At 41.6% G+C, this 72,089-nt stretch overlaps 2 protein-coding genes across 4 annotated transcripts; both read right to left on the bottom strand.

The window, feature by feature from the left end:
• Nucleotides 1-27,351: 27,351 nt before the first annotated feature.
• Nucleotides 27,352-71,759, bottom strand: LOC136311921 (cAMP and cAMP-inhibited cGMP 3',5'-cyclic phosphodiesterase 10A-like). 3 transcript variants are annotated; one of them, XM_066241247.1, is made up of 8 exons: nucleotides 71,705-71,759; nucleotides 70,966-71,164; nucleotides 52,078-52,106; nucleotides 41,323-41,551; nucleotides 40,069-40,193; nucleotides 30,252-30,395; nucleotides 28,435-28,590; nucleotides 27,352-27,581 (listed from the first exon to the last, which is right to left on the bottom strand). In XM_066241247.1, the coding sequence occupies exons 5-8, from the start codon at nucleotides 40,090-40,092 to the stop codon at nucleotides 27,558-27,560; spliced, it is 348 nt and encodes a 115-aa protein (XP_066097344.1). In that variant the 5' UTR covers nucleotides 40,093-40,193; nucleotides 41,323-41,551; nucleotides 52,078-52,106; nucleotides 70,966-71,164; nucleotides 71,705-71,759; the 3' UTR covers nucleotides 27,352-27,557. The 3 variants fall into 3 exon arrangements, 1 of the variants encoding a protein (XP_066097344.1); XR_010726849.1 differs by lacking the exons at nucleotides 27,352-27,581; nucleotides 28,435-28,590; nucleotides 30,252-30,395 and having other exon boundaries at nucleotides 39,843-40,193; nucleotides 71,705-71,753; XR_010726850.1 differs by lacking the exons at nucleotides 27,352-27,581; nucleotides 28,435-28,590; nucleotides 30,252-30,395; nucleotides 40,069-40,193 and adding an exon at nucleotides 40,710-40,758 and having other exon boundaries at nucleotides 71,705-71,753.
• LOC136312188 (factor in the germline alpha-like) lies at nucleotides 43,504-44,130 on the bottom strand. Its single transcript, XM_066241701.1, has one exon. It carries the CDS (start codon nucleotides 44,128-44,130, stop codon nucleotides 43,504-43,506), a length of 627 nt encoding a protein of 208 aa, XP_066097798.1.
• Nucleotides 71,760-72,089: the final 330 nt, after the last annotated feature.

Raw genomic sequence — 72,089 nt, 5'->3', positions numbered from 1 at the left:
GATGGACCATGCAGAGGTTTGCATGGAAAATTCACTATGTCTACCATGATTTCTCTCTTTTTTTCCCACTCTGACTCTGGGACACACTGGAACTTACTTCCCTTAGAGTAAGGTATTTACTGATGGTGGACCATTCAGAAGCTAGCACAAGTAATTCAGCTACATCTACAATGATTACACTCGTTTGATCTCATTCTCACTCTAGTAAACACTGTGGTATCTCTTCCCTGAGAGTAAGGTACTTACTGAGGGTGGACCCTGCAAAGGCGAGCATGGGGAATTAGACTACATCTAAAATGACTACCCTTTCTTGATCCCGCTCTGACCTTAAGGTACAGTGAAAACTCAATTTTCTGAGAGTAAGGAACTTACTGAGGGTTTACCATGCAGAGGCTAGCATGGTAAACTCACTATATTTACAATTTTTACACTCTATTGATCATGCTCTGACTCTGGGACACACTGGGGACTCACCTCCCTGAGAGTAAGGTACATACTGATTGTGGACCATGCTGAGGCTAGCACAAGGATTTTACTATATCTACAATGAATACCCTCTTTTTATCCCACTCTGACCCTGGAACACTCTGGGGATTCACTTCCCTTAAGTAAGGTACTTACTGAGGGTGGACCATGCAGATGCTAACATGGGTAATTCAGACACATTAACAATGATTCCCCTGTCTTGATCTCACTCTTTTTTTGGGACACACTGGGGACTCACTTCCCTGAGAGTAATGTATTTCCTGAGGGTGGACCATGCAGAGACTTGCAAGGTGAATTCATTATATCTTCCATGATTACCCTCTCTTGATTCTTCTCTGACTCTGGGACACACTGGGATCTCACTACCCTGATAGTAAGAAGCTTTCATAGGGTTTACCTTGCATAGGCTAGCAACAAGGAATTTACTATATCTACAAGGATTACCCTTTTTTGATCCTGCTCTGACTCTGGGACCCTCTGGGGAATCACTTCCTTGAGAGTAACATACTTACTGAGGGTGGACAATGCAGAGGCTTGCATGGGGGATTCAGTATATCTACAATGATTATCCTCCGTAGGTCCCACTATATCTCTGGGACACACTGGGGACTCACCTCCCTGAGAGTAACGTACTTACTGAGGGTGGAGAATGCAGAGGCTAGCACGGTGAATTCACTATATCTACCATGATTACCCTCTCTTTATCTCACTCTGACTCTAGGACACAACGGGGACTCACTTCCTTAAGAGTAAGGTACATACTGAGGGTGGGCCATGCACAGGCTGGCATGGGGAATTTACTATATTTACAATGATAAACCCTCTTTTGATCCCAGTCTTACTCTGAGACACACTGGGGACTCACTTCCCTGAAGTAAACTACATACTGAAGTTAGACCATGCAGAGGCTTGCAAGGGATTTCATTATATCTACAATGAATACCCTCTCTTGATCCCGCTCTGACTCTGGGACACTCTAAGTCTCATTTCCATTAAAGTAGGTACTTCTTGAGGGTGGACCATGCAGAGGCTAACAAGGGGGAATTCAGGTACATTTACAATGATTCCCTTCTTTTTATCCCTATCTTATTCTGAAACACACTGGGACTTACTTCCCTGAGAGTAAGGTACTTACTTAGCTTGTACCCTCGAGGGGCTAACACAAAAAGTTCAGCTCTTTCTACATTGATTTCCCTCTCTTGATCCTTCTCTGACTCTAGGAAACTCTAGGGATTCACTTTCCTGAGAAAATGGTACTTTCTGAGGCTGGACCATGCAGAGGCTAGCACAAGAAATTCAGCTGTATCTACACTGATTACCCTCTCTTGATCCTGTTTTGAATCTGGGACACACTGGGGATTCACCTCCCCAGAGTAAAGTACTTTCTGAGGGTGGACCATGCAAAGGTTAGCATGGGGAATTCAGTAAATTTACAATGATTACCCTCTCTTGGTCCCGCTCTGTCTCTGGGACAAAATGGCGACTCACAGCCTTTAGAGAAAGGGAATTACTGAGGGTGGACAATGCAGAGGTTAGCATGGTGAATTCACTATATCTACAATAATTACCCTTTGTTTATCCCGCTCTTACTTTGGGAAAAACTGGGGACTTACTTCTTTGAGTGTAAGGTACTTAATGAGGGTGGATGATTCAGAGGCTAGCATGGGTAATTCAGCTCCATCTACAATGATTACACTCTCTTGATCTCTCTCTCACTCTGTGAAACACTGGAGAATCACTTTCCTGAGAGTAAGGTGATTACTGAGGGTTGAGCCTGCAGATGCTAGCCTGGGGAGTTCATTTAACTCTACAATGATTACCCTTTCTTGATTCTGCTCTGACGCTGCAACACACTGGGACTTACTTCCCTGAGAGAAAGGTACTAAGGGTTTACCATGAAGAGGCTAGCATAGGGAATTCATTATATCTACAATGATTACCTTCTTTTGATCCTGCTCTGACCATGGGAAACTCTGGGGACTCACCGGAGAGTAAAATACTTACCGAGAGTGGATCATGCTGAGACCTGCACGGGAAATTCAGCTACATCTACAATGACTACCCTCTCTTGATCCCGCTTTGACTCTGGAACACACTGGGGACTTACTTCCCTTAGAGTAAGGTAATTATTGAGTGTAGATAATGCAAGGGCTAGCATAGGGAATTCAGCTACATCTACAATGATTACGCTCTCTTTTCTTGCTCTCACTATGGGACACACTGGGGACTCACATCCCAGAGAGTAAGGTACTTACTGAGGGTGGACCATGCAGAGGCTAGCATGGGGAATTAACTTAAATCTAAATGTTTACCATCTCTTTACCCTGCTCTGATTCTGGGACACTTTGAAAACTCACTACACTGAGAGTAAGGAACTTACTGAGGGTTGAACATGAAGAAGCTAGAAAGGGGGTATTCACTATATCTACAATGATTACCCTCTCTTTATTCTGCTCTGACTCTGGGACTCACTGGAGATTTACTTCCCTGAGAGTAATATACTTACTGAGGGTCGACCGTTCAGAAGGTAGCACGGGTATTTCAGCTACATCTACAAACATTACACACTTTTTATCTTGCTCTCACTCTGGGACACACTGTGGACACACCTTCTTGAGAGTACAATACTAACTGAGGGTGGACCATGCATAGGCTAACAAGGAAAATTCAGCCACATTTACAATGATTACCCTGTCTTGTCCCTGCTCTGCCTTTGGGACACACTGGGACTCACATCCCTGAGAGTAAGATATTTCCTGAGGGTGGGCCATGCAGAGGCTAGCACGGTGAATGCACTATATCTTCAGTGATAACCTTCTCTTGATCCCGCTCTGACACTGAGACACTCTGGGGACTCACTACCCTGAGAGTAAGGTACTTACTGAGGTTGGACCATGCAAAAACTAACACGAGGAATTCAGTATATCTACAATCATTACACTCTCTTGATTCCACTCTGACTCTGGGACATGCCTTCCGAGTAAGGTACGTACTGATTGTGGATCATGCAAAGGCTAGCATGGGGAATTCAGCTACATTTGCAATGATTACCCTCTCTCGATCTTGCTCTCATTAGGACACACTGAAGACTCACTTCCATAAGAGAAAGGTACTTACTGAGGGTGAACCATGCAGAGGCTAGCACAAGAAATTCAGATCTATCTACAATGTTTACCCTCTCTTGATCCATCTCTGACTTTGGGACACACTGGGAACTAACCTCCACGAGAGTAACGTACTTGCCGAGGGTAGACTATGCAAAGGTTAGCACGGGGAATTCACTATATCTACAATGATTACCCTCTCATGATCCCGCTCTGACTCTGGGACACACTGTGGAAACACTTCACTGAAAGTAAGTTACATACTGAGGGTGGACCATGCAGAGCTAGCATGGGGAATTCAGCTACATCTACAATGATTACCCCCTCTTGATCCCGCTCTGACTCTGGGAAACACTGGGGACTCACTTCCCTGAGAGTAAGGTACTTACTCAAGGTGGACCATGCAGAGTCTAGCACAAAGAATTTGCTGTATCTACAATGATTACCCTCATTGGATCTGCTCTGACCCTGGGACACACTGGGATCTCTTATTTCTGCTAGTAAGGTACTTACTGTGGGTAGACCGTACAAAGGCTAGCATGGGGAAGTCACTCCATTTACAATGATTACACTCTATTGATCCCGGTCTGACACTTGGACACATTGAAAACACAGAAGGTGGACCACACAGAGGCTATTATGGGGAATTCAGCTACATCTACAATGATTACCCTCTCTTGATCCCATTCTGAATATGGGACACACTGGGGACTCACTTCCCATAGAGTAAGGTACTTACTGAGTGTGGACCATGCAGAAGCTAGCACAAGATATTCAGCTGTATTCACAATGATTACTCTCTCTTGATCCCGCTCTGAATCTGAGACACTCTAGAGACTCACTTTTCTGAGACTAAGTTACTTACTGAAGGTGGACCATGCAGAGGCTAGCACAAAGAATTTAACTCTATCTACAAAGAATACCCTGTCTTGATCCCGCTCTGACTCTGGGACACACTCGAAACCCACTTCCCTGGGAGTAAGGTACTTACTGAGATTGGACAATGCATAGGCTAGCACGGGTAATTTAGCTACATCTACAAAGATTACACTCTCTTCATCTCGCTATACCTCTGGGAAATATGGGGGAATCACTTCCCTTACAGTAAGTTACTTACTGATGTGGACCCTGCAGAGGCTAGCATGAGGAATTCACTATATCTACAATGGTTACTCTCTCTTGATCCTGCTCTGACTCTGGGACACATTTGGGACTCACCTCACAGATAGTAATGTACTTAATAAGGTGGACCATGCAGAAGCTTGCATGAGGAATTTAAAATATCTACAATGATTACAATCTCTTTATCTCGATCTGAATCTGGGACACTCTGGTAACTCATTTCCATGAGAGTAAGGTACATACTTAGGGTGACACATGCAGAGGCATGCAGGGGGAATTCACTATATTTACAATCATTATTCTCTCTTGATCCCGTTTTTACTCTGGGACACACTGGGGACTCAGGTCCCTGAGAGTAAGGTACTTACAGAGGCTGGACCACGCATAGGACATCACGGGGAATTCAGCTACATCTACAATGGTTACCTTCTCTTGATTCTGCTTTGATTCTGGGACACACTGAGGACTTTCTTCCCTGTGTGTAAGGTATTTACTTAGTGTGGACCATGCAGAGGTTAGCATGAGGAATTCTGCTACATCTCCAATGATTACTCTCTGTTGATCTTGCTCTCACTCTGGGACACAGTAGAAACTCACTTCCGTGAGAGTAACGTACTTACTGAGGGTGGACAATGCAATGCTAACATGGAGAATTCAGCTACATCTACAATGATTACCTTCTCTTGATTTGCCCTGACACTGAGACACACTGGGGACTCACTTCCCTGAGAGTAAGATACTTTCTAAGGGTGTACCATGCAGAGGATAGCATGGGGAATTCAGCTACATCTAAAATATTTACCCATCCTTGATCCCGCTCTGACTCTGTGACACACTGGGTACTCACTTTCCTGAGATTAATGTACATACTGCATGTGGACTACGCAGAGTCTAGATAGGGGAATTCACTATATCTTCAAAGATTGCCCTCTCTGGATCCTGCTCTGACTCTGGGACTCACTGGGTACTCACTTCCCTGAGAGTGAGGTCCATCCTCAGGGAGGACTATGCAGAGGCTAGATTGGGGAATTCACTATAACTACAATGATTACTCTTTCTTAATCCCACTCTGACTCTGTACACAATGGGGACTCAATTCTCTGAGAATAAGGTACTAACTAAGAGTGGACCTTGCAGAGGATAGCATGGGGAATTCAGCTGTATCTAAAATGATTACATTTTCTTGATCCTTACCTGACTCTGGGACAATCGGGAAGCTCACTTCTCGAAGAGTAAGGTATTTATTGAGGGTGGACCATGCAGTGGATAGCATGGGGAATTCAGTATATTTACAATGAATACCTTCTCTTGGACCTGCTCTGACTCTTGCATGCACTGGTGACTCACCTCCCTGAAAGTAAGGTACTTACTGAGGGTAGACTTTGCAGAAGCTAGAACAGGTAATATTCCAGCTACATTTACAAAGATCCCATCTTTTGATCACGTTGTGAAATTTGGGACACACTGGGGACTCAATTGCCTGAGAGTACAGTACTTCCTGAGGAGGTGAACCATGCATGCAGGGGCTAGGCATGGTGAATTTCAGTATATCTTCAATGATTCCCCTCTCTTGATGTCACTCTGAACCTGGGACACACTGGGAACTCACTTCCCTGAGAGTAAGTTATTTAGTGAGGGTGGACCATGCAGAGTTTAGCATGAGAAATTCAGCTACATGTAAAATAATTACCCACCTTGATCCCACTCTTATTCTGGGACACTCTGGACACACACTTCCATGAGAGTACTTACTGAGAGGTTTTACCTTCATGCACAGGGTTGCATGAAGAATTCACTATATATACAGTCGTTACCCTCTCTTGATTCCGCACTGAGTCTGGGACACAATAAGGACTCACTTCCCTGCGAGTAAGATACTTACTGAGTGTGGACCATACAGAGGCTAGAATAAGGAAATCAGCTACATCTACAATGATTACCCTTTCTAAATTTTGCTCTCACTCTGGGACACACAGGGGACTAACTTCTCTGAGAGTAAGGTACTTACAGAGGGTTGACCATGCAGAGGATATCATGGGGAATTCAGCTACATCTACAATGATTATCCACTCTTGATCCCTACTCTAAATTTGGGACACACTGGGGACTCACTTCCCTGACAGAAAGGTACTTTCTGATGGTAGACCATGCAGAAGCTAGCATAGGGAATTCACTATATCTAAAATGGTCACTCTCTCTTGATCCTGATCTGACTCTGGGACACACTGGAAACTCACCTGCCAGATAGTAAGGTACTTAATGAGAGTGGACCTTACAAAGGCTAGCATGAAGAATTTACTGTATGTGCAAGGATACATTTTCTTGATCCCGCTCTGATTCTAGGAAACTCTGGACACTCACTTCCATGAGAGTAAGGTACTTACTGAGGGTGACCATGCAGAGGGTTGCATGAAGAATTCAACTGTATATACAATCGATTTATTTTCTCTTGATTCTGCCCTGAGTCTGAATACACTGGTGACTCACTTCCCTGCGAGTACGATACTTACTGAGTGTGGACCATGCAGAGGCTAGAATAAGGAAATCAGCTACATCTACAATGAATTACAATTTCTAGATTTTGCTCTCACTCTGGGACACACAGGAGAGCAAACTTCTCTGACAGTAAGGTACTTACTGAGGGTGACATAGCAAAGGCTATCATGTGGAACTCACATCTACAATGATTACCCTATCTTGATCCTGCTTTCACTCTATGACACACTGGCAACTCACTTCCCCGAGAGGAGATGTTACTTACTTAGGGTTGACATTGCAGAGTCTAACATGGGGAATTCACTATATCTAAAATGATTACCCTCTCTTGATTCCACTAAGACTCTGGGACACTCTGGGGACTCACTTCCCTAAGAGTAAGGTTCTTACTGAGGGTGGACCATGGAAAGGCTAGCATGGGGAATTAAGCTACATTTACAATGATCACCCTCTCTTGATCCCGCTCTGATTATGAAACACACTTGGGATTCACTTTTCTGAGAGTAAGGTACTTACTGAGTGTGGACCATGCAGAACTGGCATGGGGAATTCACTATATCTACAATGATTTCCCTCTTTTATCCACACTTACTCTGGGACACACTGGAAACTAACTTCCTCAGAGTAAGGTACACACTGAGGGTAAATCATGAAAAGACTAGCATGGAAAATTTACTATATATACAATGATTACCCACTTTATCCTGCTCTGAATCTGGGAAACACTGGGACTCACTTTTCCGAGAGTAATGTACATACTGAGGGTGGACCATGCAGCGGATAGCACACGATTCACTATATCTACAATGATTACGCCACTTTTAATCCTGCTCTGACTCTGAGGACACACTGGGGACCTCACTTCCCTGAGAGTAAGGTACTTGCTGAGGGTGGAACCCATGCAAAGGCCTAGTACGGGGAATTTACTATATCTACAATGATTACCCTGTTTAGAACCCGCTCTGACCCTGGGACACACTGGGGACTCACTTTCTTGAGAGTAAGGTACATACTGAGGGTGGGCCATGCAAAGGCTTGCATGGGTAATTCAAGTACATCTACAATGATTTTTCTCATATGATCTGGCTCTGACTTTGGGACACACTGGGGACTCACTTCCCTGACAGTAACGGTACTTCCTGAAGGTGGACCATGTAGAGCTAGCATTGGGAATTCACTATATCTACAATGATTTCCCTCTTTTTATCCCATTCTGAATATGGGACACACTGGAAACTCACTTCCCTTAGAGTAATGTACTTACTGATTGTGGACCATGCAAAGGCTAGCACAAGATATTCAGCTGTATTTACAATGATTACTGTCTCTTGATCCTGCTCTGAATCTGGGACACTCCTAGAGACTCACTTTTCTGAGATTAAGATACTTAATGAAGGTGGACCATGCAGAAGCTAGCACAAAGAATTTAACTCTATCTAAAAAGAATGCCCTTTCTTGATTCTGCTCTGACTGTGGGACACACTAGGGACTCACCTCCACAAGAGTAACGTACTTATTTAGGTGGACCATACAGAGGTTAGCATGGGGAATTCACTATATCTACAATGATTTTCCTCTCTTGATCCTGCTCTGACTCTGGGACACACTCAGGACCCATTTCCCTGGAAAAGGTTACTTACTGAAGTAGGACAATGCATTAGGCTAGCATGGGTAATTCAGCTACATCTACAAGATTACACTCCTTCATCACACTCTAACTCTGAGAAATACTTGGGAATCACTTTCCTTACAGTTAGCTACTTACTGATGTGGACCCTACAGAGGCTAGAATGAGGAATTAACTATATCTACAATGATTCCTCTCTCTTGATTCTGCTATGACTCTGGGACACACTTCGGACTCACTTCCCTGACAGTAATGTACTTAATGAGGTGGAACCATGACAGAGGCTAGGAATGAGGAATTCAGTAATATCTAAATGATTACATTCTCTTGATCCTGATCTGAATCTGGGACACTCTGGAAACTCATTTCCATGAGATTAAGGTACTTACTTAGGGTGACACATGCAGAAGCATGCATGAGGAATTCGCTATATCTATAATCATTACCCTCTCTTGATCCCGCTCTGACTCTGGGACACACTTGGGGGACTCAGTTTCCTGAGAGTAAGGTACTTACTGAGGGTGGACCATGCAGAAGCTAGCACAAAGAATTCAGCTCTGTCTACAAAGAATACCCCTTTCTTGATCCCGCTCTGACTCTGGGATGCACTGGGGACTCATCTTTAGGAGAGTATCGTACTTACTGAGGTGGACTATGCAGAGGCTAGCATGGGAAATTCACTATATCTACAATGATAACCCTCCCTTGATCCCGCTCTGACTCTGGGACACACTCGGGACTCACTTCCCTGGGAGTAAGGTACTTACTGAGGTTGGACCATGCATAGGCTAACACAGGTAATTCAGCTACATCTACAAAGATTACATTCTCTTCATCTCGCTCTAATTCTGGGAAACACTGGTGAATTACTTCCTTGACAGTAAGTTACTTACTGATGTGGACCCTGCAGAGGCTTGCATGAGGAATTCAGTTACATCTTCAAAAAATAAACTCTCTTGATCCTGCTCTGACTCTGGGAAGCCCTGGGAACTCACTTCCCTGAAAGTAAGATACTTACTGAGGGTGGACCATGCAAAAGCTAGCATGGGGAATGCACTTTATCTACAATGATTACCCTCTCTTGATCCCACTTGGATTCAGGGATACACTGAGGACTTACATCTCTGAATCTAAGGTACTTACTCAGTGTGGACCATGCAGAGGTTTACATGAGGAATTCTGCTACATCTGCAATGATTACCTTCTCTTGATCTTGCTCTCATTCTGGGACACAGTTGGGACTCACTTCTCTGAAAGTAAGGTACTTACTGAGGGTGGACAATTCAAAGGCTAGCATGGAGAATTCAGCTACATCTACAGTGTTTACCTCTCTTGATTTTGTCCTGACACTGGGACACATTGGGGACTCACTTCTCTGAGATTAAGGTACTTACTGAGAGTGTACCATGCAAAGGATAGCATGGGGAATTTAGCTACATCTTAAATTATTACCCACAATTGATCCCTCTCTGATTCTGGCACACACTGGGTACTCACTTCCTTGAGATTAAGGTACATCCTGAGGGTGGACTACGCAGAGGCTAGAATGAGGAATTCACTATATCTTCAATGATTAGCCTCTCTTAATCCCACTCTTACTCTGGGACACACTGGGTACTCACTTCCCTGAGAGTAAGGTACTTACTGAGGGTTTACCATGCAGAGGGTTGCATGAAAAATTCACTATATATACAATCATTACCCTCTGGATTCCATACTGAGTCTGGGACAAACTGATGACTCACTTCCCTGTGAGTAAAATACTTAATGAGTGTGGACCATACAGAGTCTAGAATACAGAAATCAGCTACATCTACAATGTTTACCCTCTCTTGATTTTGCCCTGACACTGGTACACACTGAGGACTCACTTGTCTGAAAGTAAGATACTTACTGAGGGTGTACCATGCAGAGGATAGCATGGGGAATTCACTATATCTTCAATGATTACCTTCTCTTGATCCCGTTCTGACTCTGGGACACACTTGGTACTCACTTTTTTTAGAGTAAGGTACATCCTGATGATGGACTATGCAAAGGATATATTGGGGAATTCAATATAACTACAATGATTACCCTCTCTTGATCCCATTCTTTATCTGGACACACTGGGAGCTCAATTCTCTGAGAATAATGTACTTACTGAGGGTGGACCTTGCAGAGGCTAGCACGGGGAATTCAGTATATTTACAAAGATTACCTTCTCTTGGTCCTGCTCTGACTCTTGCAGGCACTGGGTACTCACTTCCCTGAGAGTAAGGTACTTCCTGAGGGTGGACCATGCTCAGGCTGGCACAATGAATGCAATATATCTTCAATGATTACCCTCTCTTGATCCTGCTCTGACACTGGGACACACTGGGGACTCACTTCTGTGAGAGTAAGGTAGTTACTGAGGGTAGAACATGCAGAGGCTAGCACGGGGAATTCACTATATCTACAATGATTACCCACTTTTAATCCCACTCTGACTCTGAGACACACCGGGGACTCACTTCCCTGAGAGTAAGGTATTTGCTGAGCATGGACCATGAAGAGGCTAGTATGGGGAATTTACTATACCTACAATAATTACCCTGTTTTGAACCCGCTCTGACCCTGGGACACACTGGGGACTCACTTTCCTGAGAGGAAGGTACTTACTGAGGGTGTACCGTGCAGAGGCTTGCATAAGGAATTCACTATATCTACAATGATTACATTCTCTTGATCCTGCTCTGACTCTGGGACACTCTGATAACTCACTTACATGAGATTATGGTACATATTGAGGGTGGACCATGCAGAGGCTGTCATTGGGTATTCACTATATCTACAATCTTTACTCTCTCTTGATCCCTCTCTGTCTCTGGAACACAATGGGGACTCACTTTCCTGAGAGTAAGATACTTACTGAGGGTGGACCATTTAGAGGCTACCATGAGGAACTCAGGTACATCTACAATGATTACCCTCTCTCTTTTGTTTTTTTGGTCTCATTTAGGGACACACTAGCGACTCCCATCCCTGAGAGTAAGGTACTTACTATGGTGGAACATGCAGAGCCTAGCATGAGGAATTCAGCTACATCTATAATAATTACCCTCTCTTGTTTTTGGTCTCATTTTGGGACATACTGGCGACTCACATTGCTGAGAGTAAGGTACTTACAAGGGTGTACCATGCAGAGGCTAGCATGTAGAATTCAGCTATATCTAAATTGAATACCCAGCCTTGATCCCGCTCTGACTCTGGACAAACTGGGGACTCACTTCTCTGAGAGTAAGGTACTTGCTGAGGGTGGACCATGCAGAGATTAGTACAGGGAATTTACTATATCTACAATGATTACCATGTTTTGAACACACTCTAATCTGGGAAACACTGTGGGCTCACTTTCCTGAGAGTAAGGTATTTATGGAAGGTAAACTATGTAGAGGCTATCATGAGGAATTCACTATATCTACAATGATTACATTCTCTTGAACCTGCTCTGACTCTGGGACACTCTGAAAACTCACTTACATGATTTTAAGGTACATACTTAGGGTGAACCATGCAGAGACTATCATTGCGTATTCACTGTATCTACAATCTTTACCCTCTCTTGATCCCACTCTGTCTCTGGAACACACTGGGAAATCACTTTTCTGAGAGTAAGATACTTACTGAGGGTGGACCATTTAGATGCTAGCATGAGGAATTCAGATACATCTACAATGCTTACCCTCTCTTGATCCTGCTGTGCCTCTGGGACAAAATGAGGACTCACTTCTCTGAGAGTTAGGTACTTACAGAGGGTGGACCATGCAGTGGCTAGCATTGAAAATTCACTATATATACAATGATTACCCTCTCGTAATCCCACTCTGACTGTGGTACACACTGGTAACTCATTTTCCTTAGAGTAATGTATTTACTGAGGGTGGACCATGCAGAGGCTAGCACAGGGAATTCACTATATCTACAATTATTACCCTCTCATGAGCCCTCTATGACTCATGAACACACTGGGGACTCACTTACCTGAGAGTTATGTACTTATTGAGTGTGGACCATGCAAAGTTTAGCATGGGGAATTCAGTCAATTTACAATGATTACCCTCTCTTGGTCCTGCTCTGGGACACACTGGGGACTCACCGCCCTAGAGTAAGGTAATTATTGAGGGTGGACTATGCAAAGACTAGCACGGTGAATTCACTATATCTACAATGATTACCCTTTCTTTATCCCACTCTTACTCTGGGAAAAACTGGGGACTTACTTCCCTGAGTGTAAGGTACTTAATGAGGGTGGATGATTCAGAGGCTAGCATGGGTAATTCAGCTCCATCTACAATGATTACACTCTCTTGATCTCTCTCTCACTCTGTGAAACACTGGAGAATCACTTTCCTGACAATAAGGTATTACTGAGGGTTGAGCCTGCAGATGCTAGCCTGGGCAGTTCATTTAACTCTACAACAATTACCCTTTTTTGATTCCTCTCTGATGCTGTGACACACTGGGGACTTACTTCCCTGAGAGAAAGGTACTAACTAAGGGTTTATCATGAAGAGGCTAGCATGGGGAATTCACTATATCTACAATGATTACCTTCTTTTGATCCTGCTCTGACCATGGGAAACTCTGGGGACTCACTTCCATGAGAGTAAGGTACTTACTGAGAATGGACCATGCAGAGGATAGCATGGTGAATTCAATATATCTACAATCATTACACTCTCTTCATCACGCTCTGATTCTGGGACACACTGGGGACTCACTTACCTGAGAGTAAAATACTTACTGAGGGTGGACCATGCAGAGGCCTGAATGGGGAATTCAGCTACATCTACAATGGTTACCCTCTCTTGATCTCGCTTTGACTCTGGGACACACTGGGGACTTACTTCCCTTAGAGTAAGGTAATTATTGAGTGTGGACAATGCAAAGGCTAGCATAGGGAATTCAGCTACATCTACAATGTTTATGCTCTCTTATCTTGCTCTCACTATGGGACACACTGAGGACTCACATCCCAGAGAGTAAGGTACTTACTGAGCATGGACCATGCAGTGTCTAGCATGGGGAATTAACCTACATGTACAATGAGTACCCTCTCTTTATTCTGCTCTGACTCTGGGACACTCTGGAAACTCACTACCCTGAGAGTGAGGAACTTACTGAGGGTTGAACATGAAGAGGCTAGCAAGGGGGAATTCACTATATCTACAATGATTGCCCTCTCTTTATTCCGCTCTGACTCTGGGACTCACCTGAGATTTACTTTTTTGAGAGTAATATACTTACTGAGAGTCGACCATTCAGAAGGTAGCATGGGTAATTCAGCTATATCTACAAAGATTACACACTTTTGATCTCGCTCTCACTCTGGGACACCCTGTTGACACACCCTCCTGAAAATAAGGTACTAACTGAGAGTGGACCATGCATAGGCTAACAAGGGAAATTCAGCTACATTTACAATGATTCCCCTGTCTTATTCCTGCTCTTTTTTTGGGACACACTGGGACTCACATCCCTGAGAGTAAGATATTTCCTGAAGGTGGTCCAGGCAGAGGCGAGCATGGTGAATGCACCATATCTTCAATGATAACCTTCTCTTGATCCCTCTCTGACACTGAGATACTCTGGGGACTCACTACCCTGAGAGTAAGGTACTTACTGAGGTTGGACCATGCAAAAACTAACATGAGGAATTCCATATATCTACAATCATTACACACTATTGATCCTGCTCTGACTCTGGGACATGCCCTCCGAGTAAGATACTTACTGATTGTGGACCATGCAAAGGCCAGCATGGGAAATTCAGCTACATTTACAATGATTACCCTCTCTCGAACTTGATCTCATATTGGGACACACTGGGGACTCACTTTTATAAGAGTAGGGTTCTTACTGAGGGTGAATCATGCAGAGACTAGCACAAGGAATTCACTATATTTACAATGAATACCCTCTCTTGATCCTGCTCTGACTCTGGGATACACTGTGGAAACACTTCACTGAGAGTAACTTACATACTGAGGGTGGACCATGCAGAGGCTAGCATGGGGAATTCAGCTACATCTACAATGATTACTCCCTCATGATCCTGCTCTGACTCTGGGAAACACTGGAGACTCACTTCCCTGAGAGTAAGGTACTTACTCAGGGTGGACCATCCAGAGTCTAGCACGGGGAATCCGCTGTATCTATGATGATTACCCTCATTGGATCCCACTCTGACCTGGGACACACTGGGATCACAATTCCCTGCGAGTAAGGTACTTAATGCTGGTGGACCATGCAGAGGCTAGCACGGGGAAATCACTCTTTTTAATGATTACACTCTATTGATCCCGGTCTGACACTGGGACACACTGGATACTCACTTCCCTGAGAGTACGGTAATTACAGAGGCTGGACCACGCAGAGGCTATTATGGGGAATTCAGCTACATCTACAATGATTAACCACTCTTCATCCCACTCTGAATCTGGGTCACACTGGGAACTCACTGCCCTTAGAGTAAGGTACTTACTGAGAGTGGACCATGCAGAAGCTAGCACAAGATATTCAGCTGTATTTACAATGATTACTCTCTCTTGATCCCGCTCTGAATCTGAGGCACTCACTTTTCTGAGACTAAGTTACTTACTGAAGGTGGACAATGCAGAGGCTAGCACAAAGAATTTAACTCTATCTACAAAGAATACCCTGTCTTGATCCTGCTCTGACTCTGGGACACACTCGAAACCCACTTCCCTGGGAGTAAGGTACTCACTGAGGTTGGACAATGCATAGGCTAGCACGGGTAATTTAGCTACATCTACAAAGATTACACTCTCTTCATCTCGCTATACCTCTGGAAATACGGGGGAATCACTTCCCTTACAGTAAGTTACTTACTGATGTGGACCCTGCAGAGGCTAGCATGAGGAATTCACTATATCTACAATGGTTACTCTCTCTTGATCTTGCTCTGACTCTGGGACACACTTGGGACTCACCTCCCAGATAGTAATGTACTTAATGAGGTAGACCATGCAGAGGCTAGCATGAGGAATTTAAAATATATACAATGATTACATTCTCTTGATCTCGATCTGAATCTGGGACACTATGAAAACTCATTTCCATGAGAGTAAGGTACTTACTTAGGGTGACACATGCAGAGGCATGCATATAGGGGAATTCACTATATCTACAATCATTATTTTCTCTTGATCCTGCTTTTACCCTGGGACACACTAGGGACTCAGGTCCCTGAGAGTAAATTACTTACTGAGGGTGGACCACGCAGAGGCCAACATGGGGAATTTCGCTACATCTACAATGATTACCCTCTGTTGATCTTGATCTCACCTTGGGACACAGTGAGTATTCACTTCCCTGAGAGTAACTTACTTACTGAGGGTGGACAATGCAATGCTAGCATGAAGAATTCAGCTACATCTACCATGTTTACCCTCTCTTGATTTTTCCCTGACACTGGGACACACTGGGGACTCACTTCCCTGAGAGTAAGATACTTACTGAGGGTGTACCATGCAGAGGATAGCATGGGGAATTCAGCTACATCTAAAATAATTACCCATCCTTGATCCCTCTCTGACTCTTGGACACACTGGGTACTCACTTCCCTGAGATTAATGTACATCCTGAGTGTGGACTACGCAGAGTCTAGATAGGGGAATTCACTATATCTTCAATGATTACCCTCTCATGATCCCGCTCTGACTCTCGACACACTTGGGACTCACTTCTCTGAGAATAAGGTACTAATTAAGTGTGCACCTTGCAGAGGCTAGCATGGGTAATTCAGCTGTATCTACAATGATTACATTTTCCTGTTCCTGATCTGACACTGGGACAATCTGGGGACTCACTTCTCGAAGAGTAAGGTACTTATTGAGGGTGGACCATGCAGAGGCTAGCATGAGGAATTTAGTATATTTACAATGAATACCCTTTCTTGGACCCACTCTGACACTTGCACACACTGGTGACTCACCTCCCTGAGAGTAAGGTACTTACTGAAGGTGGACCTTGAAGAAGCTAGCATGGGTATTTCAGCTACATTTACAAAGATCCCATCTTTTGATCCCACTGTGACTTTAGGACACATTGGGGACTCACTTTCCTGAGAGTACGGTTCTTTCTGAGGGTGAACCATGCAGAGGCTGGCACGGTGAATTCAGTATATCTTCAAAGATTACCCTCTCTTGATCCTGCTCTGAACCTGGGACACACTGGGAACTCACTTCCCTGACAGTAAGTTACTTAGTGAGGGTGGACCATGCAGAGGTTAACATGAGGAATTCAGCTACATGTAAAATGATTACCCACCCTTGATCCCGCTCTGACTCTGGGACACTCAGGACACTCACTTCCATGAGAGTAAGGTACTTACTGAGGGTGGACCATGCATGAAGAATTCACTATATATACAATCGTTACCCTCTCTTTATTCCGCACTGAATCTGAGACACACTGGGGTCTCACCTCCATGCAAGTAAGGTGCTTACTGCGTGTGGACCATACAGAGGCTAGACTAAGGAAATCAGCTACATCTACAATGATTACCCTTTCTAGATTTTTCTCTCACTCTGGGACATACAGGGGACAAACTTCTCTGAGAGTAAGGTACTTACTGAGGGTGGACCATGCAGAGGCTCTCATGGGGAACTCACTTACATCTACAATGACTACCCTATCTTGATCCTGCTCTCACTCTATGACACACTGGCAACTCACTTCCCTGAGAGTGAGGTACTTACTGAGGGTGGACCATGGAAAGGCTAGCATGAGGATTTCAACTACATTTACAATGATCACCCTCTCTTGATCCCGCTCTGATTATGAAACACACTTGGGATTCACTTCTGAGAGCAAGGTACTTAATGAGTGTGGACCATGCAGAAACTAGCATGGGGAATTCACTATATCTACAATGATTACCCTCTTTTTATCCCACTCTTACTCTGGGACACACTGGAAACTAACTTCCTCAGAGTAAGGTACTTACTGACGGTAAATCATGAAAAGACTGGCATGGAAATTTTACTATATATACAATGTTTTCCCACTTTTATCCTGCTCTAAATCTGGGAAACACTGGGGACTCACTTTTCCGAGAATAATGTACATACTCAGGGTGGACCATGCAGAGGATAGCATGGGGAATTCACTATATTTACAATGATTACCCACTTTTAATCTTGCTCTGACTCTGAGACACACTGGGAACTCACTTCCCTGAGAGTAAGGTACTTGCTGAGAATGTACAATGCAGAGGCTAGTACGAGGTATGTACTATATCTACAATGATTACCCTGTTTAAAACATGCTCTGACCCTGTGAAACACTGGGGACTCACTTTCCTGAGAGTGAGGTACTTACTGAGGGTGGCACATGCAGAGGCCTGCATGAGGAATTTACTATATCTACAATGATTACATTCTCTTGATCCCGCTCTGACTCTGGGATACTCCAATAACTCAATTACATGAGATTAAGGTACATACTGAGGGTGGACCATGCAGAGGCTAGCATTAGATATTCACTATATCTACAATCTTTACCCTCTCTTGATCCCTCTCTGTCTCTGGAACACAATGGAGACTCACTTTCCTAAGAGTAAGATACTTACTGAGGGTGGACCATTTAGAGGCTACCATGAGGAATTCAGGTACATCTACAATGATTAACCTCTCTTGTTTTTGGTCTCATTTTGGGACATACTGGTGACTCTCATCCCTGAGAGTAAGGTACTTACTACGGTGGACTATGCAGAGGCTAGCATGTAGAATTCAGCTACATCTAAAATGATTACCCACCCTTGATCCCGCTCTGACTCTGGAACACACTAGGTACTCACTTCCCTGAGAGTAATGTACAATCTGAGGGTGGACTACACAGAGGTTAGATTGGGGAATTCACTATATCTACAATGATTACCCTCTCTTGATTCCGCTCTGACTCTGGGACACAAAGGGAACTCAATTCCCTGAGAGTAAGGTACATCCTGAGGGTGGAATATGCAGAGGCTAGATTGAGGAACACATTATATCTACAATGATTAACCTCTTTTGAACCCGCTCTGACTCTGGACACACTGGGTACTCACTTCTCTGAGAATAAGGTACTTTCTGAGGGTGCACCATGCAGAGGCTAGCACGGGGAATTCAACTGTATCTACAATGATTACATTTTTTTAATTTCGATCTGACATTGGGACAATCTGAGGACTCATTTCCCAAAGAGTAATGTACTTACTGAGGGTGGACAATGAAGAGGCTAGCACGTGTAATTCAGCTACATCTACACTGATTTTTCTCTTTTGATCTGGATCTGACTTTGGGGCACACTGGAAACTCATTTTCCTAGATACTTCCTGATTGTGGACCATGCAGATGCTGGCATGGTGAATTCACTATATCTTCAATGATTACCCTCTCTTGATCCAGCTCAACTCTGGGACACTGGAGACTCACTTCCCTAAGAGTAAGGTACTTACTCAGGGTGGACCATGCGGAGTCCTGCATGGGAATTCACTATATCTACAATGATTACCCTCATTGGATCCTGCTCTGACCCTAGGACACACTGGGATCTCACTTTTCTGAGAGTAATGTACTTACTGAGGGTGGACCATGCAGAGGCTAGCACGAGGAAATCACTATATTTACAATAATTACACTCTATTGATCCTGGTCTGACTCTAAGAAACACTGAAAACTCACCTCCCTGAGAGAACGGTACTTACAGAGGGTGGACCACGCAGAGGCTATTATGGGGAATTCAGCTACATCTACAATGATTACCCACTCTTGATCCCGCTCTGAATCTGGGACACACTGTGGACTCACTTCCCTGACATTAAGATACTTCCTGACGGTGGACCATGCACAGGCGAACATGGAGAATTCACTATATCTACAATGATTACCCTCTTTTGATCCTGCTCTGAATATGGGACACACTGGGGACTCACTTCCCTTAAAGTAAGGTACTTACTGAGGGTGGACTATGCAGAGGCTAGCACAAGATATTCAGCTGTTTTTACAACGATTACTTTCTCTTGATCCCACTCGGAATCTGGGACACTCTAGAGCGGTGTTTCCCAACGTGGGTCTCATGCCCCACAGGGGGGCAATTCGATAGTTAAGGGGGGCAATTTGAAAATGGACTTGACACAACTTTAACTCTTTCTCCCCGAGCCATTTAAATGCAATGCTAGGTATCGGTGCCAAATTTAACAAAAAATGCAATTCTTAAATAATTGCGGTAAATAATTATTAAGTATAATTTCATTTAACAAGACCAAAATATTAACTGGGTATTTGGCGTTGTCAAGTAAACTTCGTCCTGGGTTCACCACGGAGCGTGCCGTCTGCCGCGGGGAACCCCGGATGTTTTAAAAACTCGCTAAACAACGCAGTTATTCTCACCTAATTGGCCCACCGCAACTTCTGTAGTGTTTCACATCATTCAGTTGGTGTTAATTTGAAATAAATGTCAGTCAAAACTGTTGTAAAAGCTCGTTGATTTAATGAATATACATATATATATATTGTATAGCTATAATTGGTAAGTATTTGATTTTATTTTTATCAATATTAAACTCTTTATTAAGTACTTCTTGCATCGGGGCTAGAAAGCAATAATATTTTATAAATATTATTGGGGCTATAATAGTGCATGCGCTACAATTTTAATTTTAGAAGCATAACTTTCCAGAAAATTTTGTCAAGTGGAAAAAATATAGATACCTTTTGATTTGCGGTGGTAGTGTAGTAAATGTGTTATATACATTTAAATAAATATGAATATTTAGTATACGTTTACTCTGTCACATTGAATATATTTTAACACATATTTTAATATTAGTTTTTAATTGATCTTATTTTTATTATACCCCATAGTAAAATGAGTGGTGCAAGCAAGAAAAAAACTCGTCAATATTCAGAGGAATATTTAAAATTTGGGTTCATACCCGCCGTTCACGATGAGCAGATTCCTTTTTGTCTTTTATGCCAGCAATGCTTGACCAACAAATCAATGAAACGAGGTCGTCTTGAGGCGCATTTGAAGGCGAAACATAGTGCTCATATTAATCAAATTTGAGTTACTTTAAAACTTTAAAGAAAAATTTTGAAGAAAGAACAACATTAAAGTCTCTATTTACTGCTCATACTTCAACTAATAATCGTGTTCTTGAGGCTAGTTATCAAATTTCTTTATTCATCACTAAAACTGGAGAAAATCACACCATAGGAGAGAATTTAATAAAACCATCAATATCAGCATTTCTTAAAACGGTTCTTGAAAAAGATGACAATTATGTAAAAGCTATGCCACTCAGTAACAATTCTGTTAGCAGAAGAATAGATGAAATGAGTGAGGATATTGAAAAACAACTTATTGAAAAGCTGAAAACAAGAAAATTCTCCTTGCAAATGGATGAATCAACTTTGAGAGACAGTGAGGCAGTATTGATAACTTATGTAAGATATATTGATAAAGGACATTTTGCTGAAGAAATGTTGTTCTGTAAAAGATTAGAAAGCACCACTACCTCGAAAAAAAAAATATATATATATGCTAAAAACTACTTAGATGTCAATGATACACCAATGAAAAATATAACATCTTGTGCTGCAGATGGTGCTCCCAATATGATGGGCAAGAAAAATGGCTGCTTAAAATTGATGAAAGATGTGAATCCAGAAATGATTCTTGTGCATTGTGTTATTCATAGGGAAAACTTGGTAGCTACAAACATCTCGCCTGTTCTGAATGAAGTATTACATACAGTAATAAAGTGTGTTAATGCTATTAAAGCTAGTGCCAAATGTGAGCATCTTTTCAAGCTATTTTATAAAGAACAAAATGAAGACCATGTGAGACTTTTACTTCATACTGAAGTAAGATGGCTATCTAAAGGAAACTGTTTGAAAAGATTTATGGAACTGTTTGATACTCTTAGTGATTTTTTAAGCGACAAACCTGAAATAAAGTATCTGTTAACAATAGATGGTAAAGCATTTGTGAGTTATTTAGCCGATATCTTTGAAAAACTAAATATATTAAATAAACAACTTCAAGGAACAAATAAAACTCTTGTCGATGCAAAAGCAAAGATATTTGGTTTCATTACCAATATTGAGTTATGTCAGAAACATATTAACAACAAAAACTTGAAACAGTTTTATTGGCTCCAAAAATGTGAAGTAACTGATACCGCTTTACTTGTTATTGTCAATCATTTGAATATTTTATCGGCTGATTTAAAAGAAAGATTTTCTGATTTAAAACAAATTGATTTCCCAACATGGATGATGCAGCCAATGTTAGTGGATTTGTCTGATATATCAACTATGCAGTATCAAGAAGAACTCGCAGAATTGCAAAATGATGAGTCAGTTAAAGCTTTATTTAATATCAAAGGAGCGATGGCATGGCTTTGTGGGGAAATAGAAATCAAATACCCAAATTCAACCAAATGTGCAAGAAAACTATTGCTACCATTTCCATCTTCATTTCTAGCTGAATGTGAATTTAGTGCTGTAAATGATTTACTGGTAAAAAAAAAGAAATCGGCTGGATATAACACAACGTGGAGACTTGAGACTAAAGCTAACCAAATTGGAACCTAATATAAAATCTCTGTGCAGCAAGCATCAAGCACAAGGATCACACTAAATTAAAATAATAAATTAATATAGAAAAATCTGTATTAAAATTATTTGGAATTTAAATTTCTGTTTTTCATTATATGTTTTGAAATTTTACTTACTGTGTTTTGTTAACAATTTCATAGTGATTTCTTCCTAGAACCTATGATTTATCTGGGGCACACAGGGGACTCACCTTTCTGAGAGTAAGGTACTTCTTGATGATGGACCATTCAGAGGGTAGCATGGGTAATTTAATATGTTTACAATGATTACATTCTCTTGATCCCAATCTGACTCTGGGACACTCTGGAAACTCATTTCCATGAGAGTAAGGTACTTACTGAGGGTGGACCATGCAGAAGCCATCACGGGAAATTTAGCTACATCTACAATGATTACCCTCTCTTGATCCCTCTTTGATGCTGGGACACACTGGAGACTCACCTTCCTGCAGGTAAGGTAGTTACTCAATATGGACCATACAGAGGATAGCATGCGGAATTCTGCTACATCTACAATGAATACCCTCTCTTGATCTTGCTCTGACTCTGGGACACACTTTGGACTCACCTTCCTGAAAGTAAGGTACATACTGCGGGTGGACCATGCAGAGGCTAGCATGAGGAATTCACTATATCTTCAATGAATACCCTGTCTCGATCCCGCTCTGAGTAGGGGAAACTCTGGGTACTCATTTCCCTTAAAGTAAGGTACTTACTTATCGTGAACCATGCAGAGGTTAGTGTGGGAAATTCAGCTACATTTACAATGATTGCCCTCTCTTGATCCCACTCTGACACTGGGACACACTGGGGAATCACTTCTCTGAGAGTAAGGTACTTACAGAGGGTGGAACATGCAGAGAGTAACAAAAGGATTTCAGCTGTATCTACAATGATTACCCTCTCTTGATCCCGCTCTGACTCTGGGACACACTGAGGACTCACCTCCTTGAGAGTAAGGTACTTACTGAGGGTGGACCATGCAAAGGCTAGCACGAGGAATTCACTATATCTACAATGACTACCCTCTCTTGATCTCGCTCTGAATCTGGACACACTGGGGACTCACTTCTCTGAGAGTAATGTACTTACTGAGGGTTGACCATGCATAGGGTAGCATGGGGAATTCAGCTACATCTACAATGATATCCCTCTTTTGATATTGCTCTGACTCTGGGACACAGTTGAAACTAACTTCCTCAGAGTAAGTACTTACTGAAGGTAAATCATGGAAAGACTAGCATGAAAAATTTACTATATATACAATGATTACCAACTCTAGATCCCGCTCTGATTCTGGCAAATACTGGGGACTCACTTCTCGGAGACTAAGGTACTTACTGAGGGTGGACCATGCAAAGGATAGCACAAGGAATTCACTATATTTACAATGATTACCCACTTTTAATCTCACTCTGACTCTGAGACACACTGGGGACTCACTTCCCTGAGAGTAAGGTACATGCTGAAGGTGGACCATGCAGAGGCTAGTACAGGGAATTTACTATATCTACAAAGATTACCCTGTTTTGAACACGCTCTACCTGGGAAACACTATGGACTCACTTTCCTGAGAGTAAGGTACTTACAGAGGGTGGACCATGTAGAGGCTAGCATGAGGAATTTACTATATCTACAATGAATAAATTCTCCTGATCCTGCTCTGACTCTGGGACAGTCTGATAACTCACTTACACTAGATTAAGGTACATTCTAAGGGTGAACCATGCAGAGGCTATCATTGGGTATTCACTATATCTACAATTTTTACCCTCTCTTGATCCTGCTCTGTCTCTGGAACACACTGGGAAATCACTTTTCTGAGAGTAAGATACTTACTGAGGGTGGACCATTTACAGGCTAGCATGAGGAATTCAGCTACATCTACAATGATTACCCTCTTTACTTTTTGGTCTCATTTTTGGACACACTGGCGACTCATATCCCTGAGAGTAAGGTACTTACTAGGGTGGACCATGCAGAGTGTAGCATGGGATATTCAGCTATATCTACAATGATTCCCCTCTCTTGATCTCACTCTGACTCTGGGGCACACTATGTACTCACTTACCTGAGAATAAAGAACATTCTGAGGGTGGACAATGCAGAGGCTAGATTGGGGAATTCACTATATCTACAATGATTACCCTCTCTTGATCCCGCTCTGACTCTGAAATACTCTGATAACTCAATTACATGAGCATAAGGTACATACTAAGGGTGGACTACGCAGAGGCTATCATTGAGTATTCACTATATCTACAATCTTTACCCTCTCTTGATCCCTCTCTGTCTCTGGATCACACTGGGGACTCACATAAAACCTGTAAGTAATGCTATTGAGAACAGAGCATATCAAACTTTGAATACATTTCCCAGTTTTGTCTATATTTAAATAAAAAACAAGTATATAGGTCTGGTTTTCTCTTGCAAAACAATTATTATTATTATTATTATTATTACTATTATTACTACTATTTTGTGTTTTTCTGAAGTTAGAAGCCGGGAGGCAGACAGACTCCCACATGCGCCCGACCGGGACCCACCCAGCATGCCCACCAGGGGGTGATGCTCTGCCCATCTGGGGGGTTGCTCCATTGCCGTGGAGCCATCCTCAGTGCCCAGGCCAACTTTGCCCCAATGGAGTCTTGGCTGCAGGAGGACAAGAAAGAGATAGAGAGAAAGGAGAAGGAGAAGGGTGGAGAAGCAGATGGGTGCCTATCTTGTGTGCCCTGGCTGGGAATCAAACCCAGGACTTTCACACACTGGGATGACACTCTATCACTGAGCCAACCAGCCAGAGCTCAATCAATATTATTTTAGAGATGAATGAAACTTTATTACTTACTTCAATATGAGGACTTTAATTTCAAAAGTAACTATTTTATTGACGCATACTGACACAGAAAGTTTGTAGCATTTAACTAAAACTATGAACTATGAAAACTGGGTCTACCACATTTAATATACTATAAAAAATATACATTTTTAAATTTTTAAAATCTCATTAATATGGTTCAAATGTAAATTGACACAGAAAAACTAAAAGTTTAAGTGCAGTTTAATGTTGCTGAGAAAGCAACATTTTTCATTTGAGAAGAAACATCAGAGCACAAATGTTGATCAGGACCTAATGACCTTACACAGTAAACTAAGTATTCATTATCATGAGCAGCAAGTACATATTTAGGAGGTAGCTGGTAAATATATAAGAATGTAAGTCTGGTAAGTAGACCAATCAATAGGCATGAGCTATAGGACTGTGTAAATTTAGCCATGGACTCATGATTAATATAACATAGTAATAAATAGTGTCTTTCATCATTTAAAAACAAATTATTTAGCTTTCAATTATGAAGAAAAATAAATGGATTACGAAAGTTCAATAATTTTAAATAAGTTGAAGTCTATGCTAAGACTTAGAACACACTCATGCCCTGTACACTGAGGAATGCAGGGCAAGGAAGATAGTCAAGTAAACAGATTTCCACCAGACAGGTGGTGGGCGCAGTGGAAAAGTGTCCACCTGGAATGCTGAAGTCCCAGGTCTGAACCCTGAGGTCATTGGCTTGAGCAAGGGGTCACTGGCTCAGCTGGAGCCCCCCGGGTCAAGGCACACATGAGTAGCAATTAATGAAAAACTAACGTGACACAACTATGAGTTGATGCTTCTCATCTCTCTCCCTTCCTGTCTGTCCCTCTCAATCTCTCTCTCTTTCTCTCGTTAGCTAAAAAAAGAGGTACAGATATTTCCCACTGCAGAATGAACTAAAAGTGTCACATAAGAAATTCAACTGGACTTTGGAAAACTTACAAGATCACCAAATACACAAACAAGAGAAGGTGAATGCTTCCCTTTCTATGTGTTCTGAAAAACATCATGTGTCCCAAGGTTACTGTTTTATTTTATCTCAAAAAGGATAGTTGGATTAGGGGATAAAAAAAGTTCTCATTCAGATTCCCTGTTTCTTTAATTCTAAGAAAATAAGTGTGACACGAGCAGTGAGCTCAGACTGGCCAGCCGTGGAGGCTCTGAGCGCTGCAGCAGCCAGAGGTGGAAAGTGGCTGTGCTTTCCGCAGGGAGTCAGCCCTGACCAGGGTAAGGACGTGGGTCAGAAAGCAGAAGTCTTCCAGTCCAGGGGAAACCAGCTGAACCTGGAATTTCTCCAAAGACCTGGACCACCGGTCCAGGGCCAGCCCAGGGAGGCTCTCTGGGTCAAGCCTCCAGGCAATGGAATGTTATCTCTAGACACTGTATCTGAGCTACTAACCATAGGCAAGTTAAAATAACAATATCAACAACCAGTTTTAATTGACTGACACTTGTGTGGAAAATGCCAGGGAGGACTCTTTAGGAAAAAATCAGCTAGACTACTTCCTCTCCTCCTGCTGGTATTTTTCTCCCACAGAAACAGAAGTGTCTGGTGAGACTGTATTTAGAAAAAATACTGCTGTATTTAGAAAAAAATACAGCAAATTTCAAATTCCAGTCACCACCCAAACATCTTCACACCTTTACCGGCAGCGTGAACATGGAGGAGGATGGGACACCAGGGCACAAACGTGGTCAGTGTCCTCACTGACTGCTTGCCCAGTGTTGTCACCAAGTGCAGCAGTGGCCTCTGTCCCCATCAGGGCCCATCCTGAATGCACACCATTCTCCAACAGCAGCTACCCGGCCCTGAAGTGACCACTTACTTTGACACTTCGAGGAGAAAGTCATTCAATTCCGTCTGCTTGGCAAGGCCCTGGCACAGATAATGGTGATGGATTATAACAGGGTTTTGCTTATTTAAAACTAAAACTTCCAGAATCCTTTTGACCTTATTTTATTTTAAAAGGTATAATACAATCACTTGGTTTATAATGTAATAACAGTCTCAGTGACAATCTATTTTTTCTTGCAAGCTTCAATGTGCAGAGTGCTTCCCATGCACTGCCTGGCACTGACTGGCACACAGGGCAGGTGTGGGCCTGGCTTTTCGACCCGAGGCACAAGGACGTTCAGAGCCTCGCTCAGGCCCGTCTGGGGGGGTACACTCCCCTGCACCTGATGGATTGCTACTGAAGCTCAGGCCAGATTGGCTGTTGCCACCTAAGAAAAGAGGGTGACACATTTTCATGAGTCACGCACAGACATTCCACCAAGGACTTGCACATAAGCATGCACGAAAAACTTTCTGAGGTCACTGCACTTTTGAATATTTTGCCAAACAAAAGCATTAAATGTGGACAAGATTTCTCTTTTACATTCCCCCTTCCTTACAATGGACTGGAATGCTTCCTTGTTCCTCTTAATTCTGGATGCGAAGGAAAATAAATGGATTAAAAAATTTCAAGTCCAGTGATTTTAACATAAATTATTTTTAGTTTAATAAAGGCCTCTAATGACCACTCTAAAATGATGAACCATTTCTAAAACTTTGCAGACAACTTCTCAAACTGTTAACTATTCTCCTTTTCTGTTATCCGTTCACTGAGCAAACATTAGCTGGGTGCCTGCCAGGTGCCAAGTGACTCTGGGCATGACATGCATCACCACTGAGGGCGGGGACAGAGACAGGGGAGAGAGAAAGGGAGGAGGACGTGGGTGGGCTGGTGGCAGTTCTTGAGAAAAGGGGAGCAGAGAGGAAAGAGGACACTGGACAGGAGCTGCTCAGGACGGCCTCACTGACAGGGCCACCTTCTAGGGCCCCAACATGTGGTGGCTGGAGGTGGGGAGGACGAGAACGAGCACAGCACATGGGTGAGCAGCCTGGATCAGGGTCCTATGTGGCTGGAGGAAAGAAGAGGGAGAGAAAAAAATGCCTCTATTTCCAGTGTAATCAGTTCTCTCTCTTAAAAACTGCAAAACAAACACCCCAGAATAGTTTTTAATCATTGGTGTAAGTATCAAACATTGTTAAGCTGAAGTGTATGACGAGCATCTCCCATGGGCTGGCTTTCACCTCCTGGTGGCTCAGGCAGAAGGTGTCCTTGCCCCAGTGCTGGTCCAGCTCCAGGATGCCAACCAGGTCCCCAATCGCAGTGATGATCGGCAAACAGAGGACAGACAGTATTTGCGTCCCCGACTCCAGCTTAGTGCCTCTGGGAAACCGCTTATCCTAAAAAGTAAAATGGAAAAAAAGATACAAATTTGGAAAAGGAAATGAAATAGTGAAACTACAATTTTTATTCCTGTAAGAAATCACTTAGTACTTGTAAGCAACAATGAGCAGTCTTCTCGAGGAAAAATGAAATGACCATGGCCACTGGGAACACGATTTAAGAAAATGTTTATCTTGAGCGACACAGAACCTGTGGGCTGGTCCTGCTCAGACTGCTACCTTTGTAAGGCAAGGTTTCATCAATTCATATATGTTCATTTCATGTGATAATAAAAGTAATTATGATGGCTAGTATAATTATTCATTGCCTGCTACTGTGCCTGAACTTTGATAAGGGCTTTGCAAGTACAATATCACAAGGGAAAATCACTCCAAATGTAGGGACCATATGAAGGAAATTACATGTAAAATGTTTCTTTTCTATTTTGAAGGTTAGAATAACACAAAAGTGGGTGTTAATGATAGCCATTCTAACTGAACCTCAAGGACTCATATCAAATATACAAATCATCCAACAGTTATCAATTTTTTATCATAAGAAATAAAATTGGTTCTTTGACTTTAATTATTTCTAGCTTAGCAAATGCTCTAAGAAGAATACAGGGAAATCAAATGAATCAATATCAAAATACCAATTCTATTTATTCAGTTTTTGCTGTCTGTGGGATGCTTTTCATAAACCTGAAATAGCACAAATCTATACTTACAATTTACAAATTTTGAAAGTTTTCATAGACAATAGTACATTTTCAAATGACAACTTATATGTCACCTGCCTTTAACACTTGCTTTTTAACAATGAAGTATCTGTGACACATAGCACTGTCTTGGCTCAAGGTTATGGACAGCACAATGTGGGATCTGACATAGTTGTCCACTGTGATGTGACTGTGACCACATGCTCTGTTTATTAGCCTCTGTCACGTCACATACTTGTCCTTTCTCTTTGTTGTGGGAATAAGTAAGATCTGGGATCTTAACAAGTTTAAAATTATGTCACGTATCATTGCCTATATTCATACTATACAACATTTACTTTAAACACTTTTCCTTTCTTAAATAAATTAACTAGCTACCTGATTTGTTCAAGGTCATACAGATCATCAGAGGCAGAACCAAACTTAAAACCCACATTTTATGATTCTAGTTTAGTAATTTTTCAGAACACACATGGGGAGCTGAGGTCATCTGAGACCAGCCAGCTCTGACCTGGTGGCCTGTGCACATCAGACTAGTATAAGCTGCCTGGCCAAACACAGCCCAGACCACAGACAGGCCGGGCCCATACACTTGGGTTCAGTGGGGGGCTGCCGTGTAACACTGACATTCAGGGCATCTGTCACATGGCAATGGCTGGCTACTTACTCATCTGCATCCTGTTAGAATTTATGAAATATAAGAAAGTTAGTTTGCAGGAAGATGAATATATATTTTATGCTTAACTGTATGGGCATACATTCTACTAAAAACTATTTAATCTAGCTCTCGGTGGGTACATAAAGTATGGTATTCTGAGTACAAAGGAGCTTTGTTTACATACAAATTCATTTATCAAACTGTATCTTGCTTTAATGGCTACATTACAACATCAGAATAAGTGGTCTTTCTAACAAAACACTTCAGGGTACACATAGCACAGTGAGTGGAAAGCCACGTACCTCAAGGATGTTCTCCACCAGCAGCGTCTTCCTGGACTTGGCCACATAGGCTGAGGTGATGGTGCCCTGGGCAATGGGCCCCGCGGGGACCAGTCGTGGCTTCTCTTCCTTGACCCCGGGGGGGTGGGTGAACACGCACAGGCTCTGGCAAGAAGAAGGGGACACATGACGAGGGCTGACCTGCGTGCAGCACAGCAGAGACTTCTGGGGATTGCCTGGCAGGCCCCCGAGGTCTGGGTGCTGGGGGAGAGCCCAGGATGAGAGGTGCAGGTACTTTGTGATGTGGAGACTGAGTGTCTGAGGAGAAACTCACACATTTCCCGTGTTCACAAGACACAGAACTTCAGTGAACATCTGTCCACAGGAGGGCTCTGAAAATAGCTTCCTATCTGCTCCGTACAAAACACTAAATTAAATTTAAAAAATGTAAGTGATCCTTAGGCTGAAGACAGTGCCACACTGGAACCAAACACAAGAGGCCCAAGCTTTCCACAGACTTGGCCCATGGCTCTGAAGACAGGACAGTTGCTATAGTTAAAGGGGTTTGGTTATACTTTTAATTTTCATCCAGAATCTTTCTTTCTGAAAACATTTTCTCATCTTGCAACCCAGTCACTCCCTCCCTTAACCTGGACCACCTGCAAAATGCCTGGGGGTGGGGTAGGGTTCTGACATGATCTCTAAGTAAACATTTTAAAAATATGATCAGTTATTTCGACTAAATCAAATCCTATTTTTAAATAACTACCTACTAAATCAGAACTGCTTCTCTAAACAAATAATCTAGAGATCGAGGGCAACATTCTGACCTAAACTGTATTACAATTATCTACTCAATTTGAAACTGACCAGGATTCAGGTGAATTCTCCCAGCAGCACATTTATCTCACATTGGACTGCTCTACATTAAAGGCTGAAGACCTTCAGAGGCAATTAAGCATTAGACAATCCCCTTAAGCTAAACATGTCCCTATTAACTCTCATCATTAATAAACTAATTCTAAGTGAAGACAGTGAGCTGGGGGTATTTGTGAACCTATCACTTGAGTAGTTTTCAAGCTCTGTGATGTCAAAGACCCTTTCTTTCAAATGAATTCTTACTCAACACAAGAAAGTGTGCCTTATAGCCCAGAGCTCCATCAGTCGGCTGAGAACAGGGGCCAGGAAAATTGTGTAGCCCACCTCCCACCCCTGCCACTTTAAATAAGTCACCCTTTCTAGGGTAGTAGCTTTGCTCCAAATATGTTTATCCACACTGCCTCTACATCAAGAATGTCGTTAAGTAGTATTTCCTGGTAAGTACATGCCTGTAAAAATATATTCTAAATGGTTATTTTTTTAAATGTTCAAATACAAGTCAGGCACTTTAAAAGGATTTTAAACATTTAACTATATATGTGATAAATGACAATGTCACCTTATTTAGTTTGAAAGAGACCAGAAATCAGAATTTCTCTTCCAAAATGCTGTGACTCTATGTACTCTGCACTGATTCCCACATTGAGTGGCTGAGGTGAGACCTCTGTTAGACATAGGATCTCACTGCCCCAACACAACTCCCGGTGCAGTAAGACCAAGGGAAAAGTAGAAAAACAAATCAAGAATAGGAAGAGAGATGATTCCAGGACAGATGTAAAGGATGTGGTGTATTTAACTTGAAGATGAGACAGAAGTGAGGATTTTCCCAAACTCCAAGCAGTTCACCACAAGGATGCCGCCGGGCACGTGAGCACTGGTCCTCTCTGCACCAGAGAGGATGTGCAGGAAGTGAATTCTGGCTGAACTAAGTGTGAGGCAGCTTTGAGAGCCCCCAGGCAGGGGGGTAAAGGAACCCCAGAGCACACCCCAGCCTGGCTCCTCCTCTTGCTGTTAGTACAGTTGCTGACTTTGTTGTTTGAAGGCATATGACACACACCTTTTCTGGATGACACTGCTCTATGCCCATTACAGCTGGATTTAGCATCTTCAAATTATATACTTTGCACCATAATGCAATAATGATAATATAGCTTATATATTGCTCTATTAGATCATTTGTTTAATACCATAAAACACTTATTGCAGGCCCTGGCCGGTTGGCTCAGTGGTAGAGCATCGGCCTGGCGTGCAGGAGTCCTGGGTTTGATTCCCGACAGCTACTTATTGACCTTAAAACAAAAACTAACAAAAATACAATCATACTTGGAAACCTCAATACACCGCTGACGGCTCTAGATTGGTCATCCAAACAGAGAATCAATAAAGATATAGTGGCCTTAAACGAAATACTAGAACACCTGGATATGTTAGATAACATCTGCAAAAAGTGATAACTTTACTTCTTTTTTGATATGGATGCCTTTTATTTCTTTGTCTGGTCTGATTGCTATGGCTAGAACCTCTAGGACCACATTAAATAAGAGTGGAAAGAGTGGATAACCCTGTCTTCTTCCTGATTTAAGGGGGAAAGCCTTCAGTTTAGTGCCATTTAATATGATGTTAGCTGATGGTTTATCATATATGGCCTTTATCATGTTGAGATATTTTCCTTCTATACCCATTTTGTTCAGTCTTAAACATAAAATTGTGTTGTATTTTATCAAAAGCCTTTTCTGCGTCTATTGATAAGATCATGTGGTTTTTGTTCTTTGTTTTGTTGATATGGTGTATTACATTAACCCTTTTACATATGTTGAACCATCCTTGAGATTCTGGGATGAATCCCACTTGATCATGATGTATTATTTTTTTAATATGTTGTTGTATTCGATTTGCTAGTATTTTGTTTAGTATTTTAGCATCTGTATTCATTAGAGATATTGGTCTGTAGTTTTCTTTCTTTGTGCCATCCTTGCCAGGTTTTGGTATGAGGGTTATGTTGGCCTCATAAAATGTGTTTTGAAGTATTGCTTCTTCTTCAATTTTTTGGAAATCTTTGAGTAGAATAGGAACCAAGTCTTCTTTGAATGTTTGATAAAATTCGCTGGTATAACCATCAGGGCCTGGACTTTTATTTTTGGGGAGGTTTTTAATGGTTTTTTATATTTTTTCCCTACTAAAAGGCCTGTTTAAGCTTTTTGCTTCTTCTTGACTCAGTCTAGGAAGGTTGTATTGTTCTAGGAATTTATCCATTTCTTCTAGGTTGTTGAATTTGGTGGCATAAAGTTTTTCATAGTATTCTACAATAATTCTTTGTATATCTACAGTGTCCATGGTGATTTTTCCTCTTTCATTTTGGATTTTGTTTATATGAGTTCTTTCTCTTTTTTCCTTGGTAAGTCTTGCCAAGGGCTTGTCAATTTTGTTGATCTTTTCAAAGAACCAGCTCCTTGTTCTATTAATTTTTTCTATAGTTTTTATGTTCTCTATTTTATTTATTTCTGCTCTGATTTTTATTATCTCCTTTCTTCGGCTGGTTTTGGGTTGTCTTTATTCTTCTTTTTCTAGTTCCTTAAGGTGTGAAGTTAAGTAGTTCACTTGGGCTCTCTCTTGTTTGTTCATATAGGCCTGAAGTGATATAAACTTCCCTCTTATCACTGCTTTTGCTGCATCCCATAGATTCTGATATGTCGTATTGTCATTTTCATTTGTCTGTATATATCTTTTGATCTCTGCACTTATTTCTTCTTTGACCCATTCATTTTTTAAAAGTATGTTGTTTAGTTTCCACATTTTTGTGGGATTTTTTTCCTCTTTTTTGCAGTTGAATTCTAGTTTTAACGCTTTATTATCAGAAAATATGCTTGGTATAACTTCGATTTTTTTGAATTTGCTGATGTTGTTTTTGTGGCCCAACATATGGTCAATTCTTGAGAATGATCTATGTACACTGGAGAAAAATTTATACTCAGTCACTTTGGGATGAAATGTCCTGTACATGTCTATCATATCCAGGTGCTCTAGTGTTTTGTTTAAGGCCACTCTATCTTTGTTGATTCTCTGTTTGGATGACCGATCTAGAGCCGTCAGCGGTGTATTGAGGTCTCTAAGTATGATTGTATTTTTGTCAGTTTTTGTTTTAAGGTCAATAAGTAGTCGTCTTATATATTTTGGTGCTCCTTGGTTTGGTGCATATATATTAAGAATTGTTATGTCTTCTTGATTCAGTCTCCCCTTAGCCATTATGAAATGGTCATTTTTGTCTCTGAGTACTTTTGCTGTCTTGTAGTCAGCATTATCAGATATGAGTATTGCTACGCCTGCTTTTTTTTTGGATGTTATTTGCTTGGAGTATTGTTTTCCAGCCTTTCACTTTGAATTTGTTTTTATCCTTGTTACTTAGATGAGTTTCCTTTAGGCAGCATACAGTTAGATTTTCTTTTTTAATCCATTCTGCTACTCTGTGCCTTTTTATTGGTGAGTTTAATCCGTTTACATTTATTGTAATTATTGACACTAGTGAGTTCCCTATTGCCATTGAATATATTGCTTTCTGTTAGTTTTGTGTCTTGTTTGATGCTTCTCTTTCCTTTTTCTATCTTTGTTTTTATTTGGTTGTATTCCATACATCTTTCCTCTGTTGCTATCTTTTTTATCTCATGTGCTTCTGTGGTGGTATTTTCAATAGTGGTTACCTTTAAGTAATGAAAAGGGTTCCTACCCTGTTCATTGTAGCACACTATTTTTGAGTACTTTTGCACTTCATCGTCCTTTGCTACTGTTAATCTCCATCCTCTCCCCCCCTTTCTTTTTGTTGTTGTCACAGTTTAAAGTTGGTTTTATTGTGTTCTTCTTGGAGCTTTTACTTGTAGCTTTGTTTTTTTTTTTGTTGTTCTTTGTATCTGATTGTAGAACCTTCTTTAGTAATTCCTGTAGTGGGGGTTTTTTGACGATAAATTCCCTCATCTTTTCTGTATCTGTGAATGTTTTTATTTCTCCTTCATATTTGAAGGATAGCTTTGGTGGGTATAGTATTCATGGCTGGAAATTCCGCTCTTTCAGGACTTTAAATATTGGGGTTCACTCTCTTCTAGCTTGTAGAGTTTCTGCTGAAAAATCTGATGATAATCTAATGGGCCTTCCTTTATATGTTGTATTCTTCTTTTCCCTGGCTGCCTTGAGAATTTTTTTTTTGCCGTTGGTTTGTGCCAATTTCATTATGATATGCCTTGGAGTAGGTTTGTTGTGGTTAAGAAAACTCAGAGTTCTGTTTGCTTCTTGAATTAGAGGCTTTAGTTCTTTCCACAGGCTTGGGAAGGTCTCATCTATTATTTGTTTGAGTATGTTCTCCATTTCATTTTCTCTCTCTTCTCCCTCTGATATACCTATTATTTTTATGTTATTCTTTTTGATGGAGTTAGATTATTCTTGTAGGGCTATCTCATTTTTTTTAATTTTTGAGTCTTTCTTCTTCTCTCTGTTGTGCCTCAAGTTGTTTGTCTTTTATTTCACTAATCCTATCTTCTATCTGGCCTGTTCTATTAGCTAAGCTCGTTACCTCATTTTTCAGCTTGTGAATTGAGTTTTTCATCTCTGTTTGATTTGTTTTTATACTTTCAATTTCCTTGGAAATATATTCTTTGTGTTCATTGAGTTGTTATCTGAGCTCCCTAAATTGCCTTTCTGTGTTTTCTTGTATATCTTGGAAGATTTTTAGGGTTTCTATCTTAAATTCTCTGTCATTTAGCTCCAAGGTTTCCAATATATTAAATTTTTTCTCCATAGATTTTTCCTCATCTAGCTGTGTTACCTCTTTTTCTTTTGATATTCGATTTTCTCTTCCTTAATGACATCTGAGGGTGGTTTTGTTGATAGTATTAATGAGATTTAATAAAGAATAAAATGTTAAAAAAATAAAAAATCGAAAAGAGTTGGTTTTTTTTAAAAAAATTAATAATGAAATAAAGAAAAATAAAATAAAATTTTTTTTAAAAAAGGAAATTATTCCCCCCCTCCTTTTTTTCTCTCCACTCTTCTCCCCTCTTTCTTGAGAAAATCTTGTGGTGAACTGTGATTTATATTGTACTAAATAGAACAAACAATGCCTGTAATGGAGGGCCTTAATTGGGGAGAAGTAATAAAGGGGCAAAAAGAAAAAAAAGAAAAAAAAGAAAAAGAAAAGGGTGTATGGACCCACAAAAAGCAAATAAGAAAAAAATTGAGTCAAGAATAAAATGATTTGCTTTTAGGTGTTGGTTGACTAAGAGTTATGATGAGAGGAATAAGAGGGAAACAGGAAAATGGGGGAACAAATTAAAAAATTACTACTGTATTTAGTGGAACAAGAACTATATAAAATGGAGATCCAGGGATGGGAGCACTGCTAGTGTGTTAAAAAGGTGAAGTAAGAACCACCCAAAATGCCACAAACATAAGTTTGAGTCCCAGATAAGATATTGTTCGTTATTGAGGTTTGAATGAGAGGAGACTTAAAGGAGAAAGGAAGAAACTAATATAGAGGGAGAAAAGAAAGAGAGAGAGAAAGAAAAAAGAGGAAACCACTAAAAGAAGAAAAAAAGAGAGAGAGTTAAGGGTTTTGGAGTGCAACCCTCATAGAGAGAAAGGAAGAGGAAAGAAAAGATCATGTGAGATGTAACACTTATGGGTAGTGTAGTTCAAGGAGAGGAAAGAGTAAGACCGGCAGAGAGTTTAATGACCAAATTGGAGGAAGAATAAAAAATATCAAGAATGAAGATAAGAGAAACAAACGAACAAATATAATAAAATGGGATAGGCTATAAATTCTGCATATTATTCTTGATTTTGAGAGGTTATCTTCTTGCTTTTTCTTTTCTCTCCCTCTTCCTGGTTGGTGACTCTGTACCCTGGGTTCTTCTCCTTTGGCACGCTCAGGTAGAGATTTGCAGTTGATAAGTCTCTATGGCGATGTCATGTATTGTGCTTCAGTCTGGTTGGCAGTCGAGGCTCATTAGCATTTATAGGCTCCACCAGTGAGAGAGTCCGTGTTCCTGGAGCCTCTCTCCTAGTCTTTCCTTCCTCAATTAGTAGCCTGATAATCCAGCTATGGGGTTGCTGCTGCCTCTGCCTGGATAGTAAGAGGCTCAAAGAGCTGGCAACTCCCCACTCTATTCCCACTCAGCACAGGGCTCTGGGTAAGGCTCAGTCAGTCAGAGCTGCTAGCAAAATCAGGTGGGGCTTCCACCCACTCAAAGACCTCTGGCTCTGCCACTCTGTGGGATAACATGGGCGCGCACTGCCGCAGCACTTGGAGGAATCTCTTTTCCACTATCTGCACGTGCAGATCTGGATATCAGGCCAGCAGTCTCACACTCTTAGTGAAACCCCCATCCACATGGAAAAGTTCCAGCATTGGAATTAGCTCTCTCTCCATCCCTGGGTGTGGCTTTTTCAAGGTGCTAGGGTGGCCCAAGATTCTGCTTTTTGGCCCACACAAAGGCCCCTGACTCTGCCCCTCTGTAGGATAACCCGGGCGGGCACACTGAGGCACTCAGAGGAATCTCTCGCTCACTATCTGTGCTCGCTGACCAGGATATCAGGCCAGCAGTCTCACCTGAGTGAAACCCCCACCTCCACGGAAAAGTTCCAGCGTTGGAATTGGCTCTCGCTCCGTCCCCATGCGCGGCTTTCCCAGGGCGCTGGGGCAGCCCGAAGATTCTGCTTTCAGCCCACATAAAGGCCTCTGACTCTGCCCCTCTGTGGGGTAACATGGGTGCCCACTCCTGAGGTGCTGGGAGGAACCTCTCACTCACTCTCCATGCACGCCGACCAGGATATCAGGCCAGCCGCCTCACCCTCTGAGTGAATCCCCCTCCTGCACAGAAAAGTTCCAGCATTGGAATTAGTTCTCGCTCCCTCCCATGCGTGGCTTTCCCAGGGCACTGGGGTGGCCCGGAGATTCCACTTTCGGCCCACACGAAGGCCTCTGACTCTGCCTCTCTGTGGGACAACATGGGCGCACACTCTCGGGGCTTTGGAAGGAATCTCTCGCCCACTATCTGCGCGCGCCGACCAGGAGATCGGGGAAAATGGCTGCCCCACTTGTCTTTCTTTGTCTGGGTTTGGCGTGAGTGTTAGCTTGTATTGCCCGGGTTGCCACAGGTACAGTTTTTCCTTGGCCTGGATCTCTGTGCCACAGCCTGTTTCAGCCATTTGTGCCACAGCCTGGATCTATTCACCCCCTTTCCCCGCCTCAGTTTTTATATTCTCAGTTCCCAGTGAAAGCTGCCTTGTTTAGGTTAGTGAGGAAGGCGGAGCATTTCTTACTCCCTATTTCCTTTGGGGTTTGATTATATATTTAGCCAATTTTTCACTCGATCATACCTTCGGGTGTATTGCGAAACATCTGGAGTCTCCAAGGATAAGATTTTCTGTTTGTGGTTGAAGATCGTGTTGAGTTTTGGGGGAGATTTATCGGTATCGCTTCCTACCACGCCATTACTCTGACGTCATCTCCATTAACAAAATCTTAACCACAGAAAGGAGTTTTGTCCAACAAGCATCTCCAGAGGACCCTGGACAGCCAGGTCAGATGCTGCTTGGATCAGGACACAGATCCCTGCTTCCTTTCTGGACTCACCATTTCTCACAGATTGCTGCTTCTTCCTAGAAATCCTTTATTTTCCCTGCTTATCTACTGAGTGGGTGGGCTTCCAGGCTCTGCCCAAAAAGGGCTGATCATACAGGCTGCTTTTAATGTGATTCCCCAGCACCCATCCAAAGCAGGCCACTGGGCACAGTGGCCCCTCCCTCAGCCCCCTCCACCCCCACCCCCCACCTCAGGACCCTCCCTGACTGCTCTTCACACCACATGCTCTGACTTAGTGTGGATTCCTCAACTCCCCCCTACTGCTTGCACATTCTTTGATGGCAGAAATGACTCGTTATTTAGCGTCATATGCTCAGTAATTTAGCAATTTTTGCTACACAGCAGGTGTTTGAAATGGTTTGCAGGATGAAGAACATTCATGACATAATATTTCAGCAGTGGAGGTTAAATTAACTTTTAGAAATATTAAGACTCATCCAAGTCACAAAGTAGCAGACTGCACTCACACAATCTAAGTCCAAAATCAAACTCCTGTGAAACGCTATTCACTGGCAAGCTTTACTTCTCTTTGCAAGCTCTGAAACAGAGTTGCTCTGAAACAAGGGTTCTCTCTCCTGAGGGGCTGTGCCAGTGCAATGTGCCTAGGCAGGTGCAGAACCCTATTCAAGATCGTCACTGCACCCAGGCTGAGTAACTGCCTGCACTGCATCCTGAGACAGCTGGAAGTGTGCCTCCACAGGCTGCAGGTGGCAGCAGGCTGCGCTCTATGTCAGGTAACCAGCAGCACAGGGTCAGGCCTGTCCCATGGCAGATGGGAACAGGCATCCCTGAGGGCCCCCCCCACACCCCTACCCCCACCCCACCCCCCTCCCCCTCACCCCCGCGAAAACATCTGAACCATGACTACCACCACTCAGGGAGCTAGACTCCCTAGTAACTCTGTCCCACAACTTTGAATCATCTTCAACAAACCTAAAAAACAATCACATTTTGAAAGTGCTGAACTTTTGTTCTCATTTTATTTTACTGCAGATTATGTACAGAAGGGACACAGACTGTCCACCATGATGAAACAACTTCTGTGCAAAACTGTAAATCTAAAAATGCCATTTGAAAAATAGCACACCACAAACCAAAACAACTGATAAATTATAAGATTTTATTCCTAAATGTTTCCATTTTGGTAAGATTATGGGCTGGTAATAACCACATATAGAAACCAAGTACAAGACAAGTTTCAAGTACTTAATTACAATGTTATCAAGTTGTTAACATAGTATCTTTTATTACAAGCTTATGATATTTTCCTAAGTAGAGCACAAAAGAAAGCAAACAAATCCTAATTGTTGAAACTTGCATTGTTGCACTCACCAAGAAAATACAGTGCGAATCCATTGGCTTTGGTGACTGTCAGGTAACAGAGGAAGAAACGTGGTGAATAGAGGAGCACAGGGCAGAGTCTCCAGGGTGAGCTCCACGGGAGCCTTCTCAGTGGTCTGTGAACAAATGTCACTCAAGCCACACGGAACAGAGTGGCAGCACACAGAACAGAGTGGCTAACTGCTTCACTCAGTTACATAATTAGAGTATTTTCATTCACATTCATCAGTTATTGCAAATTTTAAGATGTGACAACCTTAAATAATATAGTCCTCAGTGTACTGTTTAATAACATATTTGTCAAACATTAAAATCAGTATTAAAAATATTTTTAAAATTTAGGCCCTGGCCAGTTGGCTCAGCGGTAGAGCATCGGTCTGGCGTGCAGAAGTCCCGGGTTCGATTCCTGGCCAGGGCACACAGGAGAGGCGCCCATCTGCTTCTCCACCCTTCCTCCTCTCCTTCCTCTCTGTCTCTCTCTTCCCCTCCCGCAGCCGAGGCTCCATTGGAGCAAAAGATGGCCCCGGCGCTGGGGATGGTTCCTTGGCCTCTGCCCCAGGCGCTAGAGTGGCTCTGGTCACGATGCCTCGGATGGGCAGAGCATCGCCCCCTGGTGGGCATGCCGGGTGGATCCCGGTCGGCCGCATGCGGGAATCTGTCTGACTGCCTCCCCGTTTCCAGCTTCAGAAAAATACAAAAAAAAAAAAATTTTGGTAATTGTATTTAATTGTTAAGGTATTAAAAGCACTGGAATTGATATTAATAATATTGAATGACCAATATAAGCACCAACCAAGAAGAATTATGTACCTGTGCGTGTCATCACTGAGGATGACATAGTTTGGCTTTTTTAAAATGACTTCAGGGCCATCTGACGGCAATGACCAGGGCAGTTGGTAGACTAAATCTTGAAGGAGTTGCCCCAACTGAAGGTGGCTTACCCCCTTCTGACCTCTGTGGCCTTTGTAAGAGGTTTGGCCTGTCTTTGCCAAAGCCTTCTTGCCAGTAAAATGGTGATAATCATATACAAAGAGACCAAATCAATTTAAAATGCTTCTTCCTTACAAATTAATGATTTCTTGTATAAATGTGATTTAATTCAATAAAACTATATAAAGAAAACCAAGTTTTAATTAGAAGACATAGTATATTCCATTTAAGCATCAGGCAGATACATTTTTTGGCGTTCTGGTAGTTATATAATAAAATATTTTCACCTTACATTTAACCCAAGAATAGCAGTACCTGAATGATGCTCATGTGACTGGGCAAGGACACCGTCTGGGCCCTTTCCTGCAGTGAGACAAGGACTCCAGGCTCCGGTGTCCACCCTAGGGGACTGTGAGGGCCTTACCCACTTGGATGACGTGGCTAAGCTTGTACAGGAGCAGGTGGTGTAGCCTCCCGTGTCCAGCTACTGCTCTATGTAGCTACTCAGCTCCTACACCATGCCCTGCATGTTCGTGTCTTGGTACTTTGAAAAAAAAAAAAAAAAGAAACAGCACAATTAAATATAATAAAATAAAAGTTTCTTAGTTTGTAAAAAATGTATACTATCTACATATATGACTTGATATACTGGCCCCTGGTTATGCTTTCATAGAGCATGACTTAATATAGTCTACTATAAAAACTGATTGCAAATTAAAAATATGAATACTACTCAGCCATAAGAAATGATGACATCGGAACATTTACAGCAAAATGGTGGGATCTTGATAACATGATACGAAGCGAAATAAGTAAATCAGAAAAAAACAGGAACTGTATTATTCCATACGTAGGTGGGACATAATAGTGAAACTAAGAGACATTGATAAGAGTGTGGTGGTTACGGGGGGGAGGGGGGAATGGGAGAGGGAAAGGGGGAGGGGGAGGGGCACAGAGAGAACAAGATAGAGGGTGACGGAGGACAATCTGACTTTGGGTGGTGGGTATGCAACATAATTGAACGACAAGATAACCTGGACTTGTTATCTTTGAATATATGTATCCTGATTTATTGATGTCACCCCATTAAAAAAATAAAATTATAAAAAAAAATGTTATTACTTACTTAGAATTACCTTTAGACTTCATGCATGCCTATTACATTAAATCTCAAATGTTACAAATTACAAATTTGTTTCTAAAGTTGTATATCTTATGTAGCAAGCAACCTGATCAGTAAACAATAGTGCAGAAGTTGGCTGAGTGAAACATTGTGAGAGGCTAGAAAAGTCACCCTTATGCACTGCCCCAGGTGAGACCAAGTTTATTACTGTCCTGTCCCCTGCACCGGTGTGGCTACCACCGAAGTCCCACCCCAATGCTCCACTAAAACAGGCCAGAGCTCATCCTATCCCCCCCCCATGTTGCCACAGTGGTCCCCCAGCAAACCCAGGCCTCAGGCGTGGTCCAGGCCCCGGGCACACAGCAGGTGGACAGGGCCTGGCAAGAAGGCAGAGGCTGAGCTAGAGCGACTCTGGGTACCAGCACCACTGTGTCTTCCCCAAAGGCTTTGGTTCTGACAGAAGCTTCCCTCCATCCAGCTCATCTTCCTAGGCCTCCTCTCCACAACAGTCCAAGGAGAACTTGAAAAATAAAATGCAAATTCTCTCACTGCCAGGCCTCCAAGACCCCTGGGCTTCCCAAGCACTTAGAATAACAGACAGAATGCATGGTGTCCTCCCCCACCACACAGTGGGGGGTTCTCCATCTCAGAAGCTCTCAGACATCCACTTCCCCCCTGACCAAGTGGCACCTTTCTCTGACATGGCCTGAAGCTGTTGTCTGGAGCACTGTTCTCAACAGACACATGTGGGATGGATAAATGGAGGGAAGGATGAGGGAATGAGTTCACCACGCCAGAGTCTGCTCCACACGGGCCCTCCTCTAAACACGCCAGAGGAGGAGGGAGACTAAACTCCAGTCCTGGAGAAGCCTACATTCCAGGTATAAGAGAAGGAACAGTAATTGCACAGCATGGGAGAAGGCCAGAGGCGTGACACAAGGTGTGCAGCAGGGTGAAAGCGGGTTCCCCTTTTCAGCAGGACCTAGGAAGGCAGGCTCAGTGATATGGGACTTACAGATGGACTTCAGGGGCACCAGACACCCTGAACGCCTGCAGCATGCCGATTGGCCCCCAGCTGTCTTGGACGAAGTGCTGAGCAACCACCAGCTCCCTCTGCCTCTGTCCTACAGAAGGACTCCAGGGCCGGCAGCCCCAGAAATTGGAGTGTGGAGGACGACGTATAGGAGGTCCAGTACACACCAAAAAGCATGATGAGATCTAGCCTAACAAAGACTGGGTGTCAGGGGCTGAAACAGAGAAAAAGGGTAGCAATGGATGAAAGAAAGTTCTGGGTGTTTTGTTTTTTTTTTTTTTTAAAAAAACTACACTTATTTTTTTTCTAGAATATAGACCTGGACCAGCTTTTTCATTTTTCATACTTGGGGGAGCCGTGGACTCAGGAGTTCTTCTTCTGGGAATCTATCCAGAATCCTGGTTGGAGAGATAACTCCAATTGTAGCCATCATGCACTGGCAATAAGCGTATGCTGACTCACCGTGGCCACCATCTGCCCAGGGCCCTTCCTCCTCACTTTTCAAGCCCACACAGCTAGCATGCTGGGTGTTGTTTCTCAATAGCTCTTTAGCCAAGGATATATGTGGTTCAGAAGTATTGTTGTTATAGTTCTGATGAGCTGGGTCTTGTTTCTCAGAGTCTTTGGCTCCTTCCAAAACATCACTGAGAACTTGTATGTATTCAGTTGCACCTTTAAGGATATCGACTTTGCTAGGCTTCCTGCTTTGAGGAAGAAATGGCACCAGTGCCTTCAGTTTGGCAAAACCTTGGTTGAGATTTTTTATCTGCTGGCGCTCCTTAGCGTTGGCCACGCGCCGCCGCTCCAGCACCAACTGGAGGTCCTCAGTAGACGAGTAGTGGCTGGAGGGCAGGCGCTTGAGCCGGCAAATAGCGGCCAGCTGCGGCAGTGGCCTGAACTGCTCCCGCAGCATGTCCTCCAGCACTTCAGCCGCCAGGGTGGCGAGGGAGCTGGGCACGGCATCCATGGCAGTAGGCTCTTTTTTAAAAAATTAAATTTAATAGAGTGACATTGGTCAATAAGAGTACACAGGTTTCAGGTGAACATATCTGTAACATCTGAACTGTTGATTGTGTTGTGTGCCCATCACCCAGAGTCAAACCACTTTCCATCACCGTATATTTGTCCCTCTTCTTTCCTCCAGCCCCCACTCTCTCAACCTTCTCCCCCTGGTAACCACCTCACTTTTATCTATGGCCATGAGTCTCAGTTTTATATCCCACCTATGTGTAAGATCATATAGTTCTTAGCTTTTTTTGATTTACTTATTTTACTTCATATTATGTTCTCAAGGTTCATTCATGTTGGCATAAATGGAAATATGTCATTATTTCTTATGGCTGGGTAGTATTCCATTGTATAAATGTACCGCATCTTCTTTATCCTATCCTCTACTGAGGGACACTTTGATTGTTTCTATGTCTTGGCCACTGTGAATAATGCTGTGGTGAACATAGGGGTGCACGTGTCTTTGTGTGCCAGTGTTTTTAAGATTTTTAGGTAGATTCTCAGTAAAGGGATTGCTGGGTCATATGTTAGATCTAGCCTTAATTTTTTGAGAAACCACCATTCCATTTTCCATAATGATTTTACCAGTTAATATTCCCACCATCAGTGAATGAGGGCTCCTTTTTCTCCACAGGCTCTACAACATTTATTCACTATCTTGTTCATAATAAATGATTTAACAGGTGTGAGGTGGTATGTCATTGTAATTTTGATTTGCATTTCCCTAATAGTGAAGATGAGCATCTTTTCATGTATCTGTTGGCCATTTGCATGTCTTCTTGGAAGACATACAAATCTGTTGTCTGTTCAGGTCCTCTCCTCATTTTTAATTGGATTATTTGCTTGCTTGTTGTTGAGCTTTGTGTGTTCTTTATATATTTTGGATATTAATGCCTTATTGGAGCTCTTTGTAAATATTATCTCATTTGGTTGGCTGCCTTTTGGTTTTGTTGTCAGTTTCTTTTTCTGTGCAGAAGCCTTTTAGTTTGATATAGTCCCATTCATTTAGTTTTGTCTTTACATCCCTTGCCTATGGGGTCAAATTCATAAAATGTTTTCTTCAGCCAAGATCCATAAGTTTAGTACCTATGTTTAGGTCTTTGATCCATTTTGAATTAATTTTTGTGCATGGGAAAATCTATAACAAGTTTCATTCTCTTGCATATCGCTTTCCAATTTTTCTAGCTCCATTTATAGAAAAAGCTTTCTTTTCTCCATTGTCAAAGATGATTTGTCCATATATATATATATGGTTTTATTTCTTGGCTCTTGATACTGTTCCATTGGTCTGTATGTCTGTTTTTCTGCCAATACCATGATATTTTTATTATCATAGCTCTGTAGTATAATTTGAAGTCAGATAGTATGATACCTCTGGCTTCATTCTTTTTCCTCAGGGTTGCTTTGGCTATTTGGATTCTTCTGTGATTCCATACAAATCTGGTAATTTTCTTTGTTATATTTATTTTAAAATTTACTTTGGAATTTTGATGGGGATTGCATTAAATTTGTGCATTACTTTGGGTAATTGAACATTTTAACTACATTAATTCTTCCAATCCATGAACATGAACTATTTTTACATTTCATTGTATCTTTCTCAATTTAATAATTTTGTAGTTTTCAGTATACAAGTCCTTCACAACCTTTGTTAAGTTTATTCTTAGATATTTTTGTTATTGTTGTTACAATTGTAAAAAGAATTTTTAAAATTCATTTTCTGAAGTCCTACTGTTGGCATACAGATAGTAGTGGACTTTTGTATATTGATTTTGCATCCTGCCACTTTACTATATTTGTTTGTTTCTAATAGTTTTTTGGTGGGGTGTTCTATGCCCGTCAGCTTGGCTGAGATCTGGTCCTGATGTGGCTGACACTGAACATCACTGAAACGCCCAAGGTCCCAGGCACATGATTCAGTCTTAGCCAGGTGGGAGTGCAGAGTGGATTTATTCAGTAGGACCTGTTTACCTAGCCCCTAGGCATGTCCCACGACACATCCGTCCCTGAGGCTATGAGTTGGGTGTTTCTGAGACTGCTGGACATTGTGCAGAGCTCTGTGGTGAGGGTCCCAGCAGGTCCTCAGCCTCCTGTGGTAACTAGAGTTTTACAGACACATCTGGAAAACACATCCTCAGAACCTGGCAGGATTCCCACACTGTCGGGTCCCTACCTGCGAAAGGGGTGGGGAATCTGAGGAACAGCTCACCACGCAGCACTAACAGAGAGAGGACCTTTAATGCAGCTGTGTGCAGTGCTCAGACTGATGGCCAGCTGCTCACCATCTATTGGACAGGAAATGTCACACACAAGTGAGAACCAGAGACATTCTGGGACATGGGCACTGATCATGAGGTTTCCTTTAACCATGTCTCTGGGCTTTCGTTTTCTCGACTGTGTAACATGAAGGTTGAAATGGATTTTCTTTAAACTTTTTAATACTAGCTATGATCGTCAATGAACTAGGATTTTAATTTGTGCTGTCATTTAAGCTTCAATTTCTAATCTTTAACCTCACAGTTGGGTTACTACACCCTGTTTCCTTTGATTACATAAGTATCACAAGATCAAAATGTTTTATGATAATTGCTACTCATATTAATGTAATGTTAACTCTCAAATATTGAAGGATTATCTATATAGTGGATTATTCAAACCATCATCCACTAACTCTTAGATGGCACATATAAATGAGAAATCATAAGCTGATCTGTCACTCCTGAGTGCTAGTGTTCTGGGACATGCAGAGGGAGCAGGTGGGGACAAATGTCAAGTCATGTGTCTCTAAGATGCTCTTATGAAAACAACACAATGAAAAAAGCTTACTAAGGGACCAATTCAGTACAGTTCTATGAACCTCTAATTCTGTGGCTTGAGTATCAAAAATTTACAATAGAATATTAATGACATTGTTAAGAACTGGTATTTTCAAAACATTTTTTATTTTTTAATTAAATGTATTGGGGAAACTTGGTTAAGAGCATACAGGTTTCAAGTGTACATGTCTATGATACATAATCAGTATAGTGCATCATGTGCCCACCACCCAGTCACTCTCCTCCTGTCACCATGTATTTGAGCCCCTTTACCCTTCACTGCCTTATGCCCCTCCCCTCTGGTGACCACCATGCTGTTCTCCACCTCTATGAGTTTTTGTTTTTGTTTGTGTTTGTTTGTTTTTAACTGCACAAAGTTCTTTCACTGCCTTTGTTATATGACTTCTTATAGAAGATGTTTCATTGGTCATTTAGGTTAAAATAAAACCTTAAACTGAAACAGTAATTTGATAATCCAATTTAACAATGTGTATTAAAATCCATGAAATACTCATGTCCTTTGACTCATGACCTCAGGCCTCAACATGTTTCCTCAGGAAACATTTACAGGATAAAAACTGCTAAAGACATAATCAGCCTATGAAAAATCAGAAACAATTTAAAACTCCACACATAGAATGAGAAAGTAAAAGTCATCAGAGAGAACCCAATGGGATATTTGTAGTCAAAGATAATATTGGACAGCATAATACCATAAAAATACTTACGGCATAGTACAATTCAAAAAGCAAAAATAAAAACTATGTAAATGCGTTCATGTAAAGGAAAAACTAGAAGGAAATATTACTTACTGATATTACTGACTGGCCAGAGAGATCAAGGCCTGTTAATGAATGGACAGCCCTTTCCAGAACCTCACTCACGAGCTCTGCGCATCTGTCCACCAGGCCAACCCCCAGCTGCTCCCTTCTCTACCAAAGCCTCCCTCTAGCCCTGGAGCTCACTACCAATCCCTGCAATTCCTCTGTAACTTCCAAGGCCTCCAAGAGAAACAATCTGTTACTTTTCTGCCCTAACTGAAACTTTCCTGCCTTCCTGATGGGATGGCTTTCTTGACTAGAACTATCACATAACGTAAAATGAACCTGTAAGATGCATGGACATGGGTGTTAAGCAGATAATTCAGAAATGTCTTTATAAACACAGCAATAAGTAGTATACAAATATGAACAGAAGACCGGCTCTTCCAGGAAAACCAGAAATTGGAATTCCACGACCTTGCCTCACCTCACTCTAATAAACAGCCAAAGAAGAAAACGCAGAGAACATGGACCACTCTGGCCACCATATGCCATAAATTTCAAGGCCAACTTCACCAAACAGAATACCAATTAAGCCAAAGTGAAGAGTCCTAAAGGCTTACTTAAAATTTCTTTTCCCAAGAAACGGCACTGTTGCTGAAGTAAATGATGAATACTCTGGGAAATCAATGGCAGAGGACCCCATCTCATCTGATGCGCACAGAGGCTCCCACACTCTCCAGCAGGGGGGCCCTGTGGCAGAAATACACTGAGTGGTAAGAGCAGGGAAACTGCAGGATGACTGACAGAACCAGCACCCAATCACTAACCTGCATGGACAGGTCCTCCTCTGGACCAGCCGGTTACAAGGAAAACAGGGAGATGGAACTCGGATTCCAGGAGAGCAATTCCTTCCTATCAAACCAGAGCATCCGCAGAGGTGGACATCCCCTGTGGGAAAGCCCAGTGCTCCATTCCCAAGACTGAAGTGGTGCTGTTGACCCTCCCTCGCCAGCCCTCCAACCTAGGATCTAACAGTAGAATTGTAATAGTATTTACATTCATAGTAAGCAGAGACAAAGAAATTCTAACTACAAATACCAAGCCTAACACCATTTCAGGATAAACATTAAAAAAAGAGAGATCAGCAAATGACTTCTCAACAAGTATTGCAACATTATAAAAAGAAGAAAAGCCTACCAAAAATACACAAGGTGTTAGGATTATAGCAGTACAGCCAGGGAAAGCTCAATTCAGATGCTGTCCAAGGATGAATTTACTCCAAATTAATGGTAGCAAAGTGTCTGCTCTTCACCCTTAAAAAATTAAAGCATTAACAGCAAGAAATTCTCAGTGACTTCCTAAAAAAGACTGAAATTAAGGGAAAGCACCAAAATAAAGAAGTAACTTCAAGTTAAAAGAGCCACTGTGAATGAGTCTTTATAAATGCAGTTATGGTTTACAAATAGGAACAGAAGACCAGCTCTCAGAATTCAACCCAAAGCCCATGCGGAGGACAACAGGCCTTTCTCCTGCCCCCATCCCCATGTCCCTGTGAGCTCTGTTCCCCCCACCCCACGATACCCCTCACCCTCTGGCTCCTCCTCTAGAGGCTCCCTAGTCCCTTCAGACACCCTCTGCTCAAAGGCCAACTCATTAGCACCCTGTCTTGCGACCTTGGGTATGTAGATGAGCAGGAAGGCCATGCCCAGCCCACCTTCCTTCCTTGTCCCTTTATTCTCCTCTAGTCCTCTATGCATCACCATATCTACCACTACACAGACACATGATTTTCACAGTCACTTCCACAGTATGAGAGCCAGAGCCCTACACTGCTGAGCAGCATATGTCCAGCTCGTAGAACACAAATGCTCAACATCTGTGAACAGAGTGTCAGGAGGTGGAAGAGAGAGAGAGAGAGAGAGAGAGAGAGAGAGAGAGAGAGAGAGAAGGAAGAAAGGAGGGAATGAAGAAAGAAGGGGGATAAAAGGATGGGGGTCAGCTTAGAGATCTGACTCGACTTTGGGTAAAAAGCTAGCTTAGTTTACTAAGAAATCAAGAACTAGAAACGTCCTATAGTTTCTTTAAAAAGCTAATTTTCCCTTAAAACTGTATTCCAGATCCAGAGCTTCCAAGGGCTCTCTGCCACCTCCTCTCGCTGGTCCCAGGACACAGCATCCTGTAAATTCAGGTCAGAGGTGCCACCTTCTGAAATGCACTGTGACACACTTAACACGGTACACATCTGCCAGATCCCGGGCAGCCAAACAGGGAGACACACATCACAAGTGGGCCTGTTCGCTCCAAAAGATGGACACAGGCCTCTCTGTTCAAAGAGCACTCTCATGGGGGAGGGGCACAGCCTCTTAAGAGTTGGCACAAAAAAAAAGTGAGATCAATACTAACACATGACAATTAAGGAGAGGAACTTTTGTGAGCAGGATGTCACAGAAGCCCCGAGTGCCCAGGGCTGTGATGCTCAGCCTCCCATAGCACATGCTGCTAACAACAAATGTGCTCAAACAGAACTGAAAAAGTTGCACTCACCACCTCTAGATCTTAATTCCAACTTAAAACAATGGCATACTGTTTTATAAAACAAATTCTGAGTAGTCAAATAAGCATTGATCAAGATATGGGGTAAGTTCAGAAAAAAAATTAAAAAATCCAGGCAACTGATACTATCCAAGGTTTTCAGTACATTGATTTAGTGTTTCTCAACCAGAGATGCACTTTCTCCAAATACGGCACAAAATGCAAGAGCCTCACAAAACAACCGCAAAGGAAACTCATGTGCACCATCCTGTCACGGCCTGTCATGACCCTGTGGAGAGCAGGGAAGGAGGTGCTGTCACAGCAAGAGCATATGGCCATGTCACTAACCGGTCCCCGATGTGTTGGGGCAACACTGTGCAAAACTAAAACACACAGAAATGTCTTTAGTAAAAACTGGGCTCTTTGTCTAAACAACTGTTCGACCCAAATAGAAGCCGGCTTATACTTAAGGAGTGTGCTGAAGAGCAGAGTCAGTTATGACTCTGTGGCACCAAGTCTTTATATGTCGGGACACTGAAGGTGAAGGGACAGCTCCAGCAAGTGGTGAACATGGTTGGCACACAGGCAGAGGCGAGGTGTCGCAAAGAGCTCTCAGCTTTGTCGTCACACACGGGCTCCTCAGACACCTGAGATAGCAGAGTGCCTGACATCAGCACGCGGGGCCTCAGGACTCTGTCCAAGTCCATTTTCATCCTCAAGCATCGCTCTTTACTCTCTGCTGCTCACAGAAGCTGCAAACATTCCCATCTGATGCCTCTGCCCCTTGAAACACCCTGAAGCACTTGCACGTGGGGACTTTCTAACGTGAAGGAGCTCTGTCGATGTGAAGCTCACCAGAAGGTGCCCAAGGAAACCCTGAGACATGCAGGAACATTCAGAGTCTGCCAGGACAGAAGACCCCGGTCATTTTAGAGAGTCCTTCCTTCAGATAATCCATAATAAAGGAAAGTATCCACATACATGGTGATACTAAAGCACTTCAGGTTACGGTTTAGGACAAAGAGTGAGTGATCTGTTATAGAAGGCTGCATCAGATACAAGTCAGACTGATCATTTTCCATATTTAATCCACATTTAATATCTGTGTCTGTGTACAGGATACATAATAAACTTACTCTGCATATGTAACTCATTATCCTGTTATAGTATTAAAACTGTATGTTATCAATAAATGCTTTCAGGACTCGTGCCCATGAGCTTTTAAGTTTATTAAGTCTCTTAAACACCAAATATTTCTCTCGGACATGAGAACAATTTACTTAACAGTTCTAGAAGGACTGAGGAACACCATGTCCTTGCTACATTAGTCACCGCTGTTCTCCTAAAGAGAAGGCGCAGGGATGCAGAGGCAGGGACTAGCCAGGTCACATGTGACACTATCCCAGAGTGCTGGACAGTGGTGAGGTGGCTTCTGCCACGCAGGCTAGGTGACAGTGGTCATGTGCCAATGCTGTCTTGGTACTGCCTAACTTACAGTTTGTCACCAGAGGCTAAACCCAGTCTCCATGTGCACTGTCAAAGCTGCCTCAGTCGGCAGCTGACTAAGAATCCCCTCCACAGGCCAGACAAGCACCTCCTCCACTGCTCTCAGCCAGAGGCCCTCAGAGAGCAACCTCCCCTCCTGCCCAGGCCCCGTATAGCGAGCGACACGGGGAGGGGGCACTCAGCTCTGTCACTAGTCCCAATACTGTGACATGTCAGAGCCCTGCGGGAGCACACAGGAGGATTCATGTCCCCCATGGTGGTGGCAGAGACTGTGTCCACAGCACTTACCCTGCTGATCTCCTTAGGAGCTGTCTCATCTGGGGGAGGGAGAAGAAAAGGGAAAGACACAATTAGAACCTCAGAGCAGGGTCCAGAGCACACAGCACATCCTCCTCTCTCAGTCAGCCAGAGGCCCCCCTGTGCTATGCCTTCTCTTACACGGTCTAAGAACTTGGTTTTTGAAATCTGTCAATAAAGGCTAAACATAGTAAGTTTAGAGCTAGAGGTACACGTTAATTTTGAAGGGACGTGATATAACCCAATTATTAGTCATTCCAAGATTACCTACAAAATGGCCATGCCCGCAAACATGACTTAACAGTAGTTTATTCAAATGCATGGACACAGAAAAGGCTTGTGACATCTGTATTACTCTAATGACACAACTTGCACGAATATCTCAAATGACCATTATTACCACCTGTGCTGCAAGGGTTCATTCAAGCATTTCTTATTGCTGAAATAAGACATTACTTGTGTGGCACCCTGGTCAAGGCATGAAGGGCTCCCCCCGTGGGGTTGGTTACATGGCAAGAACATACTTGTATGACCAATAGGACACAAGAAACAAACTGGTCAAGACTTCACTGAGGACCACTGGTCCTGACCCAAAGGAAGGGTGTCTACATGGCCTCTGTAGACCCCGCCTGGGGTGGCAGCTGCTGACACTTTGCTATCTGTGTCTCGTGTGGCAATCAGACCCTGTCCACCCCCACCATCAGCACACATGGCTCGGGCAGGTCTCAGTGACTATGGTCACTCGGCTGCACAGCCCGATTCATCATGACTCTGACAAAAACAGACCCCGTGGGTTCAAACAGGGTCCTGATCCTCCTCTCTCTTTTAAAAGTCTTACTCTCTAAGCCACTTAGGCCTGCTGGCTCCTGTTTTACCTTATGCTTCTTCAGTTTACTGCATACCATCCATTTCCATGAATAACACCAAGTCTGGTCCCAAATCACAGACCAACCAGTCACCCCCAAGGTGTTCCCTAAAGCCAGTATCTTCCCTGGCAACCATGCTCGAACACACAGAAACACACACACGCACTCACACAAGCACACACACAGGCATGCACAGACACTGCCCCATCCAGTTTGTCTTTCAAAAGCATTCTGTGACCGTGGCCCTCTGCTGCCTCAGACACTAAAGCAGACACAGCTGTCAGCTCTAGCTGCTCACTGCTCCACCTGGGGACTGCGTGCAATCACCAGGCTGGGATGGGACGTGTTCAGCAGTAGGTGTTCAATAAGCAGTGCCTATGTTTTATTGACACACACTTGCTTATGTTTTTTCCTTATAATTCTACAATACACATTTGAGTATCACAGCTGACATTCCTAAGAACAAGCACACTATGGGACAAATATTTACCATCTACACTTAGCACAGCACAGAAATATGTCATTTAATCTTCAACTCCTAACCCTTCATCCTCTCTTAAACCTCTCTGAAGATTAATCTATTTGATTTAATCATCACAAGTTTATTAACAGATTCTAAAGCTAAAGAGGCTTGTATGTTATTAATATTTTTTTAAGTTTTTTATTTTGACAGAGACAGGAAGAGAGAGACAGAGAGAGGGACAGATAGGGACAGACAGACAGGAAGGGAGAGCAATGAGAAGCATCAATTCTTCATTGTGGTTCCTTAGTCTCCTTAGTTGTTCATTGATTGTGTTCTCATATGTGCCTTGACTGGGGGTGGGGGGAGCTCCAGCAGGGCGAATCACCCCTTGCTTAAGCCCGTGACCTTGGGCTCCTGTCTATGATCCCATGCTCAAGCCAGCAGCCCTGAGCTCAAGCCAACGACCTTGCCGTTTTGAACCTGGGTCCTCTACATCCCAGTCCAGCACTCTATCCACTGTGTCACTGCCTGGTCAGGCATCTTAAGTTTTTATCTAAGACATTCAGTGAGCTGGTTGAGCATCCAGGTGATGAAAAGGCATGTTGGAAAAGAGCAGCTGTACAGCAGTTCCCTGCTAGGACTGCGGGAGCTAGTCCGCTGAGACCCGCTGGGCTCCTCATGCTCCACCACTCGTCACTAAGATGTTAGTTAGTGAAGAAAAGCCTGAATGTCTCAACATCTGCAAACAAACACACCCTTCACTTCTTTCTCTAGGTGCTCAGTGTTCCTCAGACTCCGGTGTGCACAAGATCCTCTTCCAGCATGGATTTATAACAACTCTTCTTTTTTCCTCCCCAAATGGGTAGTTTAAATTCTCTGAAAGAAAAAAAAAACTTTACCAACAGCTGAACTCTGGATTTTTTACTACATGCTCTGAATGAGAAATGCACCCTCTATCTCTTTCTCCTGCTCAGAAGTCAAGCAATCCTCTACATGAGCATCCAGTCCACTGCGTTAGAGAGGAAATTCATGGCCACAGAGAACCCTCCCAGAAGGGCTCCTGCCTCCTCCCCTGTATGTGGGATTTTCATTTAGTTGATCTCTCTGCCCAAGAAAATTCTAAGCACGTTAAAAAGAGTGCATTTATCTTTCGGTCTAAGGGGGGTAGCAGAGTAGAGCGGTGCACAGGAGTCAGTGCCCAGCGGCTGAGGCCACAATCTATGCTCTGCTGCCCAGAGTGGCAGTCAATGGAGGAAAGGTGACTTTCTGCCACCTCAGAAGGCTTCAGTAAAACACTACCCTAACAATACAACTGGACACTGAAAACTTTTTTTTCTACAAGGACATTTTCAAAGTAGCAGAGAGGAAATGCCCTCTCCTCCGACACATAGTTCCTTAAAGCCTGCAGCTCACCTAGGGGACAGCAGGTGAAGAGCGCACGGCCCGGGACGTCTCTGCACGCCCGGCATGTGCTCTACATGGCTCAGCAATGAAGCTCACTCTAAAATGACCGAGGACCACAGAAACAAAGAGAATTGCCATGGATACCAGATTTTTTTTTTAAATAAATTTTTATTAATGGTAATGGGATGACATTAATAAATCAGGGTACATATATTCAAGGAAAACATGTCTAGGTTATTTTGTCATCAAATTATTTTGCAAACGCCTCGCCCAAAGACAGATTGTCCTCCGTCACCCTCTATCTAGTTCTCTGTGCCCCTCCCCCTCCCCCTAACTCTCTCCCTCCCTCCCTCCCATGTCCTCCCTCCCCCCCCCACCCTTGGTAACCACCACACTCTTGTCCATGTCTCTTAGTCTCATTTTTATGTTCCACCAATGTATGGAATCATGTAGTTCTTGTTTTTTTCTGATTTGCTTATTTCACTCCTTATAATGTTATCAAGATCCCACCATTTTGCTGTAAATGATCTGATGTCATCATTTCTTATGGCTGAGTAGTATTCCATAGTGTATATGTGCCACATCTTCTTTATCCAGTCTTCTATTGAAGGGCTTTTTGGTTGTTTCCATGTCTTGGCCACTGTGAACAGTGCTGCAATGAACATGGGGCTACATGTGTCTCCACGTATCAATGTTTCTGAGGTTTTGGGGTATATACCCAGTAGAGGGATTGCTGGGTCATAAGGTAGTTCTATTTGCAGTTTTTTGAGGAACCACCATACTTTCCTCCATAATGGTTGTACTACTTTACAGTCCCACCAACAGTGAATGAGGGTTCCTTTTTCTCCACAGCCTCTCCAACATTTGCTATTACCCGTCTTGTTGATAATAGCTAATCTAACAGGAGTGAGGTAGTATCTCATTGTAGTTTTGATTTGCATTTCTCTAATAACTAATGAAGCTGAGCATCTTTTCATATATCTGTTGGCCATTTGTATCTCTTCCTGGGAGAAGTGTCTGTTCATGTCCTCTTCCCATTTTTTTATTGGATTGTTTGTTTGTTTGTTGTTGAGTTTTATGAGTTCTTTGTAAATTTTGGATATTAGGCCCTTATCTGAGCTGTCGTTTGAAAATATCAGTTCCCATATAGTTGGCTGTCTGTTTATTTTGATATCAGTTTCTCTTGCTGAGCAAAAACTTTTTATTCTGATGTAGTCCCATTCATTTATCTTTGCCTTCACTTCTCTTGCCATTGGAGTCAAGTTCATAAAATGTTCCTTAAAACCCAGGTCCATGATTTTAGTACCTATGTCTTCTTCTATGTACTTTATTGTTTCAGGTCTTATATTTAGGTCTTTGATCCATTTTGAATTAATTTTAGTACACGGGGACAGGCTGTAGTCGAGTTTCATTCTTTTGCATGTGGCTTTCCAGTTTTCCCAACACCATTTGTTGAAGAGGCTTTCTTTTCTCCATTGTGTGTTGTTGGCCCCTTTATCAAAGATTATTTGACCATATATATGTGGTTTTATTTCTGGGCTTTCTATTCTGTTCCATTGGTCTGAGTGTCTATTTTTCTGCCAATACCATGCTGTTTTGATTATCGTGGCCCTATAATATAGTTTAAAGTCAGGTATTGTAATGCCCCCAGCTTCATTCTTTTTCCTTAGGATTGTTTTGGCTATTCGGGGTTTTTTATAGTTCCATATAAATCTGATGATTTTTTGTTCCATTTCTTTAAAAAATCTCATAGGGATTTTGATGGGAATTGCATTAAATTTGTATATTGCTTTGGGTAATATGGCCATTTTGATTATATTTATTCTTCCTATCCAAGAACAAGGAATATTTTTCTATCTCATTGTATCTTTTTCGATTTCCCTTAACAATGCTTTGTAATTTTCATTATATAGGTCCTTTACGTTCTTTGTTATGTTTATTCCTAGGTATTTTATTTTTTTTTGTTGCAATCGTGAAGGGGATTATTTTTTTGAGTTTGTTTTCTAATATTTCATTGTTGGCATATAGAAAGGCTATGGACTTTTGTATGTTAATTTTGTATCCTGCGACCTTACTGTATTGGTTTATTGTTTCTAATAATCTTTTTGTGGAGTCCTTCGGGTTTTCGATGTATAGGATCATATCATCAGCAAAAAGTGATAGCTTTACTTCTTCTTTTCCGATATGGATGCCTTTTATTTCTTTGTCTTGTCTGATTGCTCTGGCCAGAACTTCTAGCACCACGTTAAATAAGAGTGGAGAGAGTGGACAACCCTGTCTTGTTCCTGATTTAAGGTAGAAAGTCCTCAGTTTTATGCCGTTTAATAGGATGTTGGCTGATGGTTTATCATATATGGCCTTTATCATGTTGAGATATTTTCCTTCTATACCCATTTTGTTGAGAGTCTTAAACATAAAATTGTGTTGTATTTTATCAAAAGCCTTTTCTGCATCTATTGATAAGATCATGTGGTTTTTGTTCTTTGTTTTGTTGATATGGTGTATTACGTTAACCGTTTTGTGTATGTTGAACCATCCTTGAGATTCTGGGATGAATCCCACTTGATCATGATGTATTATTTTTTTAATATGTTGTTGTATTCGGTTTGCCAGTATTTTGTTTAGTATTTTAGCATCTGTATTCATTAGAGATATTGGTCTGTAGTTTTCTTTCTTTGTGCCATCCTTGCCAGGTTTTGGTATGAGGGTTATGTTGGCCTCATAAAATGTGTTTGGAAGTATTGCTTCTTCTTCAATTTTTTGGAAGACTTTGAGTAGAATAGGAACCAAGTCTTCTTTGAATGTTTGATAGAATTCACTAGTATAACCGTCTGGGCCTGGACTTTTATTTTTGGGGAGATTTTTAATAGTTTTTTCTATTTCCTCCCTGCTGATTGGTCTGTTTAGGCTTTCTGCTTTTCATGACTCAGTCTAGGAAGGTTGTATTGTTCTAGGAATTTATCCATTTCTTCTAGATTGTTGTATTTGGTGGCATATAATTTTTCATAGTATTCTACAATAATTCTTTGTATATCTATGATGTCTGTGGTGATCTCTCCTCTTTCATTTTGGATTTTATTTATTTGAGTCCTGTGTCTTTTTTCCTTGGTGAGTCTTGCCAAGGGTTTGTCAATTTTGTTGATCTTTTCAAAGAACCAGCTCCTTGTTTTATTGATTTTTTCTATAGTTTTTCTGTTCTCTATTTCATTTATTTCTGCTCTGATTTTTATTATCTCCTTTCTTCGGCTGGTTTTGGGTTCTCTTTGTTCTTCTTTTTCTAGTTCCTTAAGGTGTGAAGTTAAGTGGTTTACTTCGGCTCTCTCTTGTTTGTTCATATAGGCCTGAAGTGATATGAACTTTCCTCTTATTACTGCTTTTGCTGCATCCCAGAGATTCTGATATGTCGTATTTTCATTTTCATTTGTCTGTATATATCTTTTGAACTCTGCGCTTATTTCTTCTTTGACCCATTCATTTTTTAGAAGTATGTTGTTTAGTTTCCACATTTTTGTGGGTTTTTCTCCCTCTTTTTTGCAGTTGAATTCTAGTTTCAAGGCTTTATGATCAGAAAATATGCTTGGTACAATTTCAATTTTTCTAAATTTGCTGATATTGTCTTGTGGCCCAACATATGGTCAATTCTTGAGAATGTTCCATGTACACTAGAGAAAAATGTATACTCTGTCGCTTTGGGATGAAGTGTCCTGTAGATGTCTATCATATCCAGGTGTTCTAGTATTTCGTTTAAGGCCACTATATCTTTATTGATTCTCTGTTTGGATGACCGATCTAGAGCTGTCAGCAGTGTATTGAGGTCTCCAAGTATGATTGTATTTTTGTTAGTTTTTGTTTTAAGGTCAATAAGTAGCTGTCTTATATATTTTGGTGCTCCTTGGTTTGGTGCATATATATTAAGGATTGTTATGTCTTCTTGATTCAACTTCTCCTTAATCATTATGAAATGACCATTTTTGTCTCTGAGTACTTTTTCTGTCTTGTAGTCAGCATTATTAGATATGAGTATTGCTACGCCTGCTTTTTTTTGGGTGTTGTTTGCTTGGAGTATTGTTTTCCAGCCTTTCACTTTGAATTTGTTTTTAACCTTGTTGCTTAGATGTGTTTCTTGTAGGCAGCATATAGTTGGATTTTCTTTTTTAATCCATTCTGCTACTCTGTGTCTTTTTATTGGTAAGTTTAATCCATTTACATTTAGTGTAATTATTGACACTTGTGGGTTCCCTACTGCCATTTTATAAATTGCTTTCTGTTAGTTTTGTATCTAGTTTGATTCTTCTCTTTTGTTTTTCTATCATTTGTTTTTGTTTGTTTGTGTTCCATACTTCTTTCCTCTGTTGCTACCTTTTTTAAGTCAAGTGTTTTTGTGGTGGTTTTTTTAAGGGTGGTTACCATTAAGTAATGAAAAGGGTACCTACCATATTCATTGTAGTACCCTATCTTATAAGTATTTCTGCACTTCATCATCCTTCGCTACTGTTAATCTCCATCCTCTCCCCCCTTTTTTTCCTTTGTTGTCACAGTTTAAGTTTGGTTTTATTGTGTTCCTGGTGGAGCTGTTACTTGTGGTGTTCTTTTCTTTTGTTTTTTGAATCTGGTTGGAAAACCCCCTTTAGTATTTCCTGGAGTGGGGGCTTTCTGCTGATAAATTCTCTCATCTTTTCTGTATTTGTGAATGTTTTTATATCTCCTTCATACTTGAAGGATAGCTTTGATGGGTATAGTATTCTTGGCTGAAAGTTCCTCTCTTTCAGGGCTTTAAATATTGGGGTCCACTCTCTTCTAGCTTGTAGAGTTTCTGCTGAGAAATCTGATGATAATCTAATAGGCCTTCCTTTATATGTTGTACTCTTCTTTTCCCTGGCTGCCTTGAGAATTTTTTCTTTGTCGTTGGTTTGTGTCATCTTTATTATGATGTGCCTTGGAGTGGATTTGTTGGGGTTAAGAAAACTTGGTGTTCTGTTTGCTTCTTGAATTTGAGGCTTTAGTTCCTTCCACAGGCTTGGGAAGTTCTCGTCTATTATTTGTTTGAGTATATTCTCCATTCCATTTTCTTTCTCTTCTCCCTCTGATATACCTATTATTCTTATGTTATTCTTTCTGATGGAGTCAGACAATTCCTGTAGGGCTTTCTCGTTTTTTATTATTTTTGAGTCTCTTTCTTCTTCTCTCTGTTGTGCCTCAAGTTGTTTGTCTTCTATTTCACTAATCCTATCTTCAATCTGGGCTGTTCTGTTAGCTAAGCTTGTTACCTTGTTTTTCAGCTCGTGAATTGAGTTTTTCATTTCTGTTTGATTTGTTTTTATAGTTTCAATTTCCTTGGTAATATATTCTTTGTGTTCATTGAGTTGTTTTCTGATCTCCCTATATTGCCTTTCTTTGTTTTCTTGTATATCTCTGAGTATTTTTAAGATTTCTATTTTAAATTCTCTGTCATTTAGCTCCAAGGCTTCCAATACGTTAAGTCTTTTCTCCATAGATTTTTCCACATCTATTTGTGTTACCTCTCTTTCTTTTGTATCCATAATATTTGATTTCCTCTTTCTTATCGGCATCTGAGGGTGGTCTTATTGATAGCACTAATTAGAATTAATATAGGGTAAAAAGTAAAAAAAAAAAAAAAAAAAAGGTAAAACACCCCACAAAAAAAAACCAGTAATAATTTATTATTTCCCCATTTTTTTCTCTCTTCTCTTTCCCTCCTCTCCCCTCCTCAGGGAAATATCGTGCCTATAATGGAGGGCCTGATTTGGGGTGAAGAGTTCAAGGGGCAAAAAAAAAGGGAGTAGGGACCTACTAAATGCAAAAAAGAAAAAAAAAAAAGGAAGAAAATCTTAGACAAGCATAAGATGATTTGCTTGTAAGTGATGGTCAACTAAGAGATATAATGAGAGGGATAAGAGGAAACCAGAAAAAAGGACCAAAAAAGAATAATAAAGAAGAAAAAATAAAAATAATAAGTAAAAATCTGTTGTATTAAGTGGAGCGAAGACTAAATACAATGGAGACCTTGGGTTGGGAGGACCCAAAATGCCACAAAAATAAACAAACAAGAAAAAAAATAAAAACAAAAGCAAAAAAGTGAAATAAAGCCAAAAAAAAGCCGAGTCCCAAATTAACTAATTTGTTCGTGATTGAGGATTATATGGGAGGAAAGTAAAATGAGAAAAGAAAAAACTAATAGAAAGGAAAAAATAAGAAAAAGAGAAAAACGAAGGAAGAAATAAAATAGGAAGAGAAAAAAACAAAATAAAGCAAGACAAAAAAAAACACAAAAGAGGAGAGAGTGAGAGTTAAGTGTTTTGGAGTATAACCTTAAAGGAGGGTGAGGATGAAGAAGAAAAATAAAATGCAACACTCATGGGTAGTGTAGTTCAAGAAAGGGGAAGCATAAGATGGGCAGAGAATAGAAGGACCGAGGTGGAGGAAATAAAGGCAAAAAGATAGAAGAAACAAACAACAACAACAACAAAAAAAAATTAGTGGATCAAGTTGTAAAGTCTGTGGGTTTTTCTTGATTTTGAGAGGTTAACTTCTTCCTTTTTCTTTTCTCTCCCTCTTCCTGGTCAGTGACTCTGTACCCCAGGCTCTGCCCCTGTGTCACTCTTAGGTAGGGATTTGCAGTTGATGGGATTCTATGGCAATGTCATATAATTGGCTTTAGTCTTGCTGGAAGTAAAGGCTTGTTGGCGTTTGCAGGGTCCAACGATGAGAGAGTTTGCTTTCCTGAATTCTCTCTCCTAGTCCCCCCTTCCTGAATTAGCAGCCTGGTGATCCAGCTATAAGGCTGCAACTGCTTCTGCCTGGGGAGTAAGAGGCTCAAAGAGCTGGGAAATCCCCACTCTATCCCCACTCAGTGCAAGGCTTTGGGAAAGGCTCTGACAGTCAGGGCCTCCAGTGTAATCAGGCGGGGGTGGGAGTCAATTGTTGTCAAGGTGACTGTTCAGCGCCTATCATTTAGTTGGACCTCTCAACCCAGGCTTTCCACGCTTTGTAGCCTGTTTTTGCAGGGAAGAAGAGGCACTAGTCTCTGCTTACGACTAGTGTAGTATAGACCTTATTATCTGCCAAGTCCTTCTTGTTAGCGTTTATCCCTGAATATGGAGGCTCTATCAATCAGAAGTTGCCCCCGCCCCTTTAGCGAGAGGCACTAAAAAATATCACGCCTCTTGTCTTGGATCGCTGAACTGAGAGAGATCTTATCAATTAGAACCGAGGGTGCGCAGATTTTATGGGTTAAGCTAATTTCAGTGATTGGGTCGCAGCTCTGCTTCCGAAGGTATTTTAGGCTGCCTGCGCGCGCCCCTCCCCCAACGCTTGATTGTTAGCTTGAATGGCTGGGTGATGTGCCCCACCCATGGAGAGAATCTCCCAAGCCTCTCCCGCTCGCCTCGCCGCTGGCGGCTGGACCGCACCAGGCGCAGGATAATGGAGCCCCCTGGGTGTGCGGGCCAGCAGGGCACCCTGGGCGCGTGGAATGCCCAAGGCACGCGCACGAATGGGGCGCTCCGGGCACCGGTGGCCGGCGACCCCCACTCGCAGTGTGCAGGCCGCTGGGAACGTCAGCGGTGCTCAACCAGACCGGGCGCGCGTGGCTGCTCGCGGCGGCTCGCGGCGGCGGCTCATGGCGGCCGCTCGCAGTGGCGGCTCGCGTCGGCCGCTCGCGGCTCGCGGTTCCCAAGTATATGGGCTGACTCACCACAGGTGCACTTCCTTGCGGTTTGAAAGAACGTCCCTGTGGTAGATTCCTCCACACCCTCGTCTCTCAGATTCAAGTGATAACAGTCCTTTCGCTATCAGTTTGTGCGGAACTCCGGAATGCTCCGAGGATAAATTTTTCTGTTTCTAGTTGATAAATTTGTTGTGATTTAGGGGAGAGCTGTTGGACGCGCTGCTCACGGCGCCATTTCCATGACGTCACCGGATACGAGATTTTGAATCATTCATGAGTAATCAATTAGCAACAGAAATGTTCACAGCAGCAGACACTAATTTTTATGCAGCATAAGAGTGCTGTAAACATTTGTTCATTCAACAAATACACACTAAAATCCATTACATGCCAGACATTTAACCTTGTTTTCAAGGAGCTTACATTCTAGTGGGATGAATAAAATGGAAAAAACATAATTTCAGATATAAAATATATACACTTATCAGAGGAACTTATTTTGAAAACAAGAAACCATCTTCAATCTAAACATCATTTTAATATGTTTTAAAGCTAAGCTCATGTGAAAATAAATAAATAAATAAAACCTGGTGGCACCTGACCAGGCAGTGGCACAGTGGAAGAGCACTGGACTGGGACACAGAGGACTCAGGTTCAAAACTCTAAGATCGCCAGCTTGAGCGTGGGCCCTCATGACTTCTACAGTGTTTTTATTTGCTATTTTTAGTTAGAGCTGCTATAGTCTCCATGACTTCATTAACATCTAATAAATAGTCACTTGAAAATCCCAAGTTTTCTATACTCTTGCATAGATAAAAAATACACTTTATCTAAAACTGTTATTATTTAAATGTAATACTTTATCTTAATAGGAAATATTTATAGTATAATCTCTTATATTTAAGGACAGATCTTTGGCTTTAAAAGGGGGAGCTTAGTAAGCACATTTTCTCCACCTGCAGCTGCACTATTTATGTCTAAAGATACTGAAAACGACTAGAATGACCTATCAGAAGGCTCTCGGGCCCATGGAAGGGAGGAATCTACTCCAAAGGAACAAGGCTGGCATCCATGGTGCTGTCACTGCCCCGGAGATAATCAACTCATTCAAGACGGTTGCTGACATGAAGACTGAATTAATATTTGCAAAACTGTATTTCTGCCTTACAACGAATAAACTCACAGATGTGGTAGAGTCATCTTTTTCATTATATTTCTCCAAAATCAGCAATAATCATCACTGAAGATCTTTAATGTAAATATTGGGCAACAGATACAGTTGTGCTGAAATATTTAGCGTTAAATAACTTTCTCCAGCATTGTAGCTTGCCTTGGGACAAGCATGTTGATGTTTGCTTTGGAAAAACTTCTGGTGGCTGGCACCAACCAAGGCAATGGCTCCAACCTGCACTAGCACTCACTACATTTTTCTGTGCCCTGTGCCATGCAGTAGCAAAAAATAGAAATAAATATTTTATATAAACAATAAAGAGCAAGCACAAGCAGTGTTAAAATATTCTGAGTTGAATAACATTTTTTAATCTCTTGCATACTTGAAAAAAAAACCAGTTGCATTCAAGAATGCCCTTGAGGAAGTAGGCCATTACTGCTGACTTGGCCCAATGACCATCAATATAAAGCAAGAGTTCACCAATAGGCACCCAAGTGGATCACCTCAGGGCCAAGCATATTGTCCCACAGCTATGTGTAACATAGTCATTCTCAAAACTGTTCCATCCCAGCCTGGATCTGGTACAGAAACCTCACCTCTTCTGGGCCCCAGTCAAAGCCCAGCCTTTGGGTAATTCAGTATGCAGGGCATAGTGTGTTCTCAGGTGCAAACGTGCTCATTCCAGAACAAGAACAGACCGCCAGGACCACACTAACTGCTTTGTGGTCAGAGGGGCAAGATGGAGTCATTCACATGTTACCTTGGTGGCAAGGACTCGGGATCTCTGAACACCTCAAATTTTGCTGACATTCTGAGGACCTCTAAATTAATGTAGAGTTTTTCTCTGGTGGTTGGCCACTAAATGTTTAAGAAACAACTCCAAAGGGAAACTATGCTCTGATCTACAGTATTACCCGATCTCTATGCTATAAATATTTGCATGATGAGCTGAAGCTAGTGTGCACTGGCTTGTGAGAGCCAATTATTGAACTATAGGGCATTTTGCAAGAGTGAAAGAATGGTATTTAATTCCTGTACTGGTTTTCTCTTATCTGAAGGTTTTGTTTATACATTACATCATATCGCCTCTCATAGATTCAAATTTTCCCAAATGCCTCGATGAAGTAATTTTATCTAAAACAAAACAACTTATAGAAGGCTTAGCAACTTATAAAATTGTAACCAAAGTCAAAAGATTAAATGCCAAGATCTTTCTTATTACTGCCTATCAAACAATAGAAATCAAATTCTTGGGGAAAAAATGCATTAGCCAAACTACTGAGAGATTGGTACATTTGTTCACCTCTCTCCTGAGAATGCTATCTATGCTCACAATTTAACCAAACTCTATTTCAGAAAACTCTATTTTGCTGTAATATAACATTTTTTCAATCTATATATTTTTATAAACAGAAATACAGTGATGAGAATTATTCAATTTTTTAAGATATAAAGTTTTTAAACTTTCTTTATTTATATTGTTAAATCTCACAATTGTCTCCTTCCCTGGGAACAAAAAGGCATTATTTTAATGACTGTAAATGATAAATCAAATAATTAGTATTTAAATAGTTGACACTTATCCTATTTTTTAAATTTTCTTCTGTAATTTCTAAATAAATAAGTTGCAGTAAGAGGAAACCAAACTCTTTTCCTGTTTAACTTAAGACATTCTTGTTTTTCTAAATGAAAAGATGGTCTAACTACTTTTAAGAAAAAAAATTTGTTCTTAGATAACAAATATCTAACAGCCCTTCGCCACTTAGAAAATCTAAAAATAAAGCATCTCAAGCCTCACTTTCATATGACTTGTTCATATTTAATACTAAGATGAAGATATTAAATAATACATGTATTTAAGATGTAACTAATATGAAATATTTGGATGAGGGTACTAAAAACATATCTCTCTGGTTTTTAAATACTTTAGAGCTAAAATATGTTTTAAAATTTTAATGTAATTTTTGTTTAAGTATCTAGAATTGCACCTGTCAAGTCTTCACATGGTAAAGAACAGATATATCCTAGTCCTCTCTTGATGATATTTTAGAGAATTTAAAAAAAATAACTGGAGCATGGCAGGGCATAATGCATGCTGAAATGGAAGTAAAAAAACTTCAAGTTCATTTGTTTGCTACCTGTGTAGCCTTGGACAATTCCCTAACTTTTCTTTTGTCTGTTTCACCCTTCTAAAATGAAAGGGGTCAAAATATCCCTCAATAGCTTTGATTAAATGGAATGAAAAGAATCAGGGGCATGATACTAAGTTAGACAAAAGGTAACAGAAAAAAACAGGGGCACTAAACTGAATATTCAGGAGGATGCACTAACTATAAATTAAGGAGAAAATAAGTGAAATTGTTAAATAGAAACCTACAAGACACAGTTTTCAGTATTTAGTTCACTGACTACTCCAAAAAGTATTCAAAATGAGTGTTTTATCTGATGTCAACTAGAATAACACCAGCTGCTGAGAAATTGAATAATAAAGACTGTAAGATGTATGATTATTTCATTGGGAACTAGGGAATTCTTTTAAAGTAAACAGAAGTATAGAAGAACTTTACACAATTCTTTTAAACTTCTCTTCCATTTACAAAGCAAAAATAACTTCCTTACATTATCCCAATGTGCTACCCTTACCATTGCCTGTACCCTGTGATCGGTATTTGGTTCCTATAAATATAATCACATGTAAGAAAGACATTGGAATCACCTTCTAAAACCACTTACCTCTTGGGAGGCAAGGCTGGTACAATATTCACAAGTCAATCAATGTGATTCATTACATAAACAAAAGGTAAGAGAAAAACCACATGATAATTTCTATAGATGCTCAAATAGCATTTGATAAAATCCAGCACCCATTCATGATCAAAACTCTCAGCAACATGGGAATACAGGGAACATACCTCAACATGATAAAGGCCATCTATGACAAACCCACAGCCAACATCATACTCAATGGGCAAAAATGAAAAGCAATCCCCTTAAGATCAGGAACAAGGCAGGGGTGTCTCCTTTCACCATTCTTATTCAACATAGTCCTGAAAGTCCTAGCCACAGCTATCTGACAAGAAGAAGAAATAAAAGGCATTCAGGTTGGAAAAGAAGAAGTAAAGCTATCATTATTTGCAGATGATATGATATTGTATATAGAAAACCCTAAAGTCTCGCCCTGGCCAGTTGGCTGAGGGGTAGAGCATCGGCCTGGCGTGCGGGGGACCCGGGTTCGATTCCAGGCCAGGCCACATAGGAGAAGCGCCCATTTGCTTCTCCACCCCCCACCCCCTCCTTCCTCTCTGTCTCTCTCTTCCCCTCCTGCAGCCAAGGCTCCATTGGAGCAAAGATGGCCCGGGCGCCGGCGATGGCTCCTTGGCCACTGCCCCAGGCGCTAGAGTGGCTCTGGTCACAGCAGAGCGACGCCCCGAAGGGGCAGAGCATCGCTCCCTGGTGGGCAGAGCATCGCCACTGGTGGGCGTGCCGGGTGAATCCCGGTCGGGCGCATGCAGGAGTCTGTCTCACTGTCTCTCCCCATTTCCAGCTTCAGAAAAATACAAAAAAAAAAAAAAAAGAAAACCCTAAAGTCTCAGTCAAAAAACTACTAGGCCCTGGCCGGTTGGCTCAGTGGTAGAGTGTCGGCCTGGCGTGCAGGAGTCTCGGATTTGATTCCCGGCCAGGGCACACAGGAGAAGCGCCCATCTGCTTCTCTACCTCTCCCCCTCTCCTTCCTCTCTGTCTCTCTCTTCCCCTCCTGCAGCCAGGGCGCTGAGGATGGCTCTGTGGCCTCTGCCTCAGGCGCTAGAACGGCTCTGGATGCAACAGAGCAATGCCTCAGAGGGGCAGCGCATCACTCCCTGGTGGGCATGCTGGGTGGATCTCGGTCAGGTGCATGCAGGAGTCTGTCTGACTGCCTCCCGTCTCCAGCTTCGGAAAAATGCAAAAAATAAACAAACAAAAAAAACTACCGGACCTGATAAATGAATTCAGCAAAGTGGCAGGATATAAAATTAATACTCAGAAATCAGAGGCATTTTTATACACCAACAATGAACAGTCAGAAAGAGAAATTAAGAAAACAATCCCCTTCAATATTACTACCAAAACAAATAAAGTACCAAGGAGTACATTTAACCAAGGAGACTAAAGTCTTGTACTTGGAAAATTATAAAACATTGATAAAAGAAATCAAGGAAGATACAAACAAGTGGAAGCATATACCATGCTCATGGTTAGGAAGAATAAACATCATTAAAATGTCTATATTACCCAAAGCAATTTATAAATTCAATGCAATACCAATTAAAATACCAATGACATACTTTAAAGATATAGATCACATAACCAAAAATTTATATGGAAACAAAAGAGAACACGAATAGCCTCAGCAATCTTAAAAAAGAAGAATAAAGGGGGAGGTATCAAGCTATACCACAAGGCCATTATACTCAAAACAGCTGGGTACTGGCATAAGAATAGGCACATAGATCAATGGAACAGAATGGAGAACCCAGAAATAAACCCACAGCTTTATGGACAACTAATATTTGACAGAGGAGGTAAGGGCATAAAATGGAGTAAAGACAGTCTCTTTAATAAATGGTGTTGGGAAAATTGGACAGCTACCTGCATAAAAATGAAACTAGACCACCAACTTACATCATTCACAAAAATAAACTCAAAATGGAAAAAAGACTTAAAGGTAAGCCATGAAACCATAAGCATCTTAGAAGAAAACAGGCAGTAAGCTCTCCGACATCTCTTGCAGCAATACATCTGCTGATTTATCTCCACAGGCAAGTGAAATAAAAGACAGGATAAACAAATGGGACTATATCAAACTAAAAAGATTTTGCACAGCCAAAGACAATAAGAACAGAATAAAAAGACAAACTACACAATGGGAGAACATATTTGACAGTATGTCTGATAAGGGGTTAATAACCAAAATTTATAAAGAATTTTTAAATCTCAACACCAGAAAGACAAACAATCCAATCAAAAATGGGCAAAAGAAATGAATAGACACTTCTCCAAAGAGGACATACAGATGGCCAATAGGCATATGAAAAAATGCTCAACATCACTAATCATTAGAGAAATGCAAATTAAAACCACAATGAGATATCACCTCACACCAGCCAGAATGGTGCTCATCAATAAAACAATACAGAATAAGTGCTGGCGAGGATGTGGAGAAAAGGGAACCCTCCTGCACTGCTGGTGGGAATGCAGACTGGTGCAGCCACTGTGGAAAACAGTATGGAAATTCTTCAAAAAATTAAAAATCAAACTGCCTTTTGACCCAGCTTTCCCACTTTTAGGAATATATCCCAAGAACACCATAGCACTGTTTTAAAAGGAGAAATGCACCCTCATGTTTATGGCAGCATTGTTCACAATAGCGAAGATATCTGGAAACAGCCCAAGCATTTGTCAGAGGACGAATGGATTAAAAAGCTTTGATACATATATACTATGGAATACTACTCAGCCAAAAGAAATGATGACATTGGAACATTTACAATAACATGGATGGACCTTGATAACATTATACGGAGTGAAATAAATAAATCAGAAGAAACTAAGAACTATATGAACCCATACATAGATGGGACATAAAAATGAGACTCAGAGACATGGACAAGAATGTGATGGTAACAGGAGGCGGGGTGGAGGGGTGGGGAGGGGGCAAGGAAGGAGAGAGACATGGTGGGGGGATGGGAGGGGCACAAAGAAAACCAGATAGAAGGTGAAGGAAGACGATTTGACTTTGGGTGAGGGGTATGCAGCATAATCAAATGTCAAAATAATCTGGAGATGTTTTCTCGAAACATATGTACCCTGATTTATCAATGTCATTGCATTAAAATTAATAAAAATAAGGAAAAAAAAGAATCTGTGCTATTACTATTTGGCACAGTAATTGGCTCTGATTGTAAAATTATGAGTCATTTTATTTTGTTATCTATTTATATATATTTACTTTCTCCCTTAATTAACTTGTATTCATTTATTAAGAACATTTACAATAGAATATATACATAAGATAAACCTTATTAAAAATAATCATTTTCATATCCAGTAATCCCAATCCAAGAAAATGGACCCATATCATAAATTATTCAAATAATGGTATACCCAATAATTTTTACTCAATGGCATTTAAGGTAGAATTCAGTATGAAGAAAAGCTCAGAATTAAAGGTATATAGGAAAGGAAAGAAAAATTGAAGGTTTTGACATCTGAGTTTTATGTGCTGTTCTCTGAAAAAAATGGTTTTTTTAAAATTTATTTAATTTTCTTTTTAAAATTTCAGTTCACCAAGACATCACTGACCTAACATGTTTAGACAAAAAAAAAAGGACTAAGGTTCTCTTGTAGTTAGATAGCTTAATTTAATTTGATTTGCCTGAAACAATAAAAGTATTTCAAGCATCTTTCATTATGCAGTTATGTCCTGCATTAAATAATCTACTAAATTCTGAACAAAAGGTTACTAGCAAGTTTTCAAAAAATTTTTAAATTAAACAGTTCTTTCAAAACCATTAAGTAGTATATGTATTTAAGAAACTTATTAGGACAGATACCATAGCTTTATTAGAACACCACTGCTCATGTTTTTTTTTGTTGTTGTTGTTTTCTTTTGAGTTTTTTTGTTGTTTTTTTAAACAAAGCATTAGTGTTATCTATTTGGCTATTAGTATTAGCAATTTATCTACAATATTTAACAAGTTAAACTGTGGGCAAAAATTTAGTACAGTTTCAATAGAAACACCCTTTTTTTTTTCCTGAAAATAGAGCAGTATTTGAAGGACTAATTTTTCTCTGCATCAGTTATAAGGAAGCTTCCCATCTATGAACAGGAACAAAAAAAAGTATCTACAAACCTTGTAAACAGATCTGTATCACTTATAAACATAAATAATCCAAATTATTAACAGCCAACTGTGGAAGTTAAAGTATCAATTCTATGAACCAGGGCTCTTTGCTTGTCCACCTTGACTTCCCCCCAGAAAAAAAATATGTTTTACAGAAGTTTCTGACCCCAATAAAAAAAACCCATGTGTAAATGACACTGTCTTCCTAACACAGAAAGCAACAGGAGCCACTGCCACTCAAACAACAGTTATTTACTAAAAGCATTTCACATTTACACTGTCATCTACTAGGTGTCCCAAACTCTGCTGAGCTTCATGCTTCATCTCATTTAATCCCCCAATAGCCTTCTGAGAGGGGTCTGTCAAAGTTCATCTAGAATTTCAGGAGGGATCACATGTGGACTCACAGAAAATGTCTGTCCAGTGTCTGCTGAAGACTGTACCATGGGGAAGAGCGTTTGTGATGGAGGTCCAATTGGAGTCTCGCCTCCTTGTTTTTGAGGCCCATGTGGAATGGACCAAGAGTGTTTCCCCCAGTTTACAGAGGCTGAAGTTCAGAGAAAGCAGTGGTGGATGTGGACAGCCTTTGGGGAGCATGGCGGGAGGCTGCAAACAGAGGACCAGAGTGGGAGAAACCAAAGTTGTTTTGTTGAAAATGATTTTAGATTTTACTGGTTGCGGTTTTGTGTTGAGAGAATTGTTGGTAGACTGTCTACTTTGGGAAGGGTGAAATGGTTTTTTTTCATCTGGAAGAATATAATGGCCATGGCCACTGGAGCCTCATGGAAAGTGTCGGTCACCCATGGTCCCAGCTCACCCTCCCTGGTTCCCTCACCATCCCCAAGGATCAGTTTACTTTCTGGTTTGTTTTCCTAGAAGCGGGATGGTGTTGGATGGTGGAAGTATACAGAGCAGAGACAAGGTCTTTAGGAAAAGCTGTTGTCCCTGACCATCAGTCTCTTGCAAGGCACTCCCTGAGCTGGCAGGTGGGGGGTGGCACTTCCCTCCCTTCCATCTCCCCCGGTGTGGACTTGTGCCTACCCACCCTCAACTTCCCGAAGCTACTACTGTGATTCTAGCTCAATTACAGCCTGGGAGGTCTGTGAAAGGAATAGGAGGGGAGGTCCCAGAGCTTTTTCTACTTACTTGGTTAGTTGAGGTGTGCATATTCTGATGTCCTGTCCTCTGCAACTCAACACCTCAAGTCCAGTCCCAAGCCCTGCGGGAGCTTGCCTGGTGTGGAGGAGCAGGAGAGCAATTGTAACCTTCCATTTTCCCAGTGTAGGACAATACTCATGAACAGTGTTCAGTTTGTGTTCCATAGGTGTTTTGGAAACAAGGTGGAAAAGTTGGAATGGGAGAGGGGGGTAGGTTGTAGAGTTCAGAGATATGGTACTATGTGTAAATTTTCTAAAGGTCTGGCATGAGAAAGGTGGGTAATCTTACCCTTCAGCAGGGAGGTTGATCCAGAACTGAAAGGGAACTCATCAGGTCCCATTGCAAGGGCAGTGGAGGAGTTCGTGGGAGAGCA

Source organism: Saccopteryx bilineata, chromosome 8 (assembly GCF_036850765.1).
Source record: "Saccopteryx bilineata isolate mSacBil1 chromosome 8, mSacBil1_pri_phased_curated, whole genome shotgun sequence".
NCBI classification, from domain to species: domain Eukaryota; kingdom Metazoa; phylum Chordata; class Mammalia; order Chiroptera; family Emballonuridae; genus Saccopteryx; species Saccopteryx bilineata.
Note: the sequence above shows the minus strand (reverse complement) of the source record. Positions and strands in the feature narration are given on the sequence as shown.

What these genes read in the sequence shown, in the direction of transcription:
- LOC136312188 (XM_066241701.1), bottom strand. Translation starts at nt 44,130, where the DNA reads ATGGATGCCGTGCCCAGCTCCCTCGCCACCCTGGCGGCTGAAGTGCTG.
- LOC136311921 (XM_066241247.1), bottom strand. Translation starts at nt 40,092, where the DNA reads ATGGATTCGCACTGTATTTTCTTG. An exon ending in ATTCGCACTGTATTTTCTTG is followed by an intron (nt 30,396 to 40,068) that starts GTGAGTGCAACA and finishes TCTTCTTGCCAG; the next exon opens with AGCCTGTGCGTGTTCACCCA. An exon ending in TGGTGGAGAACATCCTTGAG is followed by an intron (nt 28,591 to 30,251) that starts GTACGTGGCTTT and finishes TTTACTTTTTAG; the next exon opens with GATAAGCGGTTTCCCAGAGG.